The sequence below is a fragment of the Dioscorea cayenensis genome, chromosome 20 (genome assembly GCF_009730915.1).
Source record: "Dioscorea cayenensis subsp. rotundata cultivar TDr96_F1 chromosome 20, TDr96_F1_v2_PseudoChromosome.rev07_lg8_w22 25.fasta, whole genome shotgun sequence".
In the NCBI taxonomy this organism is placed as follows: Eukaryota; Viridiplantae; Streptophyta; class Magnoliopsida; order Dioscoreales; family Dioscoreaceae; genus Dioscorea; species Dioscorea cayenensis.
Window position 1 is genome coordinate 17872598 of NC_052490.1, and position 72089 is coordinate 17944686.

A 72089-nucleotide genomic window follows, 5' to 3' on the forward strand; every position below is an offset into this window, starting at 1 on the left:
AATCTTGTGAAAAAAGGCAAGGCTATCAGATCTGACTCCTCCTCCCTATTCTCATCTCTTCTGCTAATCTTCGTACACTGCAAGATGGACAACCCTCATAAGACTCTCATTTGATGCTGATTGATAAAATAGCAGATCCTCTTCGATTGTCCTCATCCTTTCTAAACTCTAGCAACCAAGAAATGAGCGAGTATGAGGACGATGAAGATGATATCTTGGAGGATAATGAGTTGGATGATGCTATGACAATGGACCAAGTACAGCAAGGTTTGCGGTGGGAGGTGCTAGTTAGCAAGAATACTCATGCTCTGAAAGCTTTCATCAAGAAGGGAAGGGTAGATCCAAGCGGTGCTAGAACTAGTTCTTAGTTCTAAAATCCCGTTTTCGTCTTCTCAACTCCATGCATTTCTTCAAAGGATTTTTTTCTTCTATTTACTTTATTTTATTTGATTTTTCATGAATCTCACATCCATTATTTGTTGGAACTGCAGAGGTATCTCTGGCTGGGATACTTCCACTCGTGTTCTTCGTTTACTCAAGAAGTACAAGCCTAATATGTAATATGCTCTGTCTGGTGGAAACAAGAGCTGGCAATGACAGAATCTCTCAGTTTTGCACTAAACTAGGTAGGGATTAGGAATGGGCGGCGATTGTGGCTAATGGTTTTTCGGGGGCATTATCGCCTTGTAGAGCAAACACATTGGCAGAATTACTCCGGTTGCCATCTCCTGTCGTGCTCTGAATATGGTGATTTCTTATAGTAATAATGCTGATTGTGTTTTATTATTATGCCTAAGTCTTGGGCCAAAACCTACATTGCTTTAATTCCTAAGAATGCTAATCCCATGCTTGTTTCAGATTTCCGTCCTATATCGCTTTGTAATTTCTATTATAAATTTGTTTCTAAAATCTTGGCCAATCATCTTAAGTATGTCCTTCATTATCTTATTGACTAGGAGCAATGCGGTTATGTCTCAGGTCGGAATTCCTTTGATAATATCATTGCACTTCAAGAAATTGTTCATTCTTTTAATCGAGATTAACAACTCCCCTAGGATGCTTGTCAAAATTGACATTGAAGAAGCTTATGATACAATAACCTAGACTGCTATTCTTGCCATGCTCACCATAATGAACTTTCCTAGTGTTTGGATCTCTTAGATCAAAGCCTGTCTTAGTTCGGTCTCTTACTCCTTTTTAATTAATGAACAGCCCACTCCTTGGATTTCTTCCTCTTAAGGGGTTAGACAAGGTGATCCTATTTCCTTGTATTTATTTATTTTGGTTTCTCAAAATCTTACAGCTATTTAAATTTTGCTCATAGAAACCAAATAATTCCTGGTTTTAACATTAATCTTAGAAATGATTTCAATCATCTAATGTACACCGATGACTTGATCTTGATTTCTCATGCCTCTAGGAAAACTGCTCATAATATCAAATTATGTCTTTCCATTTATGAGCATTTAACAAATCAAAAGGATAATGTCTCTAAATTTGAGATTTTTTTTTTTTCCAAAATTGGCATAACAAAGAAATCGTCAGAAGCATCAGTAACATTTTCAGCTTCAAAATTGGTTCTTTTCCTTTTAATTATCTCAGCATTTGATTTCCTATAAAAAGCTAGTTGTTCATTACTTTACATCTATGTTAGAAAAGGTTGTAAGGATTATTTCCTCCTGGAATAAATCTAAACTTTCTCTGACTAGTAAGGGTTGCTCTTTTAAATTTCCTTCCTTCTTACAATTCCTTTGTATTATCTTTCTGTCTACCCCATCCCTGATACCTTTTTAGATAAAATTATTGTTGAATCTAGAAAGTTTCTTTGCTCAAGTAGTGGCAGTCAAAGTGGCATTCATTTGGTTAACAGGAGAGATATTACACTTGATCGATCTAGGGGTGGGGGCTCTCGATTAAAGATCTTAAGACTTCTTAAGTGTCTTTTATGGCCAACCATGTGCTTATTTTTCTAAACTCTTGTGATTTAATTTGGGTTGATATTTTAAATCAAAAGTATGTGAAGTTCAATATCTGGACTGATAACATCCCGGCGAATTGCTCGTGGTTTTATAGAAGTTTATGTCGCACTTCGTTTTCTCTCAAGCATTTTCTTTGGATTAAAAATGTCAACCCTAATTACATTTCTTTTTTTCAAGATCCTTGGCTCTTTGAAACCCCATTTAGCTCTCAAATAAACTTACTTGAATATGGATATAGATATGAATGATTGCTCTATTTCAGAGCTAATGGTGGATATTCATTGGAATCTTTTTAATATACAATTGATTTTTGGTGGGCTTCCTAATTCCCCTATCTTTAAAATGGGGGCTATTACTCCTGATGCCCCTTCTCAATGGATTTGGTTCCCCAAGTCTCATAAAACCAAGCTTGCCAGTAAGGTTTATCGGCGATTACTCTCTAATTATTCTACCGATGAGCCTTGAATTGGTTGGAATAAGGTCTGGTCTTTAAAGATTGCTCCTAGAATTAATCATTTTCTTTGGTTGCTCTTCAAAGGCAAGCTTAAAATACAAAGGTAGTCATGACCTTTGTATTTTTTGTGGCCTTAATGTTGAAACTGATGAGCATCTTTTACATTTATGTCCCAATCTTAGATCATTTGGCTTATCGTTAGTAATCTGGTTGGTAAGTATATCTCTTTCACTGATGGTATCAGCTCTGGCACTTGGATTGATAATAGTAGTATGCAGAACTTTAATTTTCTAAATTTCGTCATTTGCTGCAACTGCATGGTACATCTGGAAATTGAGGTGCAATGTTATTATTTTCAGTCATGATCCGTTAGATTTTAACAGTATCATAAAAAAGCTTTTGCCTTAGCTCAGGATGTAGCCCTATCTCCCCAACTCGGATGTAGATGCTGAAGTATAAAGGCTCTCCTACTTAGCTTTCAGTGTGCAGCCTTGCATGAAATCCAATGTCATCACATTTTTATTGCTTGCCCAGATCTTCATGAAGCCATTCACTCTAATGATCAAAACAATTGTTGGCGTGCTGATTCTTCCGTTGATCATCTCAAACGTCTTCTATTAGATATAGGAAGCCCCAGTATTCATCTCTCACAGCATCTCTTTGCATTGTCTCTCACTGTTCCATCAAGGTAGATAATTGCCAAAGTGGATCATTAAGTTAGTTCAACCCAATGGCTTTCATATGTAATTTTTGTTTGTTGTTTTGTTTCTGAGTTGGTCTTTTTTGCTCTTTGTTTTTTACTGTTTCCCTTTCCTTTCTTTTAGTTCTGTTTCTCAGTTTGCTTCTTGTATTTTGTTGTTATTTTTCAATAAACTAACTTTATGCTCTTTCTATAAAAAAAAATAATAATAATAATAATCAGCGTCATGCTTCTCAAAAGCTTATAGAAATTTCCCATTCCCACCTTACCTTTACATCCAAGATTGACAAAGGTTAAAAAAAAAATTGCAAAATAGACAGGAAAAAAAAACAACATAATTTGGTCATGTGGCAAGCACATTACTAACCAAACATTAAGCATACCGAGGTGCACAACTCATTAGGTATTAAGACAGGTTCCTGATTATAAAAGCACACTATATGCAGTTAAAATGTCAACTGGCAAAACACAGCGAAAGAATTGCACACCAAACATTTTGCTTTTATTTATGGGTTTTTAAATACAGAGGTTGTATTCATGCAATAAATTATCAAATTAAAAATGAACCACATCAGCAGAAAGGCAGTGAAACAAGCTACACTAAATGAGAACCAACTGAAAATGAAATATAAGCAATGGTGACAAACAGAAGATATGCATACAGAGCTCAATATGAAGTATCCCATGTATCCCTTGCCACACCAACTTGCCACGGGCATTATGAAATATTTCTTTCTCGCATTAAATCTTCTATTTTTTTAACATCTTCTGGAGCGTCCACCCCATGCGCATCATGATTGACCCTGATTACCTACGGCCGAGCAACAATTTCAGAGTACACAACAGAAACACAGCATGAGAATGCCAGCATACACGGCCAGAAATAGAATTGCATGATAAAGCTGTAAGCAACAATTGATGACAGCCTAAGCATGAAGTCTACATAGTTAAAATTCTCCCAAAAAAAAAGCCCAACTAACTGCAGAAATCAGTCCTCAGCCATAAAGCCTTTATCTGTTGGAACTGCAAATGTACTTCATTGAAATAGCTTGAAAAACATTATTTGAATTTGATTTGATGAAAACTTGAAATTTCACAGTTGTTTTAAACTCTAACTTGACAGAAAAGGGGGCATATTTTTTTATGAGATTTTTACTACCTTGAAAAAATAGTGCAGCTATTTCGCTAGCTCCACACTTTCAAAAAATCACTTTGCCACCCCGGAACAACTTTTGACGTTCTAACTTCGACAAAAATAGACCTTCTTTACCCCTTTGTTTACATAATATCTCTTTTGTAACGCATATTTGATATGAAAAACAGTCTCCCCTTGGGAATCAACATAAGTCTCAATCAACGGGACCAAGAAAGGAACAATCACCATGATCGACCAAGTTCGGACTCTCTCCTATGCATCAGGCCAGTTTTCTATTAGGTTGATGGCCAGGCTCAAAGCTCGTCAGATTCCTGTGAGAAAACACCTAACACCCACCTCGGGGGAGGGGGGAGGGAGAAAGGGCACTTTGATACCTAAGTCAGACAGGGATTCTCTCAGAAATCAAGCAGATTTAAGGAAAAAAGAAAAAGTAGGGATTTCGAGATCATTGACTATGGAATTTTCTGGTGAGTTCTCTCTTGCTGTTTGACCTGCCCCTACCTTTTACAACCCCCTTGCCAACTCAGTCTTCTTGTCTTTGGCGAGGTGTTTTCCTCATTAAATGGCTCCATTAGATGGGCAGATGGAATTTGCCACCTCTAGAGATGTAACCTCTCCCAATGGATGAACATGTGCGCTCTGATTTGATCTATCAGGTAGGGAATATACACCACATGTCTCCGGATCTGGTTATGTCATGTGTATAGATATTTTCCTCCACATCACATATCATTAGATATTAACTATATAATTGCTTTAACTAATAAATCATAAGTTTTTCATCAAAAGCAAAAGGCTAAATAACTAGCTCTAATGGAGAAATAAAAGGGGTTTTAATTAAAATAGAAAGTATTCTCATAATTTATATATAATATGATATCCGATTAAAATACATTATATAAGAGTTTCCAAATAAGAAACGCATAAAAAGTTTTAACGCAATTTAAAACATCAAAACTTGTCCTGAGAAGGCAAGTAGAGTATAAAATTAAGTATAACCAGAATTAGAACATCAGAAGTTGTTAAGATAAGATTAGATGGGGTTGACAAGTAATTTTCGAAAATTGAGGGGGTGGCAAGCAATTTTACTATTTTTCAGAGAAGCCTCAAATAAAAACCTCTTCAACATGAATGGTATGATCCTGATGATCAGCATGTATGATAAAAGCAATGAATTTGATTCATTGGATGATTCTGTGAATAAGAAAACAACAATACAGATTTCACAGCATGACATATTGAAGCAAAGAAACACTTCATAAGCCATAAGAAAAGCAGAGGGGTCTCTACCTTTCATGATGCTACAATACAGATGTATGTATGACTGAGAATAGTTATCACTCACCTTCATCTTGTACCCATTCTCAAGAACTTTAAGCTGTTCAAGGTCTTCTTCTAATTGCAATGGAGTAGAGGGAAGTTGTGGATATATCCTCAAAAACTTTGCATCATAACTCTGGCCACAAATGAGTAACATTTATTTAGTTGATGATGGAAAAAACTAGACTGATTTCACTTAGTATGAACCTTAAACCTAGAAAACTACTGTTAGAAAATAAATGGAAAAAAAACATTCAAGTGAGAGAAAAGCTAGAACAGCTTGAGTTTATCTCAAACTGAACTGCTCAAGTTTAGCCATGAACAAACTGAGTGAACTCATTTCACTTACAATGGAAAACTCAGGCTTAGCAAGCAACCCAAATAAAAAGTTTAATGTAAATAAAATGTTGCAACTTCCATGCCTGAACCTATGAGAGGCTTGAAAAAGAAAAGGAAACCAACAACACCAATTAGCAAGAAAACAAGTCCAAATTGGTTTGACATATATGTTACTATACATTAGGAATTAGTAAAAACCCAGCTTAATACATGTAAGCTAATAAATGTCTTTATAATTTTATGCTTGATAAGTTCCCTGTTCTCAAAAGTAATGAGCCAGACTCAAATAATTTGTGAATTTTAAAAGCTTTCTTGTGAACGATAGTCATACATACATAAGAAAAAATGCAAAGAAAACTAGAAGATGATATACTGCTAAAAATATATATATATATATAAAATTAATAAATAAATAAATAGATAAGGGGGTAAGAATGCAAACCTGAATTCCCAGATGAAGTAAATAGGGGAAGTTTGGATTAACTTGCCCCGACCTGCACAATATTAAAAAGTTTAAAACTTTGCAGGGATAAGGATACACATAACATTTACATGTTAGCGCATCTACAACTATGAAAATGAAAGGAAAAATAACTCACTTGTTAAAGGGGATCAATCCTCTGGAGAAGTATATTGCATAACCATTATTATCCACCACGCACTTCACGCGGTTGGGATCTAGTCCATCCCCAGGTTTTAAAGATGTAACAGCTGTACTAAACACTGCATCAGGAGCTCCCTACAGCCACAGTTATTATAGATTACTACAAATATATGCACAGAAAAAATAGAGCATAAAGTATGCATATGTAGAATATGACATACGAAAGAGAGATTTAATGAGAATGGAGCATTCTAATAATTCTCTATGCAAATTCCAAGTTACAGCAGCTAAATATGATCCTAATTTTTCTAAAAGAAAACATACAATGGAGATACCGTCCACCATGGAAAATTGTTTATATTTCTAACTTTATTCATCAATCAATCCATTAATTAATTCTAGAGAGTGTATTGTGTTGAGTAATTAGAAGGAATCGACAGAATGCAAAGAGAAAAGGAGAGGTGGGATTCCACAAACAAAGGAAGAGAAGAACAAGGCATACTAAACCATAGCTATAAACTGCCCAAGAATCAAAATCCATACAAGGTCAATGGTATCACAGAATGGATGGTTGGATTCAAGAAGAGACAAATTACCCATGGGTTTCCAGAATGTTGTAGGTAGTCATATTACTTCTTGTTCTCAGTGACCTGAAACTGACAAAAATGGTAGGGACCTAAAAGGAGAAAAATAATATGAGTGGTAATAACACAAATGCAGGACACCTAGTTCCTAACAAACTTTACAACTGCAGAAGAGAGGATATTTTGTCAGAAGGAATTCTTTTGCAATTAATAGGTGATTTGATGCGACGTTAGAATCGCCACTGAACCAGATGGCATGGTGTGATGGTGGTTGATAAGTGACCATTCTTTTATGAGGCACACAAAACAAGATCATTCATTTGCATTAAAGATGAGTCTATAAAGATATGCGAGTCTCAAACTATTGTCAGACCTAAGCTTCAAGTGGGAAAGTTCCATTATCAAAGTGTTAGCCACTTTTCATCATCTTAAACTAATAAAGAAAACAAGCATATATAAAGCAAAACTTTGGGCAATAAACATGTGATATACAACAAGCATAATGCAACGAGCATCCATTCATATTAGCCCTTAACAATATGCAGTACACATGCCATTCACATCAGAGTTCGACCAAGGACTTGGGTTGTTCAGGCAATCTTTACTATCAACACAACATAATTTTTTACAGCAAGAGCATACAATAGTAACTCATATAGTTTACATGCAAATATAATCACAAAAAACATGGAAAATATCATCTCTATTAAGTAACCTAGTGAAAAAAAATTGCAAGGATTAAAATGTGAAATAACAAAATATTCACCTGCAAAGCTCTAACAATCCCATCTATAATGTCTGGTTCAATGAGAGGTTCATCTCCTTGAATATTGACAACAATATCATAATCCTTTTCTAGCTTTTGAAGAGCTTCATTGCAACGCTCGGTACCTGACAGGAAACAATTTACCCATACTCATATCATAGTTAATAACATATGATAAATCTAATAGCCACAGAAAATATTATTATACCATTTTTGCATGATTCTGATGTCATTATCACATCAGCTCCAAATCCTCGACAACATTCAGCAATCCTTTCATCATCTGTGGCCACAACTAATGCAAAGAAGAGAATAAAATTAATGCACGGTTTCCTATTAAAAACAATCATAAATTTGGGTTCATTACAGATTGTCACAAAAACTTGGGGTTTATACATCATATGCTAGTGATGAACTTTGAAAAGTAGTCACAAATAAACAGTGAACCCAGACCTCATAGCAGGCTGTTTAGTTACATAGGCTGAACCCTGCAACTGGACAACAATGCCTGCCCTGGCAAGGGAACCAGATGACCCGCCAGGGGTTATCTAGATCTAGAATGAATTACAAAGAATCAAATAGACTAGATGGAAAATAGTAGGCTGCCCGGCTATGAACTTAAAAATAGCAAGCTGAAAAATTGATTGATGATCAGCTTTGATGTCATTTTGATAAATGCTAAGTAATGATGGTTAATTTGCATAATATCCCAGAACTTACAGTCATTTTGACATAAATAAGTAAATAAATCAAACAATATAATCCTCTAGATTATCAAATATAAGTTGGTCGATGTAGAGGGAACTATCTCATAAGGTGAATCTACCTCATTTGCAAACATAGTAATGGATAAATAGCAATATGGTAGCCATATATATTTTACAGCTGGAAGCACATTCCCAAATAGCACTAAAAGGCACATTAAAAAGTGTTAACTGACAAAGATTTTTACAACTATGTAACATGCAATAAGAATAACAATCTATGCTTTATTTTTTATCCATCAAGTAAAAACATGTTTTTTTAGAACATAAACTAGAAAATTTTGTTCAATAATGCCACAATGGCAATTATGGATTAGTAATCATGGGCATGATGGAGCAATGTCACAGCTGCCGTCCGCCTGGACAAATTGTCCATACCAACTTCTATAGGGCATACAAACTTTAAAAAAAAAACAATTATTTTCAGATAAAATGGGACCAGTGAATCATGAGAAGCTAACTTACAATAAGAGATGTTGAGGAGGAATAAAATTTTAGTTTTATAATGTCACAAGGCAGCTGAAGTGGATAATCTTTCTACATGAGACACCACATCAGTTGCCACACTCCAAAAATGGAAACTGCACCATGCCACTAGCTGGTTAGTGTTGAGGCAATGTTGGATGAAGGTGCAAAATTGAAGAAACTTTCTGAGTTTGGCACGTAAGATGAACATTGTTTTACTTGAGGGGGTAAAATGAACATCTTACCCTCCTTTAAGAACTACTAGCCACTTCAAACCACAAATACTCCATATACTAAAAATTAGAAAGTCCGCTTATTTCGCATTCGCACCCTTGATGATTTCATGTAAGTTTCACCGAGTAAAAGCACAATCAGTTATAAATAAGACATTCCCAGTTTGCGAGATCTCCAAAGAAACAATGACCACAGTAGAAAGTTGAAAATACCAACAGGACCCTCCATTTTCTGCATTTTAATTATAAACAAAAATTTGTATTCTATATATTTATGTAGGCAAGTTTGATTAACGAAAGTTAGGATATACAAAATAAAGAAAGGATTTGAAACTACAATACTACACACACTAAGAAATACAAAGTAATTTCACTTAAGTTTCACCAAGAGCAAAAGCCCAAACAATTGTAAGTGTGATGGAGTACATTAGCTGCATCTCCCAAGAAATAATGACAACTGCCAAAAGCACCTAAAGAACCCTCATTTTCCCCCCATTTTCATCAAGGAAAAAAAAAACTCATCCATGGCAAGCTTGCTTAAAAGAAATTATAATATGGATATATAAAGTCAACAAAGGATTCAAAAATTTATCAGTTGCATCTTCTTTCAAATTAAAAATGGATTTAGTTGATTAACTCTGAAAAGAGGAGATGACCAATAAATTGAATTATTTTTGTAAGAAAAATACGTGCATCATTTAAAAATGGTTTTGATGCACTCAGCATGTGTAATACCCACCTCTAAAATTTTAATTAAGTACGGACCTTTATTAAAAATATTTTTAGTTAAGGGATTACTAATTAATTATGACTCTTAAAATTTTATTTTTTTTGGGTAACCTTTTGAAAATTTTCCAATTGTGCTAAAATATGACATCCTAATCACTTTACTCTCCAAGGGTGGTGATCTTCATCATCAACCTTGAAAGAGGCTGTTAGTGTGCATCCCAAATTATCCAAGGTGAGCACTTGTGGCTCTTTTATCACTTGCTCTTCAATTATTCTAATTTCATAATCTTTCTGTAACCCTTGGTTCTTCGAGAATTCTCATGCTTTGGAAGTGATTAAGTTTTCTAGGCCTTGGATACCTTGAAGCTTCATGTCAATGAGTATTATTAATGCTTCTTTGATTTGTGTTTGGTTTGAATGCCTTGTTTGTCTAGGACAGTTAAGTCCTTGGGTCTCATGTCATAGATTTTGTTGATATGGGTGTTTATCAGGTGAAAATGGTTGTCACATATGTTTTATTGTTCACCTTCCAATCTTTTGTTAGGCTATGGTAGACTAGTAATTTGTTGTTATCTAGCTAGTGTAGGTGGATTTCTTATTTGGAATGATTATAATGTTATTAAAATAGTGCAAATGTTGTTGTAATTGCATGTTATATCGCCAATCAAGTACAGAAAGACCCTTTATTTTTCATCAAAAAACAAATAATATCCTCTTTTTTCAGAAAATTTGAAACCCTCTTTTTTTTAATCAAAGAGAACTGTTAAGTATTGTAGTTGAACTCCTATATAAAACAGCTGCACTCCCATATAGAATAGTTGAACTATTACACATGACTTTGAAGCTGTTACATAACAATTCATCTTTTATACATAACAATCTTAATCAGATATGTAACCATTCATTTAGTAAAAAAAGATAATTTTTTTGGGTTCGCTGAAATCAAGAAGGTTTTGTATTTTTCTACAAAAAGGGGTCTTTTTAGGCTCACTAAAATTGAGTCAGTTTTTGCATTTTCTGGAAAAAAAAGGAGTCTTTTGAGTTTTGAGTAAAATAAAAGGCCTTTCGTACTTATGTCTTATGTTTTTCCTAGTCTCTAAACAGGCGCTAAGTTAGGGGGATAAAGGTGATAGGTGAGGGATTTTTTTTTTTAAAAAAAAAAGGGGGGCTTTATCTTGGTTAGGCCAAACTTTGACTTGATTAATACTAATCAAAGTTGAATATTTTACAATTAAAATTTTACTTTTCTAATCAACAATAAATGTTTATTAATATTAATAATTATTTAAATTAGCTATCAAATAATTATTTGAATAATTAAATCTAGTAAACAAAGGTTGGCATTTAGGTGTTTGGTTGAGAAATAGGCTTTATTCCCCAATCAAACATCACCTAAGATTTCATAACCAACTCATTTCATGCGCAGTCACTATGACCATGTGCATGGTAATGTGTCAGCTTATGGTCAGTAGGTACTAAATCAGATCAATATTATTGAGAAATGGTTATGGCTAGCACTGCATTGATAGTGTTCTCCTTGCATTTGGTATTAGATTTCAGCTCTTGGGATTTTCATTATCAATGAAATTCAATCATCCCCTAAATTAACCTTAATTATTTCGGCTCATATTGATGGTCAAGTAATAAATGCATATGTGGTTTCGGTTGATGGTCTTTGAATTAGAGTTTAATGATATTAGTTGGTTTTGATGCATCACATTATTCAACCTATGGTCCATTTTGTATTTTTTTAAAACTCCAATTTAGTTTGGGTCTAATTGGTTCATCTCTTAAATTGGCATTTGAATGCATTAGCCTTGGATAATATCCCTTGTTCTTTTCTTTTGATTTACAAGCATGTCAATTGGGTTTGTTCTTCTTAGTTATTGTTTTATAAAGTGTGAGTTAGTAAATAGCTTAGAATCAAACATGACTCTTAGAATCATGTGAGCAACTGAAGCTTGAATTTATTTTAATTTAAAAGTTAGGTCTCTAAGATCTCTTAAGCTCAGGATAATATTAATGTGATTCATAGAGCTGTTTGTCATGAAAGTTTAATAGAGGGTTTATTAGAGCTTAAACAATGTTTTGTTGCTTCTAGATAGTCTTGCTTGGGATTAAATGGTGATTTATTGTAATTGGACTTGGAAGGTGAGTAACCTTCTTCTTTAGCTAATGTTTTCCATCTAAACTTGTGCTATTTTTTGCTATTATTCTGAAACAAAAGGGATTTTAAAAAACTACTATTCCTTTAAAATTGGAATGATGCACATATAATTTACATATTTCTGCATTTGCTTAAGGTATTGATTTCAGGCATTTTATTAATTGTCCTTCTGAAATTATAAAAGAACTAAGATTTCTTACTCTGGAAATACACTTGGTTTTGGGTTGTATCAGTATACAACTCTATCTCTAAATATGACTTTATTCTAAATATACTACTCTAACTTACCAATTTGTCAAGCTCATGAATTTGTTACTTTTTTCATATGCCGATGCCTAGATAGCTTGGAGAGTTCGTGGGGAAACTCTTGCTTTTAGCCAAGCTTGCTAGTTTGTGTTACTGTAGACTTGTTTACACTATCCTTGGACTTGAGAAAATCTTGTTATTTGTCAAACCTTGTGTATGTCTGTGACTTGTAATTTGCTTGATGTTGAACTTAGACATGTTAGTTATGGTTGTCTATTTTGTTTGGGCCTTGGGTTATTTTGTATTTGTATAGAATTATGAAATCAAGACTGAGAACTTGCACTCTCTGTGGGGTCAGTCCTTATAAGCATGCAGCCGACAAGTTGGTGCATGTCTAAGTATTGCACATGATTGTTTAGGAAAGTTAGCTGCTATTTGCCACAAACATCTTCTCAGCTACATTTTACTCATACAATAAATCATATTTATATCTCCATCATAAATATGTAGGCATATCTTGTGATACCCAACTTCTAATTCTAATTGTGACCAGAATTCTATATAAGAGGATGAACTAAATGTTCCCACATCGAATAGCGGGCAAAAAGATCATATGCTTCTAAGTATGACTTGAACCTGAATATGTGAGGCACTTTGATGGGATAAAACCATGAGGACCCCCATATGGCCCCATATGGGATGAGCCAAAGCGGATAATTCCTCACATAGGCTTGGCCAAGTCATTACAAATGGAATCAAAGCATGATCAGCTCCAGTAGATTGCAATAATCTGGTGACCTCTATTCTGTGATTCGTGATTTGTGAGTTAATTTGAGGGCAAGCAAGTGGAAGCTAATGGTCCTATGATACTGCAATTTTAATTCTGATTGTGACCAGGATTCTATATAGGGAATGAACTAAATAGTCCTACATCAAATAGATCCTATGTTGACTTGGACCTAAATATGTAAGATGCCTTTTATAAGGAAAACTATGAGACCGAGTATGGGAAGGGCCAAGTGGACAATTCCTCAAATGAGGTGAGTCAGAAATGATGCATACGTACCAACAGAATCCAATGTAGAAGCCAACTTTGCTCTCTCCCATGTTCTCTGTAAAGGATCAAAATTAAGTAAAGGAGTAGAAATTGTATAAAGAAAGGGTAAGAATCCATAAAGCATATGAATACATACACACAATTGCATGCAAGCAATATTGCCAATGGCTCCTTCACTAACAAAACAAGAACACTGGCATTGTTAGATTATTTTGAATCACAAGGGGGCTATACAACCTTCAACAAAATTAAAACAGGTTCAGCCCCCCAAAATCATGATTCAAGACATAGCAGCAGCAGCAGCAGCAGCAGCAGCAAAGAAGAGTTCCTAAATAAACACATGCGGAAAATGCTAGTCAACTGGATCACAATGATCAAATCATCAAACATCACGGTGGATTGGCTAGATTCACTGGAGCTTGGCAACTATGGGGGAGCTCAAATGCATACCCATCTTATCAACCCCATAGTCATACTTTAAGGGCTCTTCTAGCCAAACCAAATGCTAAAATCTGGCTCTTCTATGCAGCAACTGTAATTTATTGAAATTGTATCTTAAAGAATGTAATAGTCACTGTTTAAACATCTGATGGAACAATTTCCAGCTCCAGACAAACAAGACAAAACAAAACAAAACAAACAAAAACAAACAGACAAAAGAAGCTAATACACTTTATCACAAAAATACTTGCAAGTCATCACACAGAAATCAAAATTAGTTATTATCTTCAGAATCTAAAACAAGAAGTCCCTGTAGCACCAAGAAAACATCAACCACTCTACGATAAATTATAAAATGAAAATAGTCCAAAAGCAGAGCTACATTACAAACAAAACTCATCAATGAAGTACAAAATTGCAAATAGATCCCATAATCTACTGCAGACAAATCTTGAAGCAGAATACAACCCATTCATACAGACTATGAAAAATCTCTATTCCAAACAAACCCAACATCAATCCAGGAGAAGCATACCTGGATCATGGGTTTGCCAAGAATCTGAACAAGAGGCTTGCCTTCAAAGCGAGTGGAAGCAAAACGAGCCGGGATTATCCCCACGACACGGGTCCTCCACCTCCGCAGCCTCCCGTAGTAAGCCGCGGCGGCGGCGGAAGCCGCAATTGCGGCGCCGAGCAGCAGCGCATGGGCGAGCTTGGCCTTGCCGCCGAGGGAATCTGAGGAAGGAGAGCAGAAGGAGGCCATTGTTGATCACGGATCACGGTTTCAAATGATGCACAGCAGGACAACACACAGCTTGAGAGATGTGAATGGCATGTGAGGATCACAAGTGAATTATTAGGAATCTCTGTTGCGTGGTCCCGTCCGGAATTGTTTCCCCATTTTGGGGGTCATTTTTGCCATTGGTTGAAATAAAACTACATTTCGAAGGAAGGCCTTGAGGCCCAAGTCAACTATATATATGGGCAAGGAAAATGACATGTCCCATACTTTATCAGGTCAGGTCAGGTCAGGTCAGTTTGGGAGAAACAATTTAAAAAATAAAAATAAAAAATGATGTTTGCCTGCATTTTTACAACAATCTGTTTGACTAGAATTTTTTTTAAAATCAATAATGTCACAATTGTGTTTCTTAATGAAATAAATAAAATAATTATATGTATGGATGGACATTTTCTTGTGTATGCGCGACTTTATCATGTTTATCTAGCTGTTTGTGTGTGCGGGTAATGCCTTGTGAAAATAACATTTGGGCTCAACATCGTGTTGATGGTTTTTAAAAAAAATATTGTATTCATGTATAAAAAAACAATAAAAAATGTTCAAATATATAAAAAAATAAAAATAAATCAAATTAGGTTAAAAAAATAAAAGGAATTTCAAAAAAAAACCCCAAGAATGGAAACACAAAAGGGGATAAGAAAAAAATTTATCATTTATTCAATTATCTTTATTCTCAATTACATGGTTCAAATTTTGGGAGACGAAAAAAATAACAAGCAAAGAATAGAAAAGCAAGAGAAAAAAATCAACTTCAAGGTTGTCGCAAAAGCAAAGCTTCCTGTGGCTTATACCAAAATCTCGAGGTAAATCTCGAATCTCGATCTAAAACAATAGACACTGGCACTCTAATAAGCCTCAGATTTGAGATGAGGTAGTCTCCGTGAAAAGTAGAGGGTGGAGGAGAAGATTAAGCCAAAGCTTAAGATTTTACTTTTCATAATCTTTCCTTATTACAATGTTACTATTTTATAAACCTTAGAAAGAAACTGCTGCACGCTAACAATAAGACCGTAATTACTTGATTCTAATTATAACCCATGAATGGTGGTAGGAATTTGTGGAAGAGTTCTTTGCTTCATGTAACCTTCAACCTATTTAAAGAGATAGCTTTGATGGCTTCTTAATGATACGTTTCTCTCTTCCTTGTGCTAAACCATTAGTAATAGTAGTTGTATCATTCCCCCCATCTTCAAACACGTGTTCGACCTCGAGCACGTCCACCAACGGTGGGATATTTGCTGGAATAGTGATGAACGGGTCTCCATGGAACTTTTTTAGTTTGGAAACGTGGAAGACATTATGAATGCGAGCTGAATCAGGAAGATTAAGTCAGTATGCCACAAGGCCGACTTTGGCTGTGATTTCGAAAGGCCCATAATATTTTTTTGAGAGTTTGTGGGATGAGCGTTGAGCGATTGTCGCTTGCCGATACTTAGCAAGTTTGAGGAGCACTTAATCGCCAATCTGAAAAACAACATCGATACGATGTAAATCAGCAGCCTTTTTCATTTTAGAAATGGCCTTTGTAAGGTTGGATTTCAGTTCTTGTAGGATGGTGGCTCGATCTTTGCATATCCGAGCTGCATTGCTATCCATGTTGGATGTGATGAGTAGGTTGATGACTGCCGGTGGTTGATCACCATATGTTGCTTCAAACGGTGTCATACATGTTGAGGAATGAAATGAGGTGTTGTACCACAGCTCAGCCAGATGGAGAATTGAAAACCAACTCTTCGGGTTTTCCATGGCAAAGCATCAAAGGAATTGTTGCAAGCACCGATTTACCGCCTCGGACTGGCCATCGGACTGAGGGTGATATGATGTAGAGTGGTTGAGGGTGGTACCAAGTATGCGAAACAAATCACACCAAAATTTACTAAGAAATATTTGGTCATGATCCGAAACAATTGATCGTGGAACACTGTGCAACTTAATAACTTCACTAGAGAATGCATGAGCCACTGTTAAGGCTGAAGGAGATGGGGGGTAGGCCGATAAAGTGAGCACCCTTGCTTAGACGGTCAATAACGACTAGAATGGTTTCCTTCCCCTTAGAAAGAGGAAGAGACACAATAAAATCCATTCTTAGATCTTCCCATATTTGCTGTGGGATTAGAAGTGGTTGTAAGAGACTGGATGGTGCTGCAGTAGAAGACTTGGCGACTTGACACACCACGCAAGTACGAACCCATAAGCAAATTAAGGAAGACATGCCTTTCTAATAAAAGCTACGAGTGATACGAGCTAGTGTAGCCTTAATCCCAGAATGGCCACCAACTAAGCTACCATAAATTTCATCAAAATGCGTCTTTGGAGTGGCTCCGATGATGAAACTAGAATGCGGCCGTCGTGTAGGAGAAGGCTGTCACGGATTGAAAGATGAGGTGTGGACGGGTTTGTTAGTGTCGTGGACCAAAGTTGCTGGTATTGATCATCTTTTGTGGCCTCACGTCGGATGTCGTCAAGAATAGATGGTGTTGAAGAGGATAAAATGGACAAGAGAATGTCTTCTCGTCATGATAAGGCATCAGCAGCTGCATTGGTGTTTCCTGGACGATACTTAATCACGTATGAAAAATCCAATAGTTGTCGCAACCATTTTTGCTGATCAGGTGTTTTTATATGTTGGGTCAGCAAATGTTTCAAGCTCTTGTGGTCAGTTAAGATGATAAACATGCGTCCCAAAAGGTAATGACGCCATTTTTTAATAGCCTCAACAATAGCTTCCATCTCTTTGGCATACACCGAAGACCCCCGAATGCGTGGAGAATACTTTTTGCTAAAAAATGAGATGGGTTTGTCGTGTTGACTGAGAACGAAACCCATTACAATATCTGAAGCGTCTATTTCAATGGTGAAGGGGACATTAAAATCAGGCAACTGGAGAAGAGACTTGGAAAGCGAGTGTAGCGGTTTCTATCCACTCAAATTTGTCCTTGCAAAGTAAATCTGTTAATGGGCCTGCGATATTGGCGTATCCTTTGACAAAACGTCTGGCAATAACCGGCGAGATCAAGGAAACCTCGGAGTGCATTGGTGGTGATCGGAATAGGCCAATCCACTACTGCTGCGATTTTGGACGAGTCGACCTTGATTCCTGCAGAAGAGACTATATGTCCGAGATAAGAAATATTGGTCAGTCGGAATTCGCACTTGGAAAGTTTAACCACCAATGAGTGATCATGAAGCAACTGAAGTGTTTCACGGATGTGTTGTAAATGGGTTTCCCAATCAGCACTATAAATAAGAATATCATTAAAAAAAAAACAAAACAAACCAGTGTAGGAGAGGTTTGAAAATATGGTTCATGGTTGCTTGGAAGGTGGACGGTGCATTCGTGAGACCGAATGGCATAATGAGGAATTTGTAGTGGCCATCATTGGTGAGGAAGGCGGTAGCTTAGATTCACTCTTTGAGAAAGGTGAATTTGATAAAAGCCGGATCAAAGATCAATTTTGGAGTAGAAATAGAAACCACGAAGCTTATCGAAGAGTTCATCAATAGTGGGTATGGGAAAACGATCCTTAACTGTGATATTGTTGAGGGCGCGGTAGTCTACACAAAACCGCCAAGAGTCTTCTTTTTTTCTTGAGTAAGATAACCGATTAATTTCAGCCTTTTGAAAGTGGGGATAGCGATAAGGCCGTGTACGAACTGGACCAAAACCTAGAGTAAGGATGATGCGGTGATCCTGGCTCGAACGGGAGGGAGCCCCTTGGGTTTAATGAAAACACCAGGAAAATCCTGCAAGATGAGTTGTATTGCTGGATGAACAATGTGTGAATTAACAGGTCCATCCGGAGTTACTTCCATATGAAGCAAAAATAAAGATAAGGACTCATCTGAATGGATTGTGTGGCGGAGGGAAGATGAAGAGATCGGTGAAGCCGGTGGCAGATTTGTGAGAACTAAATGACGACCTTTAAAAAGTGAATGCCAAGGTCAAGTTCTCGTAGTTGAAAGTAACCAGGCCCAAGGATCGAAGCCAAAGAACCCCCAAAACAATGTTGGCACCATGGAAAGCAATAGTATACAAATCGACCATGAAAGTCAGTGTCATTGATGCAGATGGGAACGTTACGACATACTCCACGACAATGTAGTCGAGCTCCATTGCCCACCATTACGTCAAATTTCTTTGACTCATCAAGTTCGAGATGAAGCCTCGAAATCCATGATTCATGGATGAAGTTGAGTGTGGAACCAGAGTCCATTAGTACCTGTAAATCAGAGTTGCCGATCTGTCCAACGAGACGAAGGACTTTGGGCGAGGTGTTGGCGATCAACGAGTGTAACGTTAGGCAAGAAAGCTCTGGTTGCTCGGATGGTGAGTCTTGGTCATCGGTTTCTTCTTTGGAACTATCGATAGGAGCATCATTCAAAAAAAGAAGTGGTTGGGAATTTTTGCAAGTGTGTCCACGATGCCACTTCTCTTCATAATTGAAACAAAGCCCACGCTCCCTTTTGGTTGCTATTTCGTCACGAGATAAAGGTTTTACCCCCGAAGGTAATCTAAGACGCGGTGGCGTTGGAAGCAACGTGACGGACGAGGTTGGGGATCTGAAATATGGTCACCTGATATCCACAAACTTGTGTTCATGTAGCAAGGCCAGTTCTTGAGCGTCTTGAACGGTGCGAGGCTGAAGGCCCCAAACTTCCTTGCCCAAGTCTTGCTTAAGGCTAGCAACAAACTTCTAAAGGAACTGTGTTTGGGTGAGGTTATGGATGGAGTTGGCGAGCTTCTTGAAATTGTCGATGTATTGATGCACCGTTGACGTATGAGAAACCAAAGAAAAAGAACCAAACTCACCAGCAAAGTGTTGATCGCCAAATTTATGTTGAAGGCGATCGACGAAATTATTCCAATGGAGGAATGGGTCAGATCGTTGGTGCCAGCAAAACCATGCCAAAGTTGCTCCATCCATGTGAAAAGATGCGATACTAAGTTGGCGATGATCTCTTATATTGTGGTAGTCAAAGTATTGTTCAGCTTGGAATAACCAACCTTGAGGGTCGGTACCCACGAAATGGGGAAATTTGAGGCGAGGTGGAGGAGTAAAATCAGGGTTATTGGGGCGTGGTGGAGGATGTTCCGGCGAAGGTGGTGGTGGTAGTGGTGGGATTGGGTTTAGATTCATAGAATCAAGGCGTCCCATTAACTTGGAAAGGATGGCTGCTAAGTCCGTAAGTTTGTCGTGGACCAAGGCATGGTCACACTAGATGTCGTTGATAGCAAGAGCATGGGTTGTCAATTGTTCAGAGAGCTGAGCAAGGCGAGTTCCATCTGCCATTGGGGTGGAAGATGAATGAAAGCACCAAATGATAAGCCTCAGATTCGAGATGAGGTAGTCTCCATGAAAAGTAGAGGATGGAGGAGAAGATTAAGCCAAAGCTTAAGATTTTACTTTTCATAATCTTTCCTTATTACAATGTTACTATTTTATAAGCCTTAGAAAGAACTACTGCAACTAACAGTAAGACCATAATTACTATATTCTAATTATAACCCATGAATGGTGGTAGGAATTTGTGGAAATGTTCTTTGCTTCATGTAACCTCCAACCTATTTAAAGAGATAGCCTTGATGGCTTCTTAATGATATGTTTCTCTCTTCCTTGCGCTAAACCATTAGTAATAGTGGTTGTATCACACTCCATGAAACCAACCAATTTCATTGATGAGGAGCCAAGCTAACATCTCCAGTGAATCCCTTGTACAAATATCTGGAAAATGTGCTGACTTTGTCAATCGATCTATAATCACCAATATCATATCATGACCATATGATGAGTGAGGTAGACCAACTATGAGGTTTATTTTCCAACGCCACCTAAAGCATTACAATCATAGTAATAACAAGAAAGTTGTGGCTGATTTCTGTATACCTGCACAAGGAAACTCAACTGTAACCATAAGAAATGAATGCACAATAGGAATGTTATTCATTTTCTCAACTATTTGCTTTGGAATTAAAAAACATCATCAAAAAAATATAGATCTTAAGGTTTATTTTTCAAACACTATATGATTCATTAAGATCGGAGCAAAGAATAAGAAAGTTATGGATGGCTCTATGCAGTTGTGCCAGTAAACTTAGCTACAACTATAAGAAGTGAACGTGCAACGAGAATGGTGTTCATTTTTTTCCACTATTTGTTTTAAATTTCAAAAAATCTAATCCTAAAGAAATATAAATCTTGAGGTTTATTATCCAACAGTACCCGAACCATTGCAATCATAGTAGGAACGATAAAGTTATGGCTGATTCCATGTAGTTACACTAATAAACTCAAGTGCATCCATAAGATGTGAACGTGTGACAAGAATGTTATTCATTTTCTCCACTATATGCTTTGAATTTCAAACAATGCCATCATTAAAAAAAATATATAAGTTTGTATTTTGATGATGTCCTTTGTATTTTATGTCCCCAGCATATGGGAATCTTGATCTATCTTTATTTTTGAGCTTATGATCATCTTGGTGAAATTGTGATATCATAATTATTGAGCTTTGCGGTGACTTAGGTGTGGGGTAAAGTATAACCCTCCCCTAGTTGTTGGGGCGGTTGCCACATGCCTGACTAGGTCAAGACGTGACAATTTCCCTTATATTTGTTCTCTTTTCTACTTATGTTCAAAGGATCACCAAACGAGATAAGTATGCCTTACAAGGCTTCTACACTAATATGAATGAGTTTCTTAGTCTATTTATCACTATCAAATACCTCCTAACAACTTGCCTTCCTTAGCTCTGCTACATAATCGCTTTGCTGAAATCAAGGGTTTAATAACCGGATTGATCGGCGAACCGGTGGCCAACTGGTTCGTGGTTCAACCAGCCCAACTAATTTGACTGGTCGGTTCAACAATTTTCATTTTTAATTTTTTTTTAAAATAAATAAAACTTTTAAAAAAGATAATTTTGTAAAATTATAAAAAAATCTAGAAAATCAGAAAAAAATGGGGAAAAGATATATGAGTAGGCCTTGTTTTATTTTTTTTTTTTAAATTTTTTTATATATAGAATTTTAAAGTTTTTTTTTCATTCCTTTTAGTGTATACAAGCAATGTTCTCTATAGATATAAACAATAAGATTGAAAAATATAGGGTTTGTTCCAAGATTTAACAACATAAATGACATGTGACGTATAATGTAAATAAAATGATATGCATACTTGCAGAGTCTAATACTTCCTAATTAAATTCAATTTATTTTTCAAAATACAGCAATCAATTCAAATCATAAACATTATAGCGAAGAAAATATCCATTATCTCATATTAAAAAAATAAATAAAATAAAACAAAAAAAACTTCTTTTTGACTCGAGATCATACCTATTAGCAATCATGTGGTTCTCATTGCATTATCGGGAACATATCTTTTATCCTCTCCCATTTTTCAAACAAATCCTCAATTTTTTTATTTATTCTTTTATTTATTTCCTCATCTCCATCATTTTCGATAGTGTCTCTTCTTCTTCTTCTCGCTTCGCTTCTCCAATGGTTGAGCACTCCAATCTCAAAAATAAGGAGCTCCTCTCCGACTTCGGTGAGGTCAATAGCGTCGTCGTAGCATCCATTGAATCCAATTACTTCTCTCTGAATTTCACCGAGCCTTCTAAGACGATGGTCAAGGAGGAAAAGTGCGAGCCTCTTCCGTGATCCCATATTTTGTGCCTCTAACGACCACAGATCGGCCTTGGTTAATTATATAAGTGAATTTTTCTTTAAAACCCGGTCAGCCCAGTCAAACTGGTTTACTGGTTCCCGGTCCAAAGTCAGTTCATGACCAGTTCGATCAGGACCTAGTTCAAGCTATATGAGTGAACCGAACTAACGGCTGGTTCCCGGTTGAATCGATCGATCCGATCCGGTTTTTAAAACCTTACTGAAAATAATCTTCACTTGAATGCAAAAGTCTATCAAATACTTCCTGCCAACTTGGCTGTCCTTGTTGGAGAATGGTGATAGATCTTCGAAATAAATGTTGAACTCGTGTGGAAAGAACTGTTGCTGATATTGTGTTAAGGGATAATGATCTTGTTAACCATGAATTCCATATGATGTGTTTTCCATTAAGTTTCGCATATAAGGACTACTTCCAATGTTTTGTCCCATTCTTGTAACAACTTCTCCCAACTTATACGTACACTCATTATGTTCTGAATAATACTAGGCCTCTGTTGATATGTCTGGCAACCATATGAGTGCAAAAGGTTCCTGTAGTAACTGTCATGGCTCTAGTATGATACTAAAAGAGTGATTTCTTGCAACAAAGAAAGAGAAGCATAATTAGATACAATAAACAAAATTGGAAAAATAAAAAGAAAAACTAGAAATAAAAATGGCTAAAGTAATAGACTTCTAGCGCTCTTAATATCCTTAGTCTCCGGTAACGATGCCAAAAATCTTGATGGTAGCTTCCTCATATGTGTACGGGTTGAGTCAAGTAATAAAGTGTACTCTATAGAGTAAGACGCCGAACCCACATGGACTAAGAAGTACTAGTACTAACTATAATCCCATTATCTATCCTAACACGCAATTTGATTGAAGAGAAATTGAAAAGTGACTATTGCTAAAGATCTCCAATGATGGGGAACGAGACTTAGAGCAAATCAATCACAAGAGAAGGTATTCAGGCAATGATTCCCCTTAGGGTTTTAATAAAATTATGGACAAAGATGTTAAGTCATCAGTTGAAGTGTAATGGACCGAGGGTTCCTAAAGTGTATTAAATTTTTCAGTCGAGGGGATCGACACCTAACCCCTTTATTGCATTAGCATTTTAGGGAACCCAAATCTCGGGAGAGTTATATAAATAAGGCATTTGAAGAGTCATCCTCCTTAGTACCTTATCTCTAAACATACCACAACTTCGTTCTATGTGGTAGATCTACATGTGAGGAGGCATTCGCTCATTGCTCATATGAACTGGTAATAGAAAATCCAAGCTGTCTCTAGGTAGACATCCATTGCAACAAAAGAACACTCAATAGAATCACACAACCAAAACAACCAAATGATGATTAATATCCAATGTCTTAATAGGAATTAACCCTATGGTTCATCATGCCCAAAATACCTAACAAATTAGTTCCCCATGAAAGAGAAACCAAGTCCAATAAAAAAAATAGAAGGCAATGATATCTTATTTATTTTTCTTTTATCTCTTTGTTATAGGCTTGGGTTTCAAGTTTGTATCTTGCTTGGGCATATAGGAGTATAATATTGTTGGAATATTCTTGTACAAGCTGTAAAATATTTAGTTTCCTAAATATAGGATCAATCAAATCTCTAACTATAGCAACCAATTAGGTGTTGAGTAGTTTCCTTTCTAGTCTCCTCATTGTACAGTTTAAATTCTTGTATGTACCAGTGATAAATTGTATGAAAAACTGTGAACATTGAATTCTCAGATATTTTTTCAAGTTGGTACCAGAGCTAGTTTCTTTTTTGTTTCTTTTTGAATCTATTGTTACAAACAATGAGTGGTAAAATGAAAGCATCAAGAAACAATCCCATCCTTGTTGTGGTTCAATATGAAGGTGTTTTTAATGCGGTAATTATTCTCACTGAATCAAATTATGATGTTTGGTCACAACTGATGGAGATGCATATTGCTGAAAGGGAAAAACTTTCCTACATTCATGACAAGCCGAAACCACCTGCAGAATCTAAAGAAGGGTATGAAAGGTGGTATTCCGAGAATCTAAAAGTTAAAAGGTGGTTGTTGATATCCATGACACTAGAAATTATGAAGAGGTATGTACGCTTACCTACTGCTCATGCAATCTGGACTGCTTTGTCAAATGCTTTCTATGATGGAAGCGATGAATTGCAAATCTTTGCATTGAATCAAAGGGCATTCGTCGCCAAACAAAATGAAAAATCTCTGTCTAAATATTATGGTGAATTAATTGAAATCTTCCGAGAGTTGGACCATCGAGATAAAGTGGTCATGAAGGATCCTGATGATGTTGAAGCATACCGAAAGTCTATTGAAAGGTTGAGTTCCTTACTAGGCTTGCTCAATGTTTTGAACAAGTTTGTGGAGATATTCTACACAAAGAATCTATCCAAAATCAGGAAGAATGCTATGCTTTAATACGGCGAGAAGCCAATCGTAGAGTTACATTTAAAGGAGAGTTTGAAAACTCTGAAGTTGCAACAATGGTGACTCGAAATAAAATAAAGACACACAATGGTGCTGTAAGGCTTTCCTACAAATGTACTCATTGCAATCAGTCTGGACACACAAAGGAGCGATGCTATGAACTTGTGGATATCCAGATTGGTGGGATCATAATCGAGCACCTCGAAGGAGAAATATAAAGAAGACTATGCCTACTGCTGTTGTTGCTGAAACGAACACAAAAGATGATGCTATTGAGATAAACTTCAGCAATGATAGCTATCACAGGTAATGGAGGTAAGAGCTTTTGTGTTTCTACACCTGTTAGTAATAACACATGGATAATTGATTCAGGTGCTTCAAATCATATGATTGTTAATTCTAGGCAAATCACCAAAGTTAAACCATCTCTACAAAAATTTGTCTCAATCGCAAATGGTGATGAGGCTCTTATTATTGGAGAAGGGTCTCTAACTCTTAGTGATACTTTAAATATGGATGATATTTTAGTTGTTCCTTCCTTAGGCTACAATCTCTTTATCTGTATCTCAAATTGCAACAACCTTATCCTGTGTTGTAATTTTTTGGCCTAATTTTTGTCTCTTCAAGGACATCCAAACAAATCAAATGATTGGTTGTGGTATTAAGCAAGGGAATCTATACTACATAGATCTAAAGTCAGAAACTTCAAATAAGCTGAACCAAGTATTGGCCATGGACGACTCCAATTTGCAAAAAAACAAAAGCAAAAATCTCCTTGCAGCATCGACGATTGGGACATGCATCTTTTGGGTATCTAAAAAGGTTATTCCCTAGCTTGTTTGAGAAAATTGATGTCTCTGAGTTTCAATGTGACATATGTGAGCTTGCAAAAAGTCATCGAACTGCATTTTCATCTGGTTGGAATAAAAGTCCTTTACCTTTTATGGTTGTTCACTCTGATGTATGGAGGTCATCTAAAATTTCAACTTTGGGTGGATCTCGCTAGTTTGTTACATTCATTCACGATTGTACCAAAATGACATGGTTGTGGCTGATGAAATCTAAAAGTGAAGTGAGTTTGTTGTTTCAAAGATTTCACAGAATTATTAAAACTCAATATAATGCACACATTCGAGTTCTCCACAGTGACAATGGAGGGGAATATCATAATTCTGAACTGAAAGATTACTTGGAAGTACAAGGAATGATTAATCAAACCACATGTGTTGATACACCTCAGCAAAAGGGGATAACCGAGAGAACAAATTGGCATTTACTTGAAGTGGTTTGTGCTTTATTAATTCAAGCTCATATGGCATCTGCTTTTTATTGGGTGTGAGGGGAGGGGGAAGCTCTTTCCGCTGCACTATATTTTATCAATAGAACTCCCTCACGTGCCATTGACTTCCAAACACCACTTCAAGCAATGACCAAGACTTTAACTTCTCCACCAATATGAAATCTCCATCCTCGTGTATTTGGATGTGTAGTCTTTGTGCATATCCATAAACAACAATGACACAAGTTAGCTCCACGAGCCTTGCGATGAGTGTTTCTTGGGTATGCCACAAATCAAAAGGGATACAAGTGTTACCATCCTCCAACTAAGCGGATGTTTATAACTGTGGATGCAATCTTTCATGAAGAGTCAATGTATTTTTCTTCTGGATCTGAACCGCAAAGGGAGAAAAATCATAAGGAAAAGTATAAGATTCAGGAGGAGTATCAACTTCTTGATAATAAATTTTTTAGTCAAGTGAATGGCAGTAATGACTTGTTGGAGCACAATGAGCAGAATATTGACAATCAATTGGAGTGTGAAAGGATGGTTGAACTAGAACCTGAAGTTATGAGTCCATCAATTGAAAATGAAGAGGTGATTGAAGAATCAGAGTCCCAAACTAATATACCACACCAATTGTCTGCTAAGGATGCTCCTACTTTGGAACCAAAACCACCTAGAAAGCAATTACCTGAGCGTCTCACTGGAGGTATTCCTAAACCCACTTATGAACCTGAAATTTTGAGCAAAGCCAAATATCCCATGAACCATTATGTATCAAATCAAAACCTGTCAAATTCAAATAAGTCATTTATGAATCAATTGTCTACTATGAGGAAGCTTTAGTAGATCCAAAATAGAGAGTCTGCGATGAATGAAGAAATGAAGTCCTTGCAAAAGAATGAAACATGGGAACTTGTTGATTGTCCACCAGGAAAGTAACCAATAGGATGTCGATGGGTTTACACTATCAAGTGTAAGGCTAGATGGTATAATTGATCGATTTAAAGCAAGATTGGTGGCAAAAGGATACACTCAAACGATTTAAAGCAAGATTGTTATCATTAGCTATTAACTTAGATTGGTCGTTATAGTAGTTTGATGTAAAAAATGCCTTTCTCCATGGGGTATTATGTGAAGAAATCTACATGGAATTTCCACCAGGATGTATCACATCTAAACAACTGAGTAGAAAAGTGTGCAAGTTGAAAAAATCATTGTATAGGCTGAAGCAGTCTCCTCGAGCATGGTTTGGACGATTTACAAGTCTATGATAGATTTTGGATACCATCAAAGCAATTCAGATCACACTTTGTTTTTGAAAAGGAAACATGGGAAGATCACTGCTCTTATTATATATGTAGATGACATGGTAGTGACAGGAAATGATCCAGAAGAAATGAAGGCTTTGCAAGAACATTTGTCCAGAGAATTCAAAATGAAGGACATGGGTTGCTGGAAATATTTTCTTGGGATCGAAGTTTCAAGATCAAAAAGAGGCATCTTTCGATCTCAAAGAAAATATGCTTTGGACTTATTGCAAGAAACAGGTATGTTGGGTTGTCAATCGGTGGATACACCAGTTGAGGAAGGGCTAAAATTATGTATAGAGGCAAACCAAGTACCCGTTGATAAAGGAAGATATTAGAGACTTGTAGGAAGGCTAATGTACTTGGCTCACACAAGACTAGGGGTGTAAATGATACACCTCTACTCGCAAGCTACTCGGGCTCGATTCGGTGAAAACTCGAACTCGGCTCGGTCACAATCGAGCCAAGCTCGAGCTCGAGTAGCTCGAGTAGTCGAGCGAGCCGAGTTCGAGTATTGTGATACTTGGCTCGAGTGCTCGCGAGCCTAATCGAGCATGTATGTATATATATAATATTAGATTTATTTGATAAAAATCAAGGGAAAAACTTTCGAGCTCGAGTCGAGCTCGAGTTCGAGCATAATGTTTATGGTTATTTTCAGCCTTTTCGAGCTTAATCGAGCGAACTCGAGTAGCTCGATTTGTGTACCGAGTCGAGCTCGAGCTATAAAATAAATACTCGATCGAGCTCGAGCTGAGTATCGAGTATCGAATTTTCAGTCGAGCTCGAGCTCGAGCTCGACTGCTCGGCTCGAACTCGATCGATTATACCCCTACACAAGACTTGACCTTGCTTATGCATTGAGTATTGTTAGTCAATTCATGCATAATCTTGGAGAAAAACATATGAATGTAGATGCAAATCTTGAGATACTTGAAATATGCTCCTGGGAAAGGAATTTTGTTTACTAAAAATACAAATTGGCAAGTTATTCATGTATATAATGATGCTGATTGGGCTGGAGCAATCGATGATAGAAGGTCAACTTCTGGTTACTTCACATTTGTAGGAGGTAATCTTGTTAGTTGGAGAAGCAAAAAAACAAAATGTTATTTCTCGATCAAGTGCAGAAGCTGAGTTTAGAGGTATTGTGCTTGGGTTGTGTGAAGCTTTATGGCTATTGTTGCTTTTGCAAGATTTGGGTTATCCACCACAACAACCAATTCAGTTGTACTGTGATAACAAGGTTGCATGTGATTTAGCCCATAATCCTGTCTAAGCATAATCATACTAAGCATGTTGAGATTGACAGATTTTTCTATTAAAGAGAAGTTAGATAGCAAAACTGTGGAGCTACTTAAGATTCGGTCTGAAGATCAATTAGTAGATATTCTTACCAAAGCTGTATCAAAACGTGGTTTCTCAAAATGTCTTGGCAAGTTGGGCATGTATGATATTTATGCACCAACTTGAGGATGAGTGTTGGAATATTCTTGTACAAGCTATAAAATATTTAGTTTCCTAAATAAAGGATCAATCAAATCTCTAACTATAGCAATCAATTAGGTGTTGATTAGTTTCCTTTCTAGTTTCCTCATTGTACAGATTTAAATTCTTGTATGTACCAGTGATAAATTGTATGAAAAACTGAGAAACTGTGAACATTGAATTCTCAGATATTTTTTTCAAGTGATATTTCATTGCCTTTTCTCTGACTATTAAGCATTGCTTAGAGAATAATTGGGTTTACAGCATAGTAGGAATTTATGTTTTAGGGTTAATTAGAGACATGTTACATTAGCATCTTTTAAATTCTGTTGCTTATGTTCGGGGAGATTTTGATGTCTTTGAAATTTATTTTCAAATATAAGGCGTGTTCAACAAGTTTGATTTGGTATAAGAGTTGGATTTTGGAAATTTAGCGAACATTAGGTAAGTAAACCACATATAAACCTGTATATATGTATATATAAAATTTCTGGTTATCGATAATGATTTACATAATTATTTAATTATTTTGGATTTCACTATTTAAAACCATTATGATATAATATTTAAATATTTTTGGGTTTTAAGAATATGCCTTTCATGCATTCCAAAACATATAGGTTTTTATCTATTTAATTGTTTATCTAATCATTTGATTCTGCTACCTTAAATTTGGATTGTATGTGTAGTTTGGCAACCACTATACTTAAGCATATTATATTCTTATTTTGGGTTTTCTTGTGAACTTCTAGAAGCACTTGTACATAAGTAATGAATGGTTTGCATAGATCATGATTTATAATCTTAATTGATTTCTTCTATTTTAATTATTGTTGTTACAGGCTTGATTAAATTCTAATTATTCGGGTCACATAGTAGCATTATCTTATTTTGTAATAATTGAAATTATTTTTCATTAGAAAAAGGGGATCACCGAATTTTACTATTTTTGCATTGACAATGATTTTGGACCCTACATATTTTGATATAGTAACATGTAGTCCCCAAGTTAACTTTACAATAACCCTGTCACTGAGGGTTAAACACTGACCGTGTCGACACGTACTCTGACTCTGATAAGAAACTATAGTTTCTCACCGTTCCGTCGGTGGAGAATAACGGTCCCTGAAAATCTGGCTCGGGTTACCAAGGATAAATAAATGAACTCTGACAATCCGACTCGGGTCACCGAGTTAAAATATATGAATTATGTTGTTGTGTTTTTTTGCATTAGTTATTGGGGGACATACTGTGGGCTCCTTTCTTTCCACCCGGCCTTTGATTAGGATTGACCGGTTGAAAAGCATGGATCACAAATCAAAATTTAATTTTTTTATATTTCAGATGATTGCGGGTTCGTGACTCCTATTAGGGGTAAGCCCCTAATATTAATTACCCCAGACAATGTCATGGGAACCTCCGATTAAGAAACAAGTGTGAATGAGAAGTAGCGAGTAAACATGATAATTTTTATATTTTTATTTCAAAGATGCATGCGAATACATGATCATGAGACAAGAATACAAAAGAAGAAAGCTATTCTCTAAGAGAGCTTAACAAGAGATTTTTAGAAAGAGCTATTTCTATCATGCTCTTCAAAAATTTATTTTTTTAGCTAGGCTCTTAGCTCCTATCATTTGAAAGTGTGTCAGAAGATCCTTTTAGCTTTATGGATGTAGCTCTCCTCAATTTCTTTTTATGTGGGTTTGTGTCTTGAAACATAGCTTAGTCCAAGCTGCGACCACTCTACATTCTGACGGTTGCCTACTTGGCCACTTTTTGCTTCTTTTTATCGTCGAAGACTTTTGGCTCTTTGCGCTTGTAAAAATCTCCGACTCCTTGACTTGTGAAACTCCCTCAAGTCTTTGGCTTCTTAGTACCTTAAAAACTTGAGTTGCTTTTGTCGTTTACATGATGCATTTAGGTCTTAGCTCTTCGATGCTTTTGAGCCTTGACCATTTGATTTTTTAAAGTCGTGACCTTTAACATGGCTAGGGTCATTAACTTGATAATTTTGACTTGATTTTTAAAAATGATCCTCAAACTCTTTGAAAGAGATCTTATAATGGGCTTAGAAAAAATCTTTGCCAACTCAACTTTTTCAATGAATGTTGACGAGAAGCATTTTTTTTTTTGAAAATTTTCATTCATTTTTTTTTATCATCATTTTTCTCTCTGTGAAATTTTCATTTTTTACTCTTCCTTTCATTTCAAGAAAAGATTTTCATTTTTTTTTATTACACCTCCTTTCACTCCAACGGGTGTCAAAAGACATCCAAGTGAGTTTCAAGAAAATCTTTGTCAACTCTTCTCTTTTTTTTAATGAGTGTTGACGAGAGATATTTTTTGTGAACTTTTCATTCATTTTTATCACTTCAAGGAATTTTTTTATTCTTCTTTTCATTTCACTTTTTTACTCCAATGAATGTCAAAAGACCTCAAAGTGAGCTTGAAGAAATGGTTTGATTTTTTTTATGAAAAATTTCTCTTTACCCCAAAAGTGTCAAAACTTCAAGGTGGAATTAGAGAAAATTATGAAAAATTTCTCGTTACCCCTAGAAAGTCGAGACTTCAAGGTGGAATGAGAGAAATTTCATGAAAAATTTCTCGTTACCCCTAGGAAGTCAAGACTTCAAGGTGGAATGAGAGAAATTTTATGGAAAATTTCTCGTTACCCAAAAAGCAAGGCTTCAGGTGGAATGAGAGAAATCATGAAAAATTTCTCGTTACCCCTAGGAAGTCAAGACTTCAAGGTGGAATGAGAGAAATTTCATGGAAAATTTCTCGTTACCCCAAGAAAAGCTAAGGCCTCAGGTGGAATGAGAGAAATCATGAAAAATTTCTCGTTACTCCCAAGAAAAGCCGAAAGCTCGAGGTGGAATGGAGAAATTTCATAAAAATTTTTCAGTTCCTCAAGAAAAAGCCAAAAGCTTCATGGTGGAATGAGAGAAATTTCATAGAAATCTCGATTCTCCCAAAAAAGCAAAGAGCTTCGTGGTGGAATGAGAGAAATTTCATAAGATTTTTTTATATAGGGAGGCCTTACAAGAATAAAAATTACCAAAAATACCCCCACTCAAATTCATCCTTTACTTTTTTTCTCATTTTTTTACTCTCTGTTTTTTTAACCCATCTTTTCATTTTTCCATATTTTTCTTTTCTTCTCTTATTTTTACTCACCCTTCCATTTTTCCCTATTTTTTTCCTTCTCTCTAAATTCACCCTTCATCTTTTCCATATTTTTTTCTTCTCTCTTTTTTTTAAATTCACCCTTCATTTTTTTTCATATTTTTTTTCCTTCTCTCTAAATTCACCCTTCATCTTTTTCCATATTTTTTTCTTCTCTCTAAATTCACCCTTCATTTTTCATATTTTTTCCTTCTCTCTCTAAATTCACCTTTCATTTTTTTCATATTTTTTTCTTCTCTCTTTTTTTTAAATTCCCCCTTCATTTTTTCCATATTTTTTTCCTTCTCTCTTTTTTCTCACCTTTCATCATTTTTTTTTTTTTTTCCTCTTTTCTCTCATTTTTTTTACTCTTCCTTCATTTGTCATCTCTTTTTTTTCTTTCATCGTATTTTTTACCGAAAATGCCCTTCATCAATAAACTCCTCCATGTCTTGTCCAAAACAAAATATCATCATTCCCTCTTCAACACTAGGATCGGCACCCGTAGCTGAAGGACCATTTTCATTCACTGTCCTGCACCTTTTCATTTCCCTCACCACTCACAATGAAAGCCTGAACAGCAACACCATAGGAAACAACCTCATCAGGGTTGAGGCTCTTGCATGGCTCTTTTTCATTGAAGAAATCCTAAGACAACTGATGAGCTTTTAGGAACCCTAATAGAGCTACCAACCAACGCAACATCATGGATATTGTTCTTCTCCATCTCGGCATCTCTCAAACATTTCTCTGCTGGCTCCATACATTTCCTGAACACGTCCATGTTGAGCTCCTCAAACTCTTGAGCTCCTGGACAAAGTGGTTCACCATTTTGTTGTCAAAGTCTTCACTGCCAAGATGAGTGTCCCAGCACTTTCTCTCATTTTAATGAAGACCATAGAGGAGATCTCCTCAGCTGCAAACTGCTCATCCTCATCCTTGTATTGCACAACAACCATAGGCTCGTCATTTGATCCAGGGATAATTTTGAGTGAATGGAACTGGATATCACTTCTGAACAGAAGCATCATTTAAACACTTGAAAACCAATCGCTTGGCGTCGAAGACGGTGTTGATGAGGGCTGGAGGAGGGGCAGCTCGCTTAGCGGCGTCGCCGGTTGGGACCCGGTGAGAAGGGAGACGGGCAGGAGGTTCGGGAAAGGACACGCCCATAAGAGTGCCGAGAGAGGTGCTCCGATCGGGGAAGAAGGAGCTCGTGGACTTGGTGTCGAGATCGGAGGAGGAGACGGAGGAGATGGTCGGCGAGGAGGGGATGGGCTCCGCCTCCACTAGAGCTTGAGCTTGAAGAATCGAAGAGAGAGAGAGAGAGAGAGAGAGAGAGAGAGAAACACGAAGAAGAGAGAAAAGAAACACCTCTAATGCATGCACGTGCATGTATTTTCCCATTAAATGCATGAAAAGAAATCATATATATATATATATATATATATATATATATTTGAGAGAGAGCATGAATGTGAGAGAAAGAAAGAGACACCAAGAATGTGTCTTCATTGCATGCCCAAATAAATAATAATAAAAAAAGGCAGCATGCTATGAAAATGGTACCCTTCACGTGCATGGATTTGAAAAGAATGCATATAAAACTCTTTTTTTAAAAAGTGGGGCCCAGTTCATATGAAAGCATGGATGCATCATGCAGATCATACAAAAATAACATTCATTGCTGCTGTGTATTTTTCCTTGTATATTTTTTAAAAACGTAATACCTCTTGATCAACCTTCTTCGATCTCCCTTGTCTTCTCCCTTCTTTCTCCTTCCCGCTTTTTCAATCTCTTTACTTGTTTTTAATTTCACTTTTCTTACTCAAAAATCTCTCTCTGCTAGTCTCCTCTTTTTATTTTCTTTGTCTTTTCTTCTTCTGTCTTTCTTTTTCCAAAACCCCCTTTTTTCCCGTCTCTTTTTTTCGATCCGAAAAATTCTCAACACTCGAAGAATCTCCAACTCCCGGGAGAGACTTTTTATTTTTGAATTTAAAAATTTCTATCCCTATCCATAATCTCCCTTTTTAATATTTATGATTATTTTTATTTATTATTTACTATTTTTAATTTCCTTCTTTTTTTTATTATTATTCATATATATATATATATATATATATATATATATATTTGAAATTTCAAACGAATATATATATATATACACACGCATATATATCTTCAAATATATAAATATATATATATATATTCTCTTTCCTCTTTTTTTTCCTTTATATCATTATTATTTTTTCATTTACACCCCTACTTTTATTTGGAATAGGATAATGCTCCTTATCTCCTTTTTTTTGCTCCTATTTGAAGTAGGAGAATATGATTCATCATTATGATTTTTATTTATCTCCCTTTTTTTGTTTGATATGAATTCAAAGCACAATGCTAATTTCCTAATGGGATTAGGAATAAAAATTTTCTATATAAACACATACATACTCGTTTCATTTGAAAAATTATTTTGTTTGAAATACTTTAAATTCTGAGTTTTATTTCTGATATTTATTGTATAATATCACACTAAAGCATGTTTTAGAAATTATTGAGTTTTGTGATCAGTATATATTTTTGTTGTTTTTAGTGGTTGCTTATTGAGCTGCTAAGCTCATAAAAAGTTGTTTTATCCTTTTCAGATCAAGAGTAAGTGCGTGGTGAATAGCTTAGCAGGAACAGTTGATCGAACATCAGTTGGTTAGCATGTAAATAGTTCTTATGTTATGAACCTGGAACTTGTTATTTGTTTAAAACTTTGAATCTTGCACTTTTAGTTTCCTTGGACCATAGTTGTAATCCTGGTTATTGTATTCCTTTAATCCTCTTGTTTTTGTGAAGTAAGCACTTTTGTTAGATGCTTTTTTTTCTAGTTGAGACAGGTACTGAGGCCTTGCATGCTTATTTGGTCACGGCCTTTATAGGGCGTGCGGCCGTTTGTCGATGCCTCGGGCTCGGGGTGTGACATTAAAATTCAATTAAAAACACAACGAAAGATGCATGACTAACTAAGAAATGAAACATAAATCTATTAAAAATATGCTATAATTTACTACTCATCACATATTAACTGGTGTATGGGTTGAGTTGGGCTGGAAATAGGGCTTGCTGAAAAATCCATATGCTCAGTCATATGGGGCATATGCTAGCTTGTATAGTTTTTTTGAAACTCCATATACCCAGTATGAGCCTATATGGTAGCCTATATGTTTATCAAAACACCTTTTTCTCGAATTTCTTTGAATGGGGAAATCATGACAACTTTGCATATGGGACATATGATAGCCATATGAGCCATTTTTAGCTCCAAACTTCTTTATTTTAGCATGAAAACACCTCCATATGCTTCCTCGTTCAAGGACGATCTTTTCCATGCCCTATAAACCACAATACAATGAATTAAGTACAAGTAGGCGGCAATTTTCATCAAATATGCATGCAGGTGTACATATAAACAATATAAAATAACATATTTAAACACTTATCTCACAAATCCCCACCCAAGTCTTTTTGGTCTTGAAATGCATTCTTTTTAAAGAATAAATTTGGGCCTTTCGCTCTCAGTGTCTCACCTTCAACTGCGAGGGTGTCAAGGCCGATAACGGGCTAACATGGCAAATAAGGTGATGTGTTAATAAAAAAACAGCTAGCGTGTCTTCGACATGGCATTTGAAGTTATATATATACCTAACTAGAGGCTCTAACAAGAAGAAACAACGTTAGACACGATGCAAGCCTAAGAAAGGCTGAAAAAAATACTTTCACTTCAGAACATGTTTCTAGTTTATTTTTCTTTTTATTTATTTAATTTTTTTATTCAAGCATCTATCATTTAAGCTGACTCAAACTTACAACCCAAATTAGAAACTATTCAAATGGCAATTGAGATACGTTGCAGATTGAGTATCAAACCTAATAATTTCTACTCACACTATGCTATTATAATTAAGATTTGCAGCAAGACGAGAAAAGAGTTTTTTAAGATTATAGAATTCAATTTGTACAATTAAATCTCTTTTGGAGCACTTTCCGTCACTTACAATTGGGACCATTCCAAGGAGAAGCAACGTGACAGTTGATTGTTTAGCCTACTTTAGTAGAAGGAATCCAATGTTGTCTTTGTTCCACAGATCTAATGTTGTTTTGTTTACCGCTTTTGTAATTGCAGCTGTTATCAGTTCATTGAGCAACCCAAAAAAAAAAAATTATAAGTTTGTAACTACTCTGCAACACTAATGACATCTGATGGTTTGACACTGTAAACGCAGGAGAAAATTAGACATTGGCTTAATTATATCTTTTAAGCCATTTGAAACTTTAAGAAGCAACAAAATACAAGAATGGAAGGACATGACAGACAAGATCAACACAAGAATGAAAGGACTAAATGGTGAAATATGACAAGCAAAAGGCTTCTTAACAAAGAGACATTTTGAATTATTGCTGATATAATAAACTTAGTAATTTTGCTTAATTTATGCAGCAAACAGAACACTATCTTGATGTGCTAATAATAATTTCCTGATTAAGCTTTTTGCCTAAGACCTCCAGCTCAGATCAATGGTCTCCGATTAGCAATAATTGCGGTTAATTTGACTCCAGATCCTAAAAATTGTAGAGCAAAGGTTGGGCCATCAGAGAAGATTTTACATGTTAGCCTTCCTTTCCCATCTTTCCTTTGGATCAAGTCTGCCAATTGGAAAACATAGTACGCATCAGCTATTTCTTAAAGAGAAATTAAGATTTCTGGTTTAGTTAATCTGAACTAAAAAGTCAGCTTTCAAAATGCACACTAAAGAAACTGCTTTTTGTCATAACAAAGAGAACAGCACTGCAACCAGAAAGAAGAAGCTGATGCAAGATTCATATCTAAATCTAAACCGCTGAAGGCAAACTTAATCCACATATTGTGTGAAACCACCCAATAAAAGACAATTCAAGGTGTGGATATGCTGAAAAGAGGGATTAAGATAGAAAACACGCATGGAAAAACTGCCTGTCGGGTAATACTGGGTTGTTAGTCTAGTAACAAAAGCAATGCATTATACTTGGACTTTGGCAATCATCTTTACATGATACTGAGAAGCTGAAACCCAATCTAACTAGAAAGTATGATTTCATCAGATAAATTACTTCAAGTGAGCAGAATCTTTTTTTCAATCTTCACACCCTATTACAAAAACAAAGGGGCTGGTGCTCCCACCAAAGAAAGAAACGAAAAGCATCCAACCATGATTGCATTTTGACTAAATAACATAAAAAAAGACAGTCTCAACCTCGTTTTGGAAACACTCAATGCTTTTTGTTATCATCCACATTTTAATGACCTAATTCTCTATTGTTATGAAGTCCAACCTCTACACAGAGAACTAAATTGCTCTAATGGCATTTAACTACGATGACAATTTTAGTAAGTGCAGCCACCCATAGAAATGGGAGGGTAATAGATTATTGCAACAAAAACAAAAATGACAATCAAATAATCATTATTAATATAACAAAAAAGGCATAGATATTGAAATTTCAGATTGTTTTAAAAACATCTCAGCACAACAAATCTATATAAAAAACATAAAAATCTAACATGATTAACCCTTTAATAACTGATATAAGCTTCAGAGAAACAAAAACATGCACCTAAAAATCATCTAGCAGCAGGCAATTGAAACCCAATTCTTCCTAAAGCCAAAGCTTCCACTAGGTTTTTTAAAATTTTAAATTCACTAGTACACACAAGTTGGATAAGCAAGAATAATATTGTTTAGATTATTCACATAACTAAGATATTTGAACTGACAATATGTCATATGACAAAAATAACAAGTTAAACATTTAACACAATCGCCACATCTTTGATAGGATAGGAAAGGTTTTAGTGATTGATATTATTAGAAATATATGCTGATGGAGAGTTTATAGACACAAATCTGATAATTTGCATGATGTCACAGGTGCATGTCTTCATCAACTTAAGGCATGGATACCAAGAGATCTGTGTAAACACACAGACTAAACACCAATTAAGAAAAACATAAAATCCATACCCCCAATACAACTTTTGCCGCTTTTTGATTGTCAGTGTTTCTGCTATTTCATCCTGAATTAACAGAAAGTGCGTTAACTATAGTTAATAAAATATACTAACTGAACAATTAGTAGAATTCCAAGATAATTTAACAATTATTAAATAAATAAATCCACATTAAAATCGCCACCCAATTTCCAGCGAATCAAATTACTTAGAGATAAAGTTTTGAGTAAGCAATCTTTTAATCTGATTGAAATTCTAACTTCTGAATAAACCAAGAATCATTAACTCATGGAGATCAGATAAAAATATGCAGAAACATCCATCAAGTCCTCAATAGTCAATAATTTGAACTAATATAATGAAGGAGCTCAAACTATTAATAACAAATACACCTCACTGAAAAGTGCCCACATCCTATTGGCAAGATACACAGCCAAGTATCATTTTACATCAAAACTTGCATAGAATTCCTATAAGGAAGCCAATCAAATGACCATTCAAATGCCCATTCACTTTCATGGAATTCTACAGAATGATTAAGACAAAGAAACTTAATAGATTTATTTAATTATGCGTAGGCAAACATGAAGGTAAGCAGAAAAAAGTTACATGCAGTTATCTTTCTTACCAAACAGGCATTTCCTTTTGAGTTGGAAAGATGAGGTCCATTCATCCTCTCGGGCGGATCATTGGTACCATAGTCCTCTGACTTCTTTACAAATTTAGTTTGTTTTCCTACAAGAATCAGATTGCAAATTGAATTAGATTACGGTAGCAGAGAGAAAAATAAATAAATAAATAAACCGCTGAACTGTGGCCATTCAGATTGCAGCAAATTGAAAAGGTTATTGCCAGCAACCTGATTCCTCTGCCATAAAAAATTTATCAGCAGGAAAGAAAAACAAGAATTACCAATAGATTTCACTTTAGCATTTGATCTTTCCTTTATCCGTAAGCGTTTCTTGTGCAACTCCTGCAAAATATAAGAATCAATCCACTGAAAAATGCAGTGACCAAAGAATCAGTACTGGTGAAAAGAAGAAAATAAAAAAAGCATACACCTGATGACCTAGACCAGAATAATGGGTAATAGGCAGGCATCTTGGTTCAATAAAATTACTACAACAGTACACCACTACACAGTACTGTCCATCCGCAAACAAAAATTTCAACTTATACCACTTTCATAATTCCTAATATACAATAGTTACACATATACAATCAAGATAGCAACAGTAAAACTTGCACAGCATAGACACGCCATAGAATATTGGAGATCCACAAGGCAATATACATTTTATAAGTGATTGAGAATAGAGATAATGCAGAGTATACCACGAGACCGTGAGTTTGAGATTATATACACCACGTGAGCATGCAAATACCGCCCTTAATCATGGCATTCAGCACATACTCAATTACTTCATTAACATTTTGAAATAGCTCTACTTCTTGAGCCCATATAGTATATGAAGCTGCACAACATGTCTCTCTAGCAGCTCAATATCAAACATCCAACAGATCTGCTATACCGCCATAATCCGGTTCATTAAGGATATTCATAGTTAATATCAAATCATTGCTTAGTATAAATTTTCATTTTGCGAACTTCAATATATCCCATTGTTCATACCATTTCGGATCATTAAATCAGAATTTTCAGTTTCAAATAATTTTTATTTAAATAAAACCCATTTGACACAGAAAGGTTTGGGAAATGATACAAAGAGTGGTGATGTAAGGAAAACTTAAGTAAAAATAAATAAAACATTTATTTATCTGCGTTAAGTTGGCATCATCCAAATTCCCTCCATAGCATCCATGTGCAACAAATCCTGTTTATTGACTAATTTCTTGTCCAATATCCATATTTGCTTGTTTTAATCTTCATTCAAATTTACTTGTATTGAGTATTCTTCAAACCTATTTTCATACAATCACTCAGAATGCATACCTAAAACTCAGACTATCCCAATCAAAAAACGTTAAAGGTATGTTGTCTTCAAATATTCCTTCAAAACAAGCTCCTACAAACCCTTTACCTTTTTCCTCTTTTTTTTTTTTAATTTGTTTTGCCAATTTGACACCAATGTGTTTTGCTGGCTGTTTAGTTGGGGACCTGACTTGTATCTCAAGTTCTGCTTACGTGAAGCTCATATTTCTCTCTGTCTTATTAACCACATGATTCATTCTGTGATGTGTTAATGAATTTCTTCAAACCAACTTCTCCCAGGGACAAAAAACTACAAGGATACAATAAAAGGCATTTATATCATGAATAACCAAATTATAAGCTTATAGGTCTAACAAATTCCTCTAAGTGATATTTCACCTTTTACATTTCTGTACTATTTGTTAGGAAAGCATGCCAAACGACAATCATCCTAGTGTTAAAAGTTCTTAAATACAATTTAGTTGTCACAATAGAATAAGGAACATATTCCCCAACTTAACGTTATCCTTTGAAGCTCAAAGGAATTGGCTGGAGTGTGCATTATTTCAGTCATGTGGCACTTCCTCAAAGAAATAGATCTTCATTCACAAAAATTTAGAGTAATTTTGACTTGCATACGTAAAAGAAATAAAAAGGATTTCAGAGGCTGAACATTCTTTACAAGCAGCTTCTAACATCCTAGTAAAAAATTATGACTGCAAATTGAACACCTCATCAGCTTTTGAGCTTAGATACAAAAAAAGTTGTAACCAGAGATTGTTGTTCAAACTTCAAAGTAACACTAAGGAACATCATCAAAATCCAAATATAAAACGAGTAATTACAAACGATCAATCTCTAAAATAATAAATTCTTGCCATTATGCAAGTTCTTCAGAAGCATTACATGTGCCCAAATAGATGTCTAAGATCTCCAAGGGAAGTGGTAGCCAGAATATTATTCAAAGTGACAATAAGTGGGACATTTAAAATCCAAATAAAAGCACATAATTTGATTGAAAAAAAAAGTAATGACAAACAACAATTGACTAAGATTTTGGCGCCATTGTTGCAATTTCTTCAGAAAAATTATATGTGCTCAAATCAAAACCTAAGAACTTCAACGGAATACAATTAGAATCGACGCAACACATCGAAAAATCCATATTTCTCAAATTCTCAGGTTTAAACTGCATTAACAGAAAATTGACGAAATTGGTACCCCCACAAAGGAGAGAGGGTCGAGGGTGTACCTTGAGCTTGTCAAGCTGAACTTCTGTGATCCTTGAGGGCTTGGAATCGGCTTGGAATGAAATGCTTGCAGCCAAGGCGGTCTCTCTCCGGGCATCTTCTTCATCGTTCCCTTCCATGGAAGCCAGATCACCACCAAGGCTTGCGACCTGGCAGGTTCTTCTTCTGGTCGGGTTTTAGGCTCTAAAAGGTGTTTAGGTTTAGGAGCCTTGAGCCTAAGGCGTGCCTAACTATGCATCAGATGTAATAAATTGGATTCGCCTAATTCATTGATATCAATTGATTCACACACCAAAACTCAATTCAAAAACTCCAGATCCCCATACTTAACATCATTAAAAAATTTATAAAAAAACACATATATCTACAAACACATCATCGCTGGAGATTAAAGAGGACACTAAGAATTAATTCAATGGTATAAACCCCTAATCACAATTATGCATATGAAAATATTTACTAAACTAATAAAAATTTAGAGAAAAAAAATACGTAAACGGCCAATAAAATCCCTAGATCTAGGAAAAGAAGAAGAGCAATGGAGATGGAGATCTTGGCACTCACCGATGCGTGCTTGAACTGGGTAGATAGAGCTATCCGGCTATGGAGGAGAAGAAGCACAAGAATGAGAAAGAGAGAGAATCGGCAAGGCGAAAGGAAGGGAAAGGAAGGGCAAGGGAAAAAAATTTTATTTTTCTTTCTTTATTTATTTTTGGTTTAATTATTGTACAGGTCCCTGTAATTATGTACTTTCGGCCTTTTTATTCTTTGTAATATTTTTAGGTACAATTAAGTCCTTATATTTAGTCGAATTAGGTCATTTTAGTCTGCTGTGTAGATGGGCAAGTGTAAATTGCAAGGAGTTAATTGTACCTAAAAATATTACTGTGGACTAGAACGACGGAATTCGACTAAATATGAGGACTTAATTGTACCTAAAAATATTAGAAGGACTAAAAGGGCAGAAAGTACACAATTTTAGGGATCTGTACGATAATTAAACCTTTATTTTTTTGGTGAAATAAAGGTAGAAGTTCCAACTTACATTTAATATTTTAAAATATACTCCCTCCGTTTCTTTTTAGTTGTCACATTTAACTAATTTACACCAATAAAAAAAAATTTATTAAAATTAGTTGATTATAAAATAATCCATTACTTTTCAAAATTACCCATATTTAAAACCCCACTAGTGGAGAATATAATTTAATACTTAGTTGATTTTGTTTTATTGAAAATTGTACAAGTACATTAAATTAAAGGGTAAATTTGAAAAAAAAATTATTTAATGTTGCACAAAATTTCGAATGTGACAAGTAGAAAGGAAAAGAGAAAAGCTCCAAAACGTGACAACTAAAAAGAAATAGAGAGAGTATATAGTATGTACTTACGTGAATTCTATCTCTTAAAAAACTTCTTTTTTTTTTAACTCTCATTTTGAAGGGTTATTTGGCGATTTGTAATAAGTGATTTCTAATAATAATGACTTGGAAGACTAGCCATCCTTCAATCAATAAATTCATAGCACCCACGTAACCCCTAAAAAACTTTTTTTCTGAACTCTCATTTTGAAGGGGTCATTTGGCGATTTGTAATATGTGACATTTCTAGTAGTAATGAGTTGGAAGACCAACCATCAATTAATAGCACCCACTTATCCATTTTTAGCCTTTTCAATCAATCAATTCATAGCACCCATCTAACCCCACCTAACCCCATTTATTGTTAGCTCCTTTAATGAATAAATTAATAGCACTTGTTTACCCAGGCTAGCACTGTGAATGTTTAGGATGAATGCTTAGGATGTTGAAAATTTTTATTTTTCCTTAATTCTATCTCCTTTGTTAGCTTGCATTGGAAGTGTAGCTGAAATGAGGAATTCTCAGAGGAATTTCTAGGCTTCCATCACATCCCTTCCTACAAATAACCAAGCTTTTAACTGCATTTGTTTCCTTCTTCACCATTTGGTGCCTTCTTTTTTTACGTCAATCTCTTAAAAGGTTGGAGAACTAAAGAGTTGGTGAAGCTCCTTGGTAACCGGTGGTGTGGCTGAAGAAATGGTTTCATCAGCAACTCACAGCCAAGCTTAAAGGTTAGTAGTTTACCTTCCACCATGCTTGCATGCTAATACTTTGAGTCCCATATTCTTATCTTAGCATTGGTAAGTAGTAGCGGTAGTTGTTTTTGACTTGAAGTTGCTTGAACTATCTTCTAAAGCCCAGCTGGGGTTTGGATCATGCTAGATGAAATACTTATAACTTCATGAACTTCACCTTAGCTTTATCCTTCCAATCTTTGAGCTTGTGTAGCCTTTATGTTTATAATTAAGTATATTGTATACACATTTATGCACGATTTCCATAATACCTATGTGTGAGGATATACATATATATATATATATATACATATATATATATATATATATATATATATATATGATAGTGAATTTTCAGTTCCCTTCCTCTTTGTTTTTGTTGTTGTTGTTGTTGTTGTTGTTCTTCTTCTTCTTCTTATCTTCATTCATCTATCATCTATCATTCTTTCATTCTTTCATTCTGCATTTTCGGATTATTGTTGGCTTGATGAACATTTTATATATATATATATATATATATTAATCAACCTTAAACATCATGCTTAAGAATGTATTTGTATCACATCCTTGTATTATAGCTTTCCTACATTTTAATGCTTTCGGAGAGGCTTAGATTTTGCAGCTTTTGTTGCCATGCATGTGAACGCTTGTGCATTAGAGTGTAATATGATATTATATATATATCTTGGTATATTTTGATAACCTGCGGTTTGTATGGGGAATTAGTATACAATAGATGAGAAGTTTAAGTGGCTAATTTAGAAACCCATTGTTGAAGTATGTGCAACACTCTGAGCAGTACCTTTTTAAAGAAATGTGTATATATGTGTGTGTATGTGGTTGTATTAGTGTTTTTATATAATAATTTTAGGGTGATTTTGTTTTAACTATGGAAAATCATTGGGATTTAGGATCTTTTTAAGGAGTGGTATTGGATCTTTTTATATATATAGGTATAATTGCCATATAAGTCCCTGTAATTGTGTACTTTCTGTCTTTTTAGTCCTTGTAATACTTTTAGTTACATTTAAGTCCTCATATTTGATCGAGTTGGGACTTTCAAGTCCGAGGCGTAGATGGCATTATCTTCGCCGTTTCTTTTGAGCTAGCATGGTTTTAAATATTTGCTGTTAGGTACAATTAAGTCCTTGTATTTAATTGAGTTGGGACTTTTTAGTCCCCTTATTTCCTAAAAAAAAAAGTCACATTTGCAGTTAGGTCCAACTAAGTCCTCATATTAAAAAAATCACGTTGGCGCAAAAGAAACGACAAAGTTAACGCCATCTATGCCGTGGACTAGAAAGTCTCAACTCGATCAAATATGAAGACTTAAATGTACTTAAAAGTATTACAAGGACTAAAAGGGCAGAAAATACACAATTACAGGGACCTGTGTGGCAATTAAACCTATATATATATATATATTTTATCCATTCTATTATTATTTAATTGTTCATATAGTTATATTAATTCAATTAGTTATTCATTCATCCATTTTATTTAAATATTCATTTTTTTTTGTACATTGATTATCCATGTGATTATAGTGATATAATTGTTTAGTTCTTTATTTATTTTAAAAATCTTGATTGATTTCTCTAAAGTGGAAGCATTAGGCTATTTAGCTTGAAATTTTGTATTTTTAGTTACATGTATAATTGGGAAATTTTGTGAGCATTTCCATGATTATGAGTTTTGTTTGAGGATTTATGTTTCCAAGTGAACTATTCTTAACCATGTCAAGTAGGAGTTAAACACTGATCTTATCGACAAGAATTTTTGTAAAAATGAGGTTGTAGTTTTGCACTGGTCTGTCGGTAAAATAATAAGGACCTCTAATACTCAGTCTTGGGTCATCGAGGGTAAATAAATGACCTCTGTTATTCTAGCTTGGGTCACTGAGGGTAAACAAATGACCTATGACATCTATAGTGAATTGGAGACATACTCTATTATTTGAAAATCTGTTACATTATGTTTTGCATCTAATTTCTAATTTTCTCTGATTGCTATATTTGTGGGTTATAGATTATTCTATATATTTCAGACCCGAAGTCTTTGTTTTCAAATTTTTGGATTACTTATTGGGCTAGTAACTAATGAAATTGTTTTAAATCCTTTTTAGATTAGGAGCAGTATACCTAGGGATTTTAGCAAGCTTCCAGTAGTTGCATTCCCTTTGGAGTTATGGCTTGTGTTATTGTATCTTGTTGTATGGTGGTTATAACCCTACCCTTTGGGACATTTCTATATTTGGATTATTCTGTATTGAACCTTGCAGTATTCCTTAAGTTATACCCATATTATGTATTTTTGTTAGTTATTTCATTCTCCACTTTGAGTTAGGTTTTAAAGCCTTGCAAGCTCATCTGGCGCACGCCCTGTGGGACTACGACCATTTGTCTGCGCACCGGGTTTGGATTGGTTGTGTCTGGGGCGTGACATCACCCACCTCACCCATCGTTAGCTTTTTCAACCAATAGGATGCTAAACCTTGGCCCACTATTACCCGCTTTAACTCCAAAGACCATGAGATCTCCGCCTTCCTTGCCGGCAAAGACAAAGGCCTTAGCTTCTCTAGCATGCCAAGGCCTACGCCACCACCACCATCGTTAGCTTTTTTTAATATTTAGTGATGTTTTAAAACGCCGCTAAATATTAGAATGACCCTTTTATAAAATGCCGGGAAAAACAGTTGTGAAAAATGGTCTTGGCAATGTTTTAGCAATTGGGGATGTTTATCTGTAGACGCTGCTAAATTAGCCGCGTTTTTGTGACCTTTAGGAGCGCTTTTTATTTTTAAAAAATAATTAATTTACCAACTAATTTAGAGCTTTTCTATGCAAATGCTGCTACATTAGTGCCCTTTTGTGGCCATTAGCATTGTTTTTTAAAAATAATTTTTTAAAAAAACATAAATTAAAATTTTTTTTTAAAAAATAAGGCTAATATTTAACTTGATTTTAAAAAATAAAAGTAAATAAGATCCTCTAATTATTTTTTAAATAAGGATATTATTTAGATTTTTTTGTTTTTATTTTTTCATTATTTTCTCTTTTCTCTTCCTTTGTATTTCCTCCTCCTTCTCCTTATTATTATTATTATTATTATTATTATTATTATTATTATTATTATTATTATTATTATTATCCTAGCTTAATCTCATCATCATCATCATCATCATCTTTCCTTCTTCCATTTTCTTCTTCTTTTTTTTCCACTTTCTTTATCTTTTAAATATCTTCCAATTAAAGGGTATTTATAGATGTAAATTTTGGTGCCATTTTTGTTGGCGTGAGTTGTCCTCTGCGGGATTAGTGGAGAAAGTATTTTTAGATATACTCAATCAATTTAATTGGTTGATTGAGGCATTAATTGATTGATTGAGGCATGATACATGTAGCCATATTTAGATGTAGCCATATTAAGATGTTTACATTCTTTTATATATACCAATGAATTCTTGTAAAGAAAATAATAAGAAAGAAGAAATATTCTACTTCTATACTTTTCTACATGGTATCAGAGCCAGTGATCCTCCTATCTACTTTCTAATCCACCTAGCCATCCTCCATGGCCAATCCAAACTCCATAGCTGAATCTTCACCATCCTCCAAAACATCCTCACTGAGTTGACCTCGACAATGACTGAAGTTCCCAACAAAACTTCAATCCTAACCCAAACCACTGAAAATGCTCCCACACAAGTTGGCATCAAGTTAAATGGCACCAACTATGCCCTTTGGTCCAAAGTGATCAAGATGTATATCTCGGGCAAAGATAAACTGGGATACATCAACGGCAATCTCCTTCAACCTCCTCCGATGAATCCTTCTTTTCGACGATGGCTCATAGACAACGCTATTGTTAAAGGTTAGTTGATTAATTCCATGGACTTCTTTCTTATTAGTAATTTTATCGGCTTCCCCATAGCCAAGCAGGCGTGGGATGCAATTGCTACTACCTATTTCGATGACAGCGATACCTACCAAGTGTATGACCTCCAATGACGTGTAACTACCTTAAACAGGTTGGCGGCTCTCTTGAAAATTCCTACACCAACCTCCAAGGTCTTTGGCATGAAATTGAATTCCGTCGGCCCAACTTGATGGAATGCCAAATGATATTCAGCATTACAAGTCCCTCGTTCAAGAGGATCGAGTATATGCATTCTTGGATGGTCTCAATAACTGCTTGGACCACATCAGAAATGATGTTCAGCAGCAGAAGCCTTTCCCAACAGTGGAGATGGGATGAATCTTCTCATGCAGTTTCGGCACAGCAAGCTTATGCATATGTTCGGAGGGAAGTTCTTCGTCAAGCGGTGATGACTACAAGTAGCCCCAATGCTATACTAGGAGCAGGGCTGGCATCCAAGAGTCTCCCACATGGCTCGTCGTGTGAGCACCACCTTTAATTAAATCCTAGCCATTGATATTGTGTTTTCTAATGCTAGCCATTGATTGTGTTTTCAATTTAAAAACCCTAGACACCCCTTCGTCTCCTTCCGATTTAGATCGCCGTTAGAAAAAGAGAAAGACCTAGTCTCATATTTTTTTCCCTGTTTGCGGGTGGTGTTTGCGGCGAGGATGGGAGAAAGGTCTTGTCATCCATTGTTGATTTAGTTTTATTGTTGAGGTAAGAACCCCTCTTCCTCGGATCTTTGAAAAATATTGTAGAATTATTATTGTTATTTTTTTCTAGATCATGATATGTTAATGTTGGATATTAGTGGTGGATGGGTAAGGTTAGCTTCTCATTTGAGGAGTTTGAGATTAATTTTGATAGGTTTCAGATTTTGATTTTAATTATGGCAGAAACCCCTCTTTGATTTTAGGGGTCTTAAAGGCATAATTTGGAGGAGACTAAAATAAGAAACTTGTAGAGTTCGACGTTGGATAAATACCTACAAAATTTTAGAATTTTTGGAGTAGTATCTTGTAAATTATAGCCTTTAAACTCAGGTTACATGGACAGCTTTTCTATGCTGCCCTTGAGAATTTATTAATTTATTTCATGATTGTAGAGTCTGATTTAGATTTAGACCTATATAAGAAGGTTTTATATCATGATTTTATCCTTTTCCCTGCCAAATTTTAGAATTTTTACCATTGTAAATCATGAGATATGATCAAATTTCTATAGGTGTTCTCAATGGCATTTCTGCAGAAAGCATGAAGATTGATTTGAGAATTTGATGATCTTAGAGGTTGAATCAGGACTCATGTTTAATAAAAAAATTGTTTCTTTTTGAGTTAATTATGCTCTTAAAGTTTGATCTTATTTGAAGTTATATCTTGTGAGATATTTTTATTGGAAGAGGCATGTCTGAAATTGTTGGTTTGCATAGTTATGATTTTTAAAAGTGATAGCTTAGATTCTGTAGGTCTCAAATCATTGTGAGGTTTGGATATGTTTTTAGGGGTGAGCAAAAACATCTGGATCCGATGATCCAATCCGGTATCCACTTTTTTGATTCGAATTTTTTGGTATCCGATCCAAAAAAAAAGGTCAGGTACTCGATCCGAATTTTTTAGTTGAAAATCGGGTCGGATTAGGGTCGGAAGAAATTAAAAATTGGGTATCGAAATTCGATCCGGTTTTTAATTTTTATTATATTCTATATATATATATATAATAATTTTAAATTTTATATGGTCTAAAAAGTAAAAATTAAAAAAAAAAAATCAAAATCCATCATTTAAACCCTTTAAGAGTTATATATATATACATTAATAAATTTAAATTTTACAAGTACTAAAAATAAAAAAATATCCAAATGCCTAATCAAATAACTTAAAGAGTTATATACTTATATATACATATATATTAATAAATTTAAATTCTATAGGTGTTAAAAGTAAAAAAAAAAAATCCAAATCACTGCCTCCCAGTCCCCAACGACCATTACCTCGTCTCTTCTCTCTAGCCTCTATTCAAATCTTTTCTCTCTAGCAACTAATGAGCATATTTGATTTTTTTTTTTATAATGTCTAAGATTGATAAAACTCTTTATTATTTTGTTATGACTTTTGTTGTGTGGAAAATAAAATAAAAGTAGTTTAATGATAAGTTATAAGTTTTTCATGTTTGTTTTTTATGTAATGTTGTTATATAAACAAATCCATGGAGTAAATAAAACTTAAATTTGGATATCCGATATCCGATCCTGTTTAAACTGGATGCTCGATTTTCGGTACCCGGTTCAAACTGGGTTAGATATTGGTTGAGTTTTTACCGATCTGAAAAACTAGGTACCCGATACGATTTTAAAAACCTGATCGGCTACCCGGTTTTGCTCACCCCTATATGTTTTAGATGAAGACGTCTATCTTTCTCAGAAGTTTGAAATTTTTTATTTGGGTTAGAATTTTCAAAGCTTTGTTGATTTCAACCTTAAGGTTTGTAAGGGAATTAGTTATTAGTCTAGACCTTGGTAGTTTTGTTAGTGTCTTGAATGTGTTTTTGCATTTGTGTAAATTTTAGAATTTGTTTTACTTGTAATTCTGAAGGGTTATTCCCAAATATAGGACTTTCCGAGAAAACTCGATTAATGCAAATTCAAAATCTAGTCATTAGACAGGTAAGTATCCCACATATAAATCCTATTATACGTATATATTTGAAAATTCTAGTCTTTTTGAATTTATGAAATTTTTGAGAAAAAAATGCTTATTATTTTGTTTTTTATTTTGAATTACTTATTTATTTATTATTTGCAATTCGTATGTAAGTATTTAGTTTTGGAATTAAATGAATTGGAACTATTTTTATCTAAAAACGGGATCATCAAATTTATTTATTATGTTCTGATAAATGTTTAGACATTACATATTTTGACATAGCAACTTGTAGTCCCCAACTAACTTTGCAATAACCCTGTCATTGGTGGTTAAACATTGACCGTGTCATAATAGAAACTATAGTTTCCCACAGTTCCGTCGGTAAAAAATAACAGCTTTTAATAATTCTTGCTCGGGTCACCGAGAGTAAACTTATGAGCTCTGATATTCTAGCTCAGGTCACCGAGGGTAAACATATGACCTCTAACATTTTGTTTTGGCAATAGTTATTTGTGGAACATATATGCTTGACTTTCTGATTAGTTATGTTTTATTAAAAAAACATATCTTCTGAATTTTATTCTATTAAACTTGTCTTTTATTATAATTGTTTGAGTTTAAAAAATTTGAAACTTTTATAATCCCGATATTTTTTAGTGGGTGGTTACTGGGCTGTCAAGTTCATAATCTATTGTTTAATTTTTTTTTTCTGAGCAGGAGTTTAATAACTCACTGCTTTGAGAATTGGGTTTTGAGGCCTTGCACGCCTACTGGGTCTTAGCCTTGTAGGTATGCGGCCGTTTGTCAACGCACCGGGTTTGACGAGCTGGGTTTGGGGCATGACACGTCGTCTCTCTCTTTGCATGGTGGCAAATCTGGTTCTACCTCTAAGCCCCGTGCTTCCTCTGATAACTCTAAATGCTGTCACTATAAGGGTACAAAGCATACTTGTGAGACCTGTTTCAAGCTTTATGGGTATCCCAATTAGCGGCACGAACTACAGGCTCAGAAACAGCGTGATGGGGTTGGGATTGATGCAAGTGTCGGCAAAGCTGCAGTGACTGCCACAACCCTACATCTTTCTCTTATTCCCTCCAATAGCTCTGATATTGACCCAGGTAATGCTTTATTTGTTTCTAATTGGGATGCTGACTATAGTGCTTGGATACTTGATTCCGGAGCAACAGATCATATGAAGTTTGATGCCACTGATTTTTCTCAACACTCCCTTCCTCGGTGAACTGGCATTACCAATGCTAATGGAGGCATCTCTTCAGTTATAGGGCTCGCGACTGTGATGTTGTCCCTAGCCCTACCATTGTCTTATACTTTACTCGTGCCTTCTCTTTCACACAAGTTACTATCCGTGAGTCAAGTTACTAAAGAATTGAATTGTGGCGCACTAATTTATCCTGGTTTTTGTCTTCTTCAAGATATTCTCACCAAGGAGATCATTGGGCGTAGTACTGAGAAGAGGGGGCTCTGCTATATGGAAGACTTTAGTGTTGGCCACGTACACTACAGGCATTGCCCACGTAACCTCAAAGTGGAACAGATTTTGCTTTGGCACCATTGGTCAGGCTATCCGTCATTCAGTTATCTACAACATATGTTTCCTAATTTATTTGCTAGTTTGTCACCTTTGAATTTTAAATCTGAGACTTGCATTCTATCTAAAAGTCATCGGGTTCCTTACCAATTGAGTATAACTAAGAGTGATGTTCCTTTTGCCTTAATTCACTCGGATGTTTAGGGACCTTCCCTAAACCCACTCTGTCTGGTTTCCGTTGGTTTCTAATATTTGTTGATGACTGTACTGACATGACTTGAATTTATTTGTTGTGACATAAACATGAGGGTTTTAATGTCTTTAAATAATTTAATACAATGATTCAAACCCAGTTCTCAGTGAAACTCCGAACACTCCACTTGGATAATAGTGGAGAATATGTGAATCGACAATTTTGTGATTATTTCCAACATCATGGACTGATTCATGAGGCCTTATGCTCCCAGACTCCATAGCAAAATGGTATTGCTGAGTGCAAGAATCGCCATATCCTTAAAATTGCTCATGCATTGTTACTTAGAACTCATGTACCTAGCCACAACTAGGTGATGCAGTTGCTACAGCTGTTCATCTCATTAACCGCATGCCTTCTAAAGTCCTTGAGTTCAAGACTCCACTCTAGGCCTTTCAACCTATGTTTCATTACCCACCGTCTTGATGTTTTCATCTTGTGGCTTTGGTTGTGTTGCATTTGTTCATCTCCACAAGAACCAACGAACAAAGCTTGATCCTTGCGTCGTTTGTTGTCTTTTTTGGGGCCATGCCATACATAAAAAAGGGTACCGTTCCTATGACTTAACTATTCGACACACCTATGTAACTATGGATCTCACGTTCCTTGAATCTGACACTTTCTACTTTCCTGCTACATCCAATTCCTCTCTTCAGGGGGAAACACCAATAGAAGAGATGAATTGGTTAACATTCGACTGGTTCAAGGACATTGAGATGACACCTAATCCAGAGCTTACATCTCCGGAAGCTAACATAGCAATACCACCCCATTCCTTAGTATCCAATGACCCATCTCCTGAAATTATCATTGAGGTAAACTCCTCTATCACACCTCATATTTCTAATGGTCATGTTGGCTATGAGTTACCTTTTAGGCACAATCAAGGCAAGCCACCAAATAGATATTCCCCTGAATTTGAGGACTAGAGATTGAGATATCCTATTGCTTATGATGTTTCTACAAAAAGGTTGTTCAAACCCCTCAAGAACTTTGTGAATGAACTCTTATCACATCCTATTCCAACAAGTGTTGACAAGGCTCTGGAAGGCCCTAAGTGGATCAAAGTTATGAAGGAAGAAATGGAGGCATTACTAAAAATGAGACGTGGACTCTTGTTCTCCTACCAAAAGGGAAATCAACTGTGGGGTGTAAGTGGGTATTTTCCATCAATTACGAAGCCGATGGGTCAGTTGAAAGGTACAAAGAAAGACTAGGGATAAAAGGTTATAAACCAACCTATGACATAGACTACCAAGAGGCATTCTCATCTATGGCTAAGATGAATACTATTAGAGTCCTACTATCTCTTGTAGTGAATCTTTATTGGCCATTACACTAGTTTGATGTAAAAACTCCTTTTTTCATCGATATTTTGAAGAAAAAATCTACATGAATGCTCCCCCAGGATATATGGCAAACTCTAAAGATAGGATTGTATGCAAACTACAACAAACTTTGTATGGCTTGAAGCAATCTCCTAGAGCGTGGTTCAGACGCTTGAATTTAGCAATGAGAAAATATGGCTTTCAGCAAAGCAACTCAGATCATATGCTATTCTTGAAGCATCACTGAAGCAAGATAACAATGTTGATAGTCTATGTAGACAATATGATCATTATAGGAGTTGCCCCCGAAGAAATAACAAGACTTCAAAAACAATTAGCCATAGATTTTGAGATGAAAAAGTCTATGAGGTCTCAAATATTTTCTGGGAATTAAAGTTGCTAGATCAAAGCAAGGCATATTTCTTTCCCAACAAAAATATATCCTAGATTTATTATCAGAAGTTGGGTTGTTGGATTGTAAACCAGTAGATACACTAATAATCCAAAATCACAAACTTGGAGAATATCCAGACCAAAAGCCAACAGACAAAGGAAGGTATCAAAGATTAGTCAAAAGACTTATTTATCTCTCTGATACACGGCCTGATATTGCCTATGCAGTGAGTGTAGTAAGCTAATTTATGCACTGACCAAGTGAAGATCATATGAATGCAGTGATTTGGATTCTCTGATATCTGAAGTCTTCTCTTGGAAAAGGACTTATGTTTTCAAGAAGTAATCACCTACAGGTAGAAGGTTACACAGATGTTGACTGGGCAGGAAATATCTTTGATAGGAATTCCACCTTAGGTTATTTCACATTTGTTGGTGGGAACCTGGTCACATGGAGAAGTAAGAAGCAAAAGACAGTAGCATTATCAAGTATTGAAGTAGAGTTTTGTGGGATGGCTAAGGGTCTTTGTGAACTTCTATTGCTTGGAAAACTATTAATTGAAATTGGCTTTTCTCCTAGTTGTGAGATGAACCTGTTCTGTGATAACAAGGCTACAATTGACATTTCTCACAACCCAGTCCAGCATGATTGTACCAAACATGTGGATGTACATTGGCATTTCATCAAACAAAATCTTGAGGCCAAGATAATTTGATTTCCGTTTGTTAAATCCGAAGACCAGTTGGAAGACATACTCACGAAAGCTGTATGTAGGAGAAGCTTCTACAACTTGCTTAACAAGTCGGACATTCGAGACCTATACTCACCAACTTGAGGGGGAGTGTTGGCGTGAGTTGTCCTCCACGGGATTAGTGGAGAAAGTATTTTTGGATATACTCAATCAATTTACTTGATTGATTGAGGCATGGTGCATGTAGCCATTTTAAGATGTTTACTTTCTTTTATATATACCAATGTATTCTTGTAAAGAAAATAATAAGAAAGAAGAAATCTTCTACTTCTATACTTTTCTACATTTTTAGCGGGGTTTTTCTCCTAACAATGCCTCTAAATGTAAATTTTAGAATTCAAAATTTTCAAAATAGATGTCGCTAATTTTGAATTTCAAAAAATCTATAATGTGGCGGCATTTTTATACACAAACACCACTAAACTTTAATTTTGTAAATTTTAAATTAAAAAATATTTATAGTTTTGTGGTGCTTTATGGGATAAATGCTGCGAAAATTTAATTTTATAAATTTTAAATTCAAAAAAAATTATAATTTGGCAGCATTGGCTTAAAAACACCTTAAAAGTTTAAATTTATGAATTTTAAAATTAAAATTTTATAACATTTTGGTGGCGTTTTATGGAAAACGACACTAAATATAAATTTTATGACTTTTATATTTAAAAATATCAAGAATTTCGGGGCATTTTTAAGTAAAAACGCCGCTAAAGTATTTAAATTTGGCGGCCTTTGTTTAAAAACACCACGAAAGTTTAGTTTTATGAATTTTAAAATTAAAAAAAATTATATATAGTCCCATGTTTCAATAAATGCCGCTAAATGTATATTTTGAGAATTTTAAATTTAAAAATATCAAGAATTGTGCGGTGTTTACCTTCCAAACGCCACTAAATTACATTACTTTAGCAAGAGTTTTTGGTAAACACTGCGAAATTGTGATTTTAGCGGCGTTTATGGAAAAATGCCGCGAAAATTCAAAGTATAGCGGAATTTGTTAAAACTGCCGCAAAATAAATGTCATTAAAGACCCATTATGGTGTAGTGACCTCCTAAGACCACAAGATCTCCATGACGGTTAAGAAGGGATCAAAGAAGGGTAAGGAAAGATTTTTGGCATCAGATGAAACTAATTAGAAGTCCTCTATGAATACACAATCTCGAATGTTTGTGGATCTTGGATTACTTGATTTCTACTCGTGTTTCCTTTGTGATCTTCAATTTGTTTGATTCATGATTTTGGGTTTTAATATCTCATTCTTTTTATAATGAATATATCTTAGGATTATTTCAATAGTTTTAAATTGATGCTTTTAGTTTTTATTTGTTGAAGATTGTGAATCTTTGCTCTTAATATGTTTATTTTATGATTAAAGATAATATATGCAATTATTTTCAAAGATTTGCATAAAGGTTTCTTGCTTTGTTTGGTTGAATTTCACAACAAAATAATTAATGATCAATTTCATTATTTCAGTTTTTAGTAGAAAAAATAGAAGAGGTTACATTTCATGGTAAAGCCCTTTGTTTAGGTATCAATTATTGCTTGGCACATCTTAATTTCACAAAGGGGAGCACACCAATAATACCAAATTTTGTGTCTCCTACCAAGGATAGGCCAAGCGTTGTGACTGAGAAACAGTATGTGATTTCTACTAAAATCAATATTCCTTCCAAGCCTACTAATCCACCAACTGAAACCCTATTTGCAAGTAGTAATAATGTTGTTGAGAGCAACAATCTTCATAATAGTAGGAATCTAGGTTTGGATATTGGCACTTTTTTCACAATTTTTTTTTGGTTTATTGCTTGACATGCAAACTTTTAGTGTATAGTGGAAGGTTATTTTATCAGACTTGGTAGTGTGCAAGTTAGAAACCTCAAGGTTTGTAAGATGAGTTTGACCTATGATTTACTGTATGTTACTAAAGCTGGTGGATAAGTTAGAACTTTCTTTTTTGCTTATTCAAATTGATCGGTTCTGCATTGGGTGTGTTGAATTTAAGTTGTTGCCTTTCATGCAGGTTGCAATTAAGATAATTTATTGAATAAATTCCAACCTCTGCTAGGAGACATTAGATCACCTACTTTTGCAAGATGATATTGATACATCCATAATAGTTGTTCTTGGAAGATGGTGTTGTTAGTGCAGTTCTGGCAAGAAACAATCCCGATAAAGTATGTGTCCTCATTTGCTTTTTCAACTTTTAAAATCTGATCGATATTGGATGATATCAAATTTTTGTTTGGCCTTTATGAAGCTAATCTTACCTCATTTTGCTGCATGTGCGATTGATGGCCTGATTTGTTTCATAACCTTTCATTTAATCAAATGAAATTAGCTACATTGCAAGATAGTGCACTTTCATATCTCTCTATATTTTGTCCTTTTCTTTTCAATGGCATTCACAGATACTTAGAATAAGATGTGAAAGAATGCTCAAATGAAGAACATTATGGACAATATTTTGCCTTTTACATGCAGAAAGCTAGAAAGATTGGAGTTAGTTTATGATACCTAAAATCCAATATATATAGATGTGTGAGTGTGCACATGTTCAGTATCTTTTCTTAACTCTTTTAATTGTAATATGAAATTTTGGTGTTTGTTTTATCTTATAAGAGGTTGAATTAATGATTGTTCATGTGATTGCATTTTTCAATAAGTGAAAATGTGCTTGTTAATAACAAAAATGAATGATTGAAATTAGTTAAGTACTTGTATTTTTGGATGGTTTCAGAAGAAGTTAATTTTTTTTATATTTTTTTAATTTAAATGAGGAGAGGACCTGGACTTATTCATCTACATAGAAAGTCTTTTGTTTTTTTAATTAAAGATGGGTTAATCTAATTCAAGTGAGGATTTTTAATTTAAAATAATGTTTTCAGTATTCTAATTAGATTTATTTGAATTATTGAAATTATTTGGATTTATCTAAAATAAAAAAAATACTAATAAAGGATATATATGTATATATACATATACTTTCTTTTTTATTTGTTTTTAAATTTTAATTCCATCCCCTAAATATCTATCTTTCCCACTCTTATTTATGAAGCCCATTTATCAAGCTTTTTTTGGTTGAGTATTATAGCCTTTAGTTTAGGTTAATTTTTTAAAAAGAACATTTTCATTATTGTAAACCATGAAACTAGACAATTGAAAAAAAATCCTTCGTTTTAAATCTTAGATTGGACCGTTGACTCTCTTTCACATGCGTGTATTGCATGTGTTCAGTTAAAACAATGAGAAAAGTTAATGCAATCAAGATATAATTGCATCATATGTTGTTCACATGAATCATCCACCATTGGTCCTCCTTTGTTGCATTAATGGAATATTAAATCAATTCTTTCTTCAAAATGTCATAACATATCACACTCATTTAAGAAAGTACACATGCTACAATATAAAAACCATAAACACTACAAATATTACATAAGTTTTGAAAGCAAATTAAATTCATATTTCCATCTACAAACTTGACTGCAAAACTCTCTTACTAATTCATCTTCACCTAACCATTTATTATAAATTTCATCATTAGCTTTTCGCCCACGTAACTGTTTTTCACACTCCCATCCCTCTTTTTCTATCCATTCACCTTTTACAGTCCATACAATCTCTCGAAACCTTTTTTACTACGAAATATTGGCAATTTTTTATTATATGATTACCTGATATGTTGCTTTCTATTACTTTTGAAACATTATCAACTTTTCCATTAGAAAATTAAATTCAATATTGTCATGCTAGAAGAATGCGTTATCTGATTTTTGAATAAATAATCCTTGCTGGGTATTTTGTAGGGAAATAACCTTTAAAAGTTACATTTGTAGATATTGGATGCTTGAATTCATTTTTAACTTTATACATTCTACCTGGAAAACAGTTTCAAAAATTAGTTTTCAAAATTAATAGTATAAAATATCTAATATTAAAACAAATATTAAAGTTATAAAATTTTCACCAAGCTAAGTTCTAAACTACCTTCTAGTTCCGCCTCAAACAATTAATTATGTTGTTTCAAAGGATTTCTTAATATAATTTTATTTGGTTTTTAGATAATTCAGCCATAAAATTATATAAAAATAATGATTACTTTTTTTAGTATATTCAAAATTTCACAATATCAACTCTAACTCAAAAGGATGTTAAAAAAAAATTAAATTATTTCCTATAATTCATACAATCTTGGAAATGAATATTTGAAAAAAATTTATAATTTGCAAGAATAATTCAAAAACAATTATAAAAGAATTTGAAAAGAATGAACACAAACATATGGTATGTATTGAATATTTAATTATTATGTTTGAAAAGATTTATTGAAATAGTATTGATAGATACATAAATAACGAAAAAAATGGTTTCATATATATTTGAAAATTGAACAATATACTTCCTGTATTGAAAATGATTTTAAAAAGTTATATTATCAATGTCTTCTTGACATAATTTGTAATGTTTTTACAACCCATACTTTGTATACATTGTACCCGCAGTGTTAACATAAGTCTTTACACTAATTTTGGCTTGAATTTCTAACTTAAATTTAGCCTTTTAAATATATAACTGTTCTTTATTTATAATATTTAATTATGTATCAATGGGTATGTGGAATGAAGGAACGAGACCACGGATGATTTCAAATGTATGTATATTTTGTATTTATATAAAATTTATTTAATAAATTAATGATATTTCCTAGAAAATCAAATGTATAAATATTTTTTAATTAACAAGTTCATGAGAAGAATGGTTATAATAGAATATTTCTCAATGCTTTGTTTAAATCTGAGTGTTCTTCTAAAAAAATTGATTAAAATTATTAAAATTGATTGCTGGTAAATCATAAATCATTACCAAAAGCAAGTATTTAGTGGCGTGATAGATGCTTGAGTGGACATATTTTTCTATATGTTTTACATGCATTGAGCATCATTTTTACCATGGTTTATGTCTCATATTATGTATTTGGTGTTCTTTTTGTGCAATTAGGTTGTGAATGCCTTGAAGAGTTAAAAGGAAGCAAAGATAGGCTATAAAGACACAATGTTGGGAGTTCTTGCTCAATTCAAAAATCAAGACATGAGAGGATTTATGAACGTAGAGATATGTGCCAACTTCCAAGGAGATTCAAGCCAATTTACTAGTTGGAGGGACACAAAGGTAGTCACATTTTTATTATTCATACAACCGCGTGAAAATTTCTGCAGGCCACGTGGGCTCGTGAATAATCCACACGGGCGCGTGAGGGCACGTGACACTGCGTTTTGTGATTATAAATAGCCGTTTTGCCCTATTCTTTGACATCTTTTGTGCGACTCTTGAGGGGTGAGAAGGCTAGGGTTTGGACATGAGGTCTTTGTCAATTTGGAGGATGTTCTTCACCAACTTTGATAGTTTCCTTTGCCGTTATAACACTTGGGAAGCCACCAGCGAACTAGCTTCGGAGAGGAATCCTTCAAGACGTTGAACTACCCATCAAGGCCAATCATCACGAATTCAAGGGGGTTTTTCTCTATGGTTTACATTGCTATTCATTGTATTTATCTTTGTTTTGTAACTTGCTCCATGGAGGACTAAACCCTAGTAGGTATTTGGGCATGTGAACCCTATGATCTTGTCTTTTGTATTGATTCACTTTATGTTTTCTATTAAATCGGAGTTGATTTGAGTTTTAATCTTGTGTTCCCATTGCTTGCATGTTTTATCGATCCTTGTGGTTGATTATCTATGCATGATTTGTTACTTTGATGAGAGAGGTCTCCATTAGAGTTAGAACTCCAAGGTTAAAGAGGATTGAGAGGGTGAGTCATGAGAGATAGTGGAGTGTCCTCTTTCCCTTCTGATGAGTGTTTTCTATCTCCGTATCCCTTAGACTCTATGCAACAATATTTGGTGTGAGGCATGAGATTGAGAGATTTCTCTATGAGGGCCTTGTCGGGGGTTAGGGATCCTTCGCTGGGAAATAGGGTTGGGTCTATCTTTAGGAATCGGTTTCACTCTTAGGTATCCCTAGAGCTTATTATGGTCATATGGCGTGTAAGGTATTAAGATTGAGAGATTTCTCCACCAAGACCTTGTAGGGGACTACTGCCGGTTGCTTGGAGACAAGGACTAGTTGTTCTTGGATTACCTCGACTCATTAGACTCAGTTTAGAAGCATTTAGCAAGTCTTGAGCCTCAATTTAGATCCTAGGGGAGCATTGTCCAAGTATCTCATCTTTATTAATTAAGATCTCCCTCCATTTTACCCTTGCATATTTGTCTCCGGTATTCATTTCTCTGCACATTAGATCATCACATATCCCATTTATCATTAGGCTAGATAGCAGAGAAGCGGTTAGTACTAGTAACCATGTTCCCTATGGATTCGACTACCCACTCACCGGGGTATTTTATTACTTTGACACCCGTGTACTTGCGATTCACACACACAATTCGGATACGTGTTATGGCTATTTAAATGTCATTTAGCAGTGGTTCTAATGGCCCCTAAATGGTTAAAGTGGCGGTTTAGCAACTGTCATGAATACTTATCAGGGCATTAACTTGAGGCCTTTCTAGTAAATGGTGATTGCAAGTAGCATTAATAACTATTTATAAGCATTAATGAAGGTTATTAACCGCTATTAAGAGCAAGATCTTTACAATTGTTTATTCAGCAGCGAGTTGTAATATAATTTAGGGACCTATGAAGCCTAAGAAGATGGTAAAAATAATTCTAGATGCATCCAATGAAAGGGCATTGCAAGAATAGGTGATTAAGGTTTCCATCATCGTATGGCAAATTATGCATGTGGTTGTTCACAAATTGTTGCAACCTCATCTTTTCAAGTTACTAATACCACAAGAAAAAGAAAATACAATTTTAAAAAAGAAATTTGAAACAGATACATTCCATTGCAAATTCACAACAAAATTGTCACATATTTGCAACAACATTCGATATTTGTGATGGGAAAAAATGTGTTACAAAAAACAGTGGGAGTAATTTGAAACGGATCTACAACTGATTTTGTGACAAAATTTGAATTTGCGATGGAACAAAATTCTGTTAAAATAATAATGACTGCACCGGAAATGTTTTTACATAGACATTAAAATTTTGCAACGAATTCTTTTGCGGCACTGCAAACGTTTTTACAAAGACATTAAAATTTTGCAACAAATTCTTTATATTGAAAATTTGCAACAAAATTTTCATAGAATTGTCAAAGAAAAAAAATGCGTCACAAAAATAAGTTGAGTAACTTTTTTGTTGAATAATAGCATGTATAGTTAATTTCATGTCGAAAAAAAGTCTAAAAAAAGAAAACAAACATATGTCATCCAGCCTTGCTGGCTGTTTTGGGTCCTCCAGCTTAGTTACTAAATTTTGATTGTTTTTCTAAACAAGAGCATGTATTAAATTTCTAAAGCTCCTTTGCACAACCACCAATCCTTGAGCCCTCCGCCCTTCACTGTCGATCCTCTGGTCGTCTGGTGAGTTTGTTTAATTTTATGTAGTTTTATTAATTTTCTGTATATTTTATTAATTTCTCTGTTAATTAGGTGGAACATTTCTGATTATATTATTTGATTTTTAGTGTTATTAAATTTAGTTTGTTTAATTGATTTAATTAATTTTATAAATTTTAGTTAGGTTAGATAGTTTTGTGGAATTAGAAATTAATGCAATAAATTAAATAATAGTAGTTCCAATTGCCAACGACCATTTGGTCTATTGGCATCGGGTCCCTTGCGTATGGTGCTCGCCTCGAGTGTCGAGCGTGGCTCCCCGAGTTTAATCCCCATCTCGCGCAAGGTGAGGGCACGGTTCAGTGGTGAGCGCGGCTCCCTCACGTGTTCGTCCCTGGATCCGCCGCTTGTCGCCTTTCTCAAAAACAAAAAAAGTAGTTCTAATTCAACAAAAATATTAATATGAATATAAATGTTTAGAAATAAATATAATTTGTATGAATATAATATGAATGTGAATAAATTTTGGAAATAAAGAAATATTATCATAAAATAAACTAGAATAAAAGAAATTATAATATTAAATAAATTATTATTCGCTTAAAATATTATTGAACATATTCATTGCATTAATGTATTAAAATACATTAATGCATTGATTACCAAACCTATATTCTAATGGATTGTTTGAGCATATCTGTCAGGATATGTGTTTAATAATTGATCATTGATTATTTATTCCTGATTATTATAGAATATTAATATTTTGTCATTTCTGTATATTTATATTTTGAAAATTGAGAGTTACTTTCACAAACAAAACGCATACAAAATCTTAATATCTTCAAATTAATATAAAAAAAAATCTTGTAAATTTTTAATTTTCTCAATTATTTTAGTTGATTAAAAGTATAATATATTTGTAAAATATAAATTTATTTATTATATATAAACAAATCATTTTCAAAATAAAAAAAATGGATGATCTATATAGTTAGAGAGACGTATAAAAATATTAAATATTATCAACAAAAGTTGTGGTATATTCATTTTTATTAAAAAAAATAAAATTGAGGGTTGTAGTAAGGTTTATATATGCTTTTTATTTATTAAATCTTTATTACACAAATATTTAGATACGACTCCAAGTCCTTTCCCTCCCCGCACCACCCCCGCCGGCTTCGTCCCGGTGACCTCACCTAAGAAACCACCTTTGAGTTGGAATGAGGATTACAGTTTCCTCCTGGAACCCTTTTCCCCGATCGCTCCTCTAAGAAGAAAAGGCCCATCGACTCCTCATCAACTCCTGTTTCGGATAGATCTATCCTTGAGGAGTCTCTGCCCACGATTAAATGCTGTCGTGTTTTTGCTGGAGCCGATAGCCTAGAAGTTGCCCGCCTTAAACCACCATTTCTGGCAAGCGGGTTAGTCGAGTTCTCATCCATGGCGCCTCTGTAGTCTATCCTCCGGTGCCCCACGCCGCCTAGCTCGGGGTTGTCCTTTTATTGGTGCCTTTTTCTTCTCCGGGTTTCACCTTTGGTGACCCGACCCATTGTTATGTTCTTTTCTCCTATCTTTCCTTTCTGTTTTTGTGATCTATTTCCCTTTTGCAATGCATTCGTGGATTATCCACTTTTTCAAAAAAAGAAAATAATCCAAGTAAATGTTAAGTTTTTTAAACCTTTAATTTAAAATTTTGGGTAAACAACCTAAATGGTACCCTACCTTTTCGTGTGTTATCATTTCGGTCATCCAGCTTTAAAAAATTACGATTTGGTCCCTTACCTTTAGTTTTTGTTATGATTTGGTCACCCAAACATACACCGTAAACGACAATCACATGTGGCATATGCCAGGGGTCAAATGCCAGTAAGGTAATATGCCACATGTAATTGCCATTAACGGTGTATGCTCAAGTGACCAAATCCTAACAAAAATTAAAGGCAAGGGACTGAATCATAACTTTTTAAAACTAGGCGACCGAAATGAAAACACACAAAAAGGTAGGGGACAATTTAGTTGTTTACCCTAATATTTTTTTTAACTAAATAAACTAATGATATACAAGCTAAAACCCTATGCTTTGCGCCATCACCAAGCTTCCCATTCTACATCTCTAAAACCCTTTTCCTTCACCGCCGATCCCTCGAGCTCTCCATTCCACTGCACCATTTCCGTGCCTTTCTCTCCCTTAAAACCCTAAGTCCTCTTGCCATTGTGCCTTTCTCCCTTGAAACCTTAAATCCTTATCCTGTTCTCTCTCTCTCTCTCTCTCTCTCTCTCATTGTTCTCGCCCTTCGAAGCTCGTCATTAATTCTTTCTGTGACTTTAAGCTCTTAGAAAAACAAAAAAGGTATTCAATCTCTCTATCCTTCCTTCTTGATCTCTCTTTCTCTTTGATTCTTTTACCTCTATTTTCTTTGAACTTTGATACGACCCGATCCCAGTCGTACCAAATAAACACCGTTCGAGCCGGTGAAAGCTCCGGGAACAATGGTTAGGAGATGAGATAGGAGGAGAAGTGAAGATTCTCAGGGTTTCATTTCTTCATTCACTGCCTTTTACATACCTCCAACCCAGCTTATATCCCCAAAATAAAAATACAGAGACCCTGCATATATTCCCAAACAAGCTAAAACGACAGCAACAAAAGTTGTGCTAACATCAAACCCAAGAACTTCTTTCTGACAACATCGCATAGCATACCATGCTCCCACTATCCCCTGTCTGTTCTGTGATCACTCCACGTAGTTCACGAGCCAAGCTGGTCGCGCCTTGGTCCGAGTCCGTTTATCTGTCGAAACTTCTTCCGTGACGCCTTGAGTTGGTTCCACCACACCTGACAACATCGGCTGAGTCGTATCAAACTTCTTGATCTCTCTTAGGGTTTTGTGTAAGTTAAGGAAGAATGTTGTTTAATTTTGTTGAATAATCATTTATTTAAGGGATGATGATATTATATTATCTCTGTTATCTCTTATAAGTTATATTTATTAATTTTTTTTACATTTAATTTAGCAAGATTTTGGTATTTTATGGAAGTGATGAATTAGTGTAATTTGCTCATTTAGGATGAAACACATTAGTGTTTGTAGCTCATAAGTTGTGTTACATTATAATCTTAATTGATGAAGAGAAACTGCAATGGATGTAAATGGCAACTTGGAAACGTCATAGTCCAAAATACTGTGATTTGGCCTTTCTTTCATTTTTTTTAATGAATTTCAAGTTATGATATTATTTCTCATATGCTTAATTTGAATTTGAGAGGAAATGCTGGGGACTAAATTATTGCTTTAGCATAACACTCAAGTTATTAGGTATCTCTATCAAGCATCTTACTTTTTGTTTTAGCTTTTTGCTGCATCCTTGGATTTCCTAATGTTTCCCATTAATTGTTCCAGTTTTCATTTTATCAGATTTACCAAACAAACTTTGTTTTGCATCCTTGGATTTATTAATTTTTCCAAACCTTCTTTGTAACTCAATCTTGTGCCGAGTCTCTTGAGGTGTATACTATCTCACAACTACATTGCCGGTGATCTTGGCTAAATTTATTGAGTTCCATGTGGTTTGCATTGTGTTGGGACTTGTTCAGCATATGATTGTGATGAAAAATAAAGTAATATGCGTACTTCTTATGTCAATTTTTCTTGGTTTTCATGCTAATGGTTAGTTAGATAACCTTTGTGATTTAAATTTGATTATGTGATAATGTATATTTATTTTTGTCCTTTGGTCTCACTCTTATCACTAAAACTTAATTAGGTGCAACGCATCATGTTTATTAGTGTTCTATTTGTGTTGCTTCCTTTTATCTTACTCAATTGAAATGCACAATGCTCAATGCATGATAATTGAGACTCTAGATTTTGGGTTGTGGATATATTTATGATTCACTATTATAAATTAATATTCTTTTTAAGCTCCATTGTTGGCAACAAATCATGGCTTGTAAATATTTGTGATGCATTAATTAAACACACTATGTTTTGCTTCTCAGTGAAGCTTGTAATTTTCAAAGCATGAGACTTGCCATAGGTATATTTCATGGCTTGACTAATAAATTCTTCCATTTCCATCTTTATGAATGTTTTTTCAGAGATACAAAAGATGTTGTCAAACTGACAATGGATGTATCAACTACAAATAAGAGGATTGATCGCTCCTATGTTCATAGTTGGAATAAATTCATTTATGGAGTTTGTTAAGGTTCACCCAAACTGTCTTGATAGTTAGTTGATGAGATTTCCATGCAATCAAAAGAAGTGTATGTTAGAATTGGAAAATTTTGAATGAGGATGCTGTTAAAGCACATACTGCTAAGTATGGATTTATGGAGAATTATTAAACTTGGATCCATCACTGTGAAAATGATGATGTACTTGATGTACTTGGAGAAAATGTAGTGGTGGGAGAGGTTTTGGCTAATATATTAGGGATGAGAATATGGCTACACTAGAGACAATGATTCATGATGCTGTAGGGCCTTCATTTTGATAAGTGTCTAAATACATCACAGTTACACTGCATATTTTATTTACTTTCATGCAAATTTTATAACATCAATGCTCGTTTACCCCGTTTTTGTGTTAATTTTGTTTTATGGCATTGGAAAAAGCATTTGAAGCATGAGGAAGCATTAAAGAGTGTTTTGAGAAGCATTCCCATCTTTGTTGAAGCCCAAACTTACCATACAAGAGTCCCCAACAGCAAGTGAAGAGAAGAAGACGCATAGCCCCTTACTAGGCCAAAGTGGCCACCCAGGGGGCCATGCGACCACATGATGGCCTCCTCATGAGGCCTTCATGTGGTTGCATAGCATCTGCATGTGGTTCTGGTAGACCTAACTCAGTTTTTTTAGTAGAATTTTGATGTCTATAGGCCTCTATGTGATCGCATGCATGCCTGCACACCTTAGCGACAATTTAAAGTGGTTTTAGGGTTTTTGAGAGGGAGCTTGTTTGCCAAGCATCTCAAAGTGCTTCTAGCATACGATACCTTTAAAAGAGGCTAATTCAAGCAAGAATCTAGGGGAATTTCCACACGCCCGTGTGGATTCTCTGTTTTACTCCTTCTTCGGCCGGCTATGAACAGTACCTGCTACAGTGTCCGTTACAGTACCCTGCTACAGTGCCGGCCCAAACCACTCCCGAATCCATGTTTTCATTGAGGTAACGTAAACGGGCACACGTTTACACCGTAGATCACTTTGCTTCTTCAATAAACGGATATGTTGGTGGAGATCTTGCTATACATGCACAAGCCAGAATGCTTGAATGTGACTGCCCTTGTGCCCCTCCAAATCGTTGTGCTAACTTGAATACAAGGATATTGACACACATTCTCGCATCTTAAACCTGACTTATGTCTTCGCATTTGAACCTTCTCAAGACTTCTTCCAAATGGTGCATTCACAATCTACATTGGCTTTTTTCTCTAACCTTCGGCTTCACAACCCTATATGCATGAAAGTAACATAAATGCACCCATATTAGCATTAAAACCCGAGAAAAGTAATGCTCATTATAAGGAAAGAGCACTTCGTATTCTTATCACACAAGCACTTATTAAATCTTTTCTTCATCTTTTGCCCTTATTTTCACCATCTTTGGGGGCGCTCGTGGCCATGGTTTGGAGAAGCTTTGGATAGGTTTTTAGAGTGGTTCGACGGCCTTTGGAAGATAGTTATTGGGGGAACTTTCGTCGGCACAGATTCGGCGAGGTGTGCCCTATTCTTGATGAGGGAACCCTTGGAGAAGACGCGGCTACTCCACAAGACCTTCGACATGAACACCAAGGGCGTTTTACTTATGGATTGCATGTTTTTACTTTCGATTTCATTATTGATTGTATCTTGCTCAATGGAGAGCTAAACCCCTAGTGGCTGCTTGGACTTGTAAACCCTAGGATGATTTTGTTTCATTGACCTTTTATTATGCTTTCTTTAATTGATGTTTTAATTGAGTTTCAATCTTGAATGCTTGTTGAGTTGGTTTTTCCCTTAGAGTGACACTAGGGTTGAGAATCCATCTTGGTAATCCATGTGGATGAGTGACACACCATGAGGGTTAGACAATGCTAGATCCGAGAGGGTTGAGAGGGTGAGTCAAGAGGTAGCGGAACGCCCTTTTCCCCTCCAGTGTGATTTATCCTACCTTCACATTCCAAGAGTTTTTTGCGGTCACAATAGAGTGAAGTGCTAAGAGATGAACTCCGTTGGGGCTTAGTTTGAGCAAGCAACAGAGTGAAGCATTGAAGTAATCCTTAGTATCTGGGGCTTAATTGTGATTATGGGTCTTTCGCCTAGACCAAAGGGTTAGATCTATATTAGGGAATAATGTTTATCACTTGGAGTCCCGAGAGCTTTAAGCATCCTTGCACAATGTGAGATGTTGAGATTGAATGATTTCTCAGCTGGAACATAGTGTAGGGTTAGTCACGGTTGACCTTAAGTTTGGGACCGTGTGTTTAAAGAGTTCCACTACTCATTAAAAATCAGTTATGAGACATAATGATTGGTCTTGTATTTGAAGCAATAGTCTTAGGGTGAGCAATGTCCGGGTGCCCCACTTTTTGTCGATTGCCTCTTCTATCATTTATTTGCGGCTCATTCTTCTTTTTCTTATTTCTATTTGCATTTAGTTTGTTCACACCACTATCGATTCATTTTCTTCATATTCAAATAGCAATTTTTGTGTTTTTGATCACTATTCTTTGTGGATATGACTACCCACTCACCAGGGTAATTATTATTTCGACGACTGGTGCACTTGCGGTACACACACGCAAGGGGTGTGTCATGAATCTACAGGTAATTCTAGTTCTTCAAGCTGAGTTCGTATTTATGTCCAATCTAGTAAGTATATATATATATATATATATATATATATATATAACAAACTGCATGCACATATTTGTATTATTAAATTGTATAAATTCTTATTAATATTGATTGTTTTATGTTTTTAGATTTGTATAGCACGATCATACGATTTCTAAATTTATTATTGAGAAAATGATGGAATGGTATTACAAAGAAAGGTATACATGGTCCAAGATTGATAAACAAGTACAATTATTATTGGAGATAATTTAAGCAATAAGTTTATTTAATTTAAATATTAGCTTTTGTTAATTGCAATATTTATTGTATTGTATTGTATTAATTTATGTTTATAGTTATCATTGGTTTGTTTTATGAAATGAACTAAATTTTCATTTTTTTAAAAAATTATAATTGATCTCCAAAAGAAAAAGATACCATTAAAGTAGTTTGGGAAAAAAGTTTGTTGAGGCCAATATAACTACAGTTTATGTAAGTAGCATAAGTATTATGAGAAGACCGATAAGAAGACTGCTTGGGTTGAAAATGAAATTTGGAATAAATGGTTAGACTGATGGAATAAAGGAGAATTCAAATATAAGTCATAGCAGGCCTCCGTCTATCAACATAGTGAGACAAGAGGTGAAGCGAGCGGAATGAATATGCATCTAGGAGGCTCCAAATCATTTGTTGAGTATGCTATAGATTTGGTAAACATATAAAATCTATTTAAGTTACTTTCCTTTAATTAATAAATATTTTTAATGGTTTAACTTATAACTTTTTATTATTATTTATTCTTGTTACAAATTTTTATGTTTTTTTAAGAATAAGTCACTTTAGAAGATGCCTACTGGATTTGATATCTTCCGCAAGATTCATGTTGATAAAGAAGTAAAAGGTGTTAATTCATGAGCACAAGAGATTTATGCAATTTTCTAATTTTATTTGAGATTATTTGATTTACTTATAGATTATATTATACATATTGAATTAATATTATAATTAATTGCAGGATGTGATGCAGAAGATGGTTGATACTACTTCACAGCCATTATTAGATGGTTTACAACCTTCACCTCCTAATATAGGTGTATGAACTAGGAGGCTTCTAGTGATGTAAAGAAGAAGATAGTTTATGGTCATGAATCTCAGGCATCCAACTTGTATGTAGAATTATTTTGTAGTGGTGCTACATTAGCTTCCCCACCACCTTCAATAGCAATGATCCCCAGAAATTGTGTTTGAGATAGAGTCATGAAGAAGAAGATGATAAAGTTGGAACAACCAAATCTGAATTTAATGTAGCAGAACCAAAACATGTTCAAATAGATGTACTGTAAGAAAAGGTGTAGGAGAATGATGATGTAGTTTGAATTACAGCCTGATGGAGCAACTGGGCAAAGTTCTAAGCCTCGCGAGAAGGAGGACGAGGATGATGATGATATCAATCTCCAATTATAGATCTACTTTTTCATTTGTACTTGCACACTAGTATTATTATTACCATATGTGTTACATTTTATTAAATATATTAGATTTTTTTATTTTCATATTACAAATTTTATTTTTTTCCAAAATTAAAACACTAACATTAAAATAGCATGATAAATATTGAAAATATATGAAAATTAATTTTATATTTTTAAAAAATAAAATTTAACAAAAAATTGGGAGGGATTTGTAAGGGATTTGCAACCGCAATACAACGGATACGTCATGGATTGTGTTACAAGTTTGTTGCAAATTTGCAATGAATTTGTCCTGGATTGTCCAATTTTAATGCAAATCTATTGTAAATTTGCAACGGATTTATCACAAATTCATAAAATCTTTTGCAAATCCATTGCAAATTTGTAATGTATTTGGAACAAATTTTGCAATAAATATGTTTGCAAATACATTACAAAGTTGTAATAGATTTGCAACAGATCCTTTGCAAATTTGTTATAAAATTTTCAACGGATTATTTTTTGTCACAAAAATTTACGATGAGAAAAAAAATTGATGGTTGCTATCCATGGCAAAACCCAGTTTGCGACAGATTTGCAACATATTTTCTAGTGCAAATCCATAAAATATTTGCTATGCGAGGGTAAGGATTTTGAAGTGCTACACTAACTAGTTGACGTTAATCATTTTGGAATAGATTCTTCTTTTAGAAATAATTTTATAAAGAGCATCAAAGTCCCATTTTATTGAGGAACTCACAGAAGAAATTAATTGAGAATTCGTCATTACTGTTTACATACCAATCATTTAGGTCCCCAGTTTAACTATGTAGAGGTGGGGGTATGTGCTCTTAGATTATGTATTTCAAAGGAAAGGGAACGATGGAATATCCGAGAAAGTTTATGGAAATCATGGCAGAAATCTCTAGGCCCAAAGTGGCTTAGAATTTGGTAGGCATAACAATTATTTCTACCTAAAAGAAGGACTTCCTTCATAGATGATTATGGCGAAGGTGCCACAGGATGTAATTATCAAGGTAGTTGAAATTTATCACCTTAGACCAACACCCCATTTGACCATAATAGACCTTTAACTACTACTTACCTAGTTGTGAGAGGTTAAGATCCTAGAGATTGATGATACCCTAGTCCCCTTTCTTGAGTGTCTTGTAAATGCGTTTCCAAGTAATAAGTCGGAAGCCTTTTAGACTAAGTTCCAACCCCATAGGAAGTCATAGCAAGCTTTGTCCATCTCACTCATGACCCAACAAGGAGCTTAAAGACAAACATCCATTAGGTTGGGAATGAAGAAAGCATTTAGTTTAGGAAGATAAGCCAGCCACCAAGAGATAGGTAATTGATTTTCCATGACAAAAGCTTAGTTCATACTAACAACATTAGTTTTATCAAATCTTATTAATAGGGGCGCCGCCCTAAGATTGGAACTCCAACATAAGTGATGGAAAGCAAATGTTAAGTGCTTGATTATAATATTTTCCTTATAAATTTCCTTAGTATTTCACTTGTTGTCTGGACTAAACCTGTAGAATTTGGAACTTAATTCATTCTTTCTTTATAATTTGCTATAAAATACACTTAAGAAGCTCATATAAGTAATTTTAGGCCATTTTAAGCACAAATCAAGTCAAAATTGAAGATTTATTGTCACCATAAGCATCACCATGGTTGTGATATGAAAAATAAGGCCTTTTCTTGAAAGAAGATAAAAAAACAACAATCTTGGAACTCACCAAGGTCGTGGTAAGCTCTATAGCTGGCTGTGGTCAGGATAGCTAAGGATGGTTGATCGCGATTGTCCCATAAGTGCATAGGGTCGCCAAGTAATGCCCCTCGTGCGAGCACGAGGGGGTCGTATTCCCAAGGGCCAGAGAATCTACCTTTACTTCCTCTTTGTATGATTGTTTAGCCTAACAATTCGAGTGATGTAACAAGATACAACAACTCAAATGCTAATAAAAAGCTCTACAATGAAGGCAATACTCGGGGATAGACAAGGAG

General features: G+C 34.9%; 2 protein-coding genes across 9 annotated transcripts; both read right to left on the reverse strand.

Annotated features, from left to right (window-relative positions):
- Positions 1–3613: 3613 nt before the first annotated feature.
- Positions 3614–14889, reverse strand: LOC120251603 (3-deoxy-manno-octulosonate cytidylyltransferase, mitochondrial-like). The gene is made up of 8 exons (XM_039260180.1): positions 14540–14889; positions 13573–13618; positions 8111–8197; positions 7903–8027; positions 6548–6687; positions 6391–6442; positions 5635–5745; positions 3614–3944 (listed from the first exon to the last, which is right to left on the reverse strand). Exons 1-8 carry the CDS (start codon positions 14765–14767, stop codon positions 3852–3854), a joined length of 882 nt encoding a protein of 293 aa, XP_039116114.1. The 5' UTR covers positions 14768–14889; the 3' UTR covers positions 3614–3851.
- A 20398-nt stretch (positions 14890–35287) lies between these two features.
- On the reverse strand, positions 35288–42067 carry LOC120251709. Of its 8 annotated transcripts, none has more exons than XM_039260337.1 (6): positions 41957–42067; positions 41395–41618; positions 39122–39182; positions 38838–38944; positions 38223–38275; positions 35288–35555 (listed from the first exon to the last, which is right to left on the reverse strand). In XM_039260337.1, exons 2-6 carry the CDS (start codon positions 41509–41511, stop codon positions 35495–35497), a joined length of 399 nt encoding a protein of 132 aa, XP_039116271.1. In that variant the 5' UTR covers positions 41512–41618; positions 41957–42067; the 3' UTR covers positions 35288–35494. The 8 variants fall into 8 exon arrangements, with proteins under 8 accessions (XP_039116271.1, XP_039116269.1, XP_039116275.1 ...); XM_039260335.1 differs by having other exon boundaries at positions 41395–41653; positions 41957–42063; XM_039260341.1 differs by having other exon boundaries at positions 41395–41541; positions 41957–42058.
- Positions 42068–72089: the final 30022 nt, after the last annotated feature.

Excerpts from the sequence above, each read along its gene's own strand:
- LOC120251603 (XM_039260180.1), bottom strand. The coding sequence starts at position 14,767 with ATGGCCTCCTTCTGCTCTCCTTCCTCAGATTCCCTCGGCGGCAAGGCC. Across the intron at positions 8,028-8,110 it reads ATCAGAATCATGCAAAAATG|GTACCGAGCGTTGCAATGAA; the intron begins GTATAATAATAT and ends GTTTCCTGTCAG. Across the intron at positions 6,443-6,547 it reads GGATTGATCCCCTTTAACAA|GTCGGGGCAAGTTAATCCAA; the intron begins GTGAGTTATTTT and ends AATATTGTGCAG.
- LOC120251709 (XM_039260337.1), bottom strand. The coding sequence starts at position 41,511 with ATGGAAGGGAACGATGAAGAAGATGCCCGGAGAGAGACCGCCTTGGCT. Across the intron at positions 38,945-39,121 it reads TGCTAAAGTGAAATCTATTG|GAAAACAAACTAAATTTGTA; the intron begins GTAATTCTTGTT and ends TGATTCTTGTAG. Across the intron at positions 35,556-38,222 it reads CGGCAAAAGTTGTATTGGGG|GGCATGGAAAAGATCGTCCT; the intron begins GTATGGATTTTA and ends TGTGGTTTATAG.